Raw genomic sequence first — 72,089 nt, forward strand, 5'->3', positions numbered from 1 at the left:
CAAAGACAACAAGAAGACAAGTGAAGAAATAAAAGCCCTACAACTACTAGGATGTAGCTACAGCAAGTCGCTCACTCTCCACCTGTTACACAAGTTCTTACCAGTTCTTACCTTGCTCGATAGGAGGAGTCGTCTACCAACAAGTCTGCAGCAATGGATGAAGTGTATCGGTGCTGCAGCACGAGACCTGTCAAGCTGTAGAATATGTGGAGCTATAGGTGGGCTGAAACAAGGAACGAACTAGCACCACGTTAGTTACAAAAAGCAAGCTGAATAATCGTTCAACCGGCGGTACTGTGCTGGTCCTAGTCTAGACCGTGCTAGAGATGCGAGCCTGGACACAAAGGAGAGCACAACACACCACCCAAAGTGAACAAAAAAAAAATCTCTAAAATCAGCCCCTTTCTCTTCTTTTCTTTTGCTTCTTTCTCTTTTTTTTCTTTCTTTTTTTTTTGAATATTTTTTTTTATTTTTTTTTCAGGGGCACTCAAAACTGATTATATGAACAAGACACTCCCAAAGAGTAACTCAGCACACACACTTTTTCTAAAAGGGCAGGGGTATTCCAGTAAAAAAAGATACTTGCTGCGTGCTTCGTTTGATATTTGTAGCACAGGCTGAACTGATTCCTCGTCCGATTGGAACTTCCAATTCTACTCGGACTTTGGCCAACAGTGAGGAATACCCGATTCCTTGATCCGAGTCAAACTTGAAAACCTACTTGGATTCGGCCAACAGAGAGGAACAGCCGATTCCTTATCCGATTCAAACTTCAAACCCTACTTGGATTCGACCAACAGAGAGACTATATGATAGCGCGTGTTGTGATAGAACGTGACAAGAACTCGAAACTCTAAAGGACTAAAACTAAGACCAGCAACTTGACACAACCGATGCAACCGATGACTCAACAAGCCCTAACTAGGTAGCACTAGCCACGGCCCAAAGGTCTATAGGATTGTAGGAAACTAATCTACTATTTTGTTTTGGCTTTTTTTGGACTGTAGGAAAAATAAAAACAGCGAAGAATTACAAGTCTCTCACCGATAAACCTTGCTCTGATTACCAACTGATATGAACCCGCTAGGGTTTATGGACGATCTTTCGATGAGAGGCGCGAGATCACTCGATTTGGTGGATGGAGATGACGTTCACGGCCCGACTACGGCCTTCCAAGACCGCGCCTTAGCAACCGATACACCACCTCCAAAGGCTGTCACGATCTTGAGGAGCGCGACAACCAGCCACTAGGGCTCCCGTCCTGCAAGCAATCGAAGAACTAGCAAGAACAAGGAAACAAGCACTGAATTTGCAAGATGGAATTGAAAGCCTCAAACTGAATCTTATTTTGAGTGGGGTTCCGAAGACAAGGAGACGGGCGGCTGGATCAGCACGCGCGCCTACAAGTAAGTAGCAAAGGCTAAACTTGATCTAAACAAAACCCAAGTGTTTCTGGTGGCGGCTAAGGGGTATATGACGTGTGGAGGACGACCACAAGAGAGTTTGGGTCGTGCTCCAACCCTAGGACGCGTCCCTACTGGACTCTAAACGATACAAGCCCATTGGGCTAACTTAAGGTGGCGCAGCACCCTGGACAGAATAGACCTCTCGGTGATTTTTGGGCTGTTGACGCATTTTATGAGCAGGTATGAGTATGAGGTCAGATCCGTATGAAAGTAGACTTATTAGCTTTCCAACAAGTCCAGAATCACCCCAATCCGACTCCGTATGTAACCGTGGCGACCATCGCAAGTTGGAGGTGTGCTGCAGTCCGAATCCAGCCTACGCGAGTCCTTTTCCCTTTCGGTCTTCTCCTTGATTCCTAATCAAAACAAGAGTGCACGTGTCTCCAAGATCTAAACAGGATGGACAAGAGCTCAAGAAGGAACTCACTTGATGATTAAGTGTTCGAGCACGAGCACGGGTAATAGGACCAGCAGGTGTCGGCGTGGACGGCGTGGATGTATGATCGGTGTTGATGTCCTCATCATGCATGGTTTGCGCCAAACGTACCGTAGGATCGGAAATCATTTGGATGCACCCGATGGTACTCCTAGGTGACGTGGGTCAAGTGGAATCTCGTTTCGGTCTGTTGGGAGCCAGTGTCGGTGCAAGATAGGTGCACGGTTGTCGCCGAACATACCATAGGCTCGCAAATCGTTTTGGACACACCCAATGGTACTCCTAGGTGACGTGGGTCATGTGGAGTCTTGTTTTGGTCTGATGGGAGCCAGTGTCGGTGCAAGATAGGTGCACGGTTTGCGCTGAACATACCATAGGCTCGAAAATAATATTGGATGCATCCAATGGTACTCCTAGGTGACGTGGGTCATGTGGTGTCTCGTTTTGGTCCATTGGGAGCCAGTGTTGGTGCAAGATAGGTGCACGGTTGGTGCTGAACGTACCATAGGCTCAGAAATCATTTTGGACACACCCGATGGTACTCCCTAGGTAACGTGGGTCATGTGAAATCTCGTTTCGGTCTGTTGGGAGCCAGTGTTGGTGCAAGATAGGTGCACGGTTTGCGCCGAACATACCATAGGCTCAGAAATCATTTTGGACGCACCCGATGGTACTCCTAGGTGACGCGGGTCAAGTGGAATCTCATTTCAGTCTGTTGGGAGATAGTGTTAGTGTCGTTGCAAGATAGGTGCACGGTTTGCGCCGAACATACCATAGGCTCGTAAATCATTTTGGACGCACCCGATGGTACTCCTAGGTGACGTGGGTCAAATGGAATCTCGTTTCGGTCTATTGGGAGACAGTGTTAGTGTCGGTGCATGATTGGTGCACGGTTTGCGCCGAACATACCATAGGCTCAGAAATCATTTTGGACGCACCCGATGGTACTCCTAGGTGACGTGGGTCAAGTGGAATCTTGTTTCGGTCTGTTGGGAGCCAGTGTCGGTGCAAGATAGGTGCACGGTTTGCGCCGAACATACCATAGGCTCGTAAATCATTTTGAACGCACCCGATGGTACTCCTCGGTGACGTGGGTCATGTGGAGTCTTGTTTTGGTCCGTTGGCAGCTAGTGTCGGTGCAAGATAGGTGCGATGGAACTCCATGTTGATGTGGGTAATGTGGAATCTCTTTTCGGTTCATTTGGAGACAGTGTTGGTGTCGGTGCCAGATAGGTGCATGGTTTGCGCTGAGTGTACCATAGGCTCAGAAATCATTTTAGACGCACCAACGGTACTCGAAGGTGATGAGGCTCAAGTGGAAGCTCATTTTGGTCCGTTTGGAGGTGGTGCTAATCTTGACGCAAGATTGGTGCATGGTTTGCGCCAAACGTACCATAGGATCGGAAATCATTTTGGATGCACCCGATGGTACTCCTAGGTGACGTGGGTCAAGTGGAATCTTGTTTCAGTCTGTTGGGAGCCAGTGTCAGTGCAAGATAGGTGCACGGTTTGCGCCGAACATACCATAGGCTCGAAAATCATATTGGACGCACCCAATGGTACTCCTAGGTGACGTGGGTCATGTGGTGGTCTCGTTTTCATCCGTTGGGAGCCAGTGTCGGTGCAAGATAGGGGCAACGGTTGGCGCTGAACATACCATAGGCTCAGAAATCATTTTGGACACACCCGATGGTACTCCTAGGTGACGTGGGCAAGTGGAATCTTGTTTCGGTCTGTTGGGAGCTAGTGTCGGTGCAAGATAGGTGCACGGTTGGCATCGAACATACCATAGGCTCGCAAATCATTTTGGACACACCTGATGGTACTCCTAGGTGATGTGGGTCATGTGGAGTCTTGTTTCGGTCCGTTGGGAGCCAGTGTCGGTGCAAGATAGGTGCACGGTTTGCGCTGAACATACCATAGGCTCGGAAATCATTTTGGACGCACCCGATGGTACTCCTAGGTGATGTGGGTCATGTGGAAACTCGTTTGGGTCTGTTGGGCGCCAGTGTCGGTGCAGGATAGGTGCACGGTTTGCACCGAACATACCATAGGCTCAGAAATCATTTTGGACACACCCGATGGTACTCCTAGGTGATGTGGCTTAAGGGAATCTTGTTTTGGTCCGTTGGGAGCCAGTGTCGGTGCAAGATAGCCTCACGGTTGGTGCCGAACATACCATAGGCTCGGAAATCATTTTGGACACACCCGATGGTACTCCTAGGTGACGTGTCTCAAGGGAATCTTGTTTTGGTCTGTTGGGAGCCAGTGTCGGTGCAAGATAGGTGCACGGTTGGCGCCGAACATACCATAGGCTTGGAAATCATTTTGGACACAGCCGATGGTACTCCTAGGTGACATGGGTCATGTGGAGTCTTGTTTCGGTCCGTTGGGAGCCAGTGTCGATGCAAGATAGGTGCACGGTTTGCGCTGAACATACCATAGGCTCAGAAATCATTTTGGACGCTCCCGATGGTACTCCTAGGTGACGTGGGTCATGTGGAGTCTTGTTTGGTCCGTTGGTAGCTAGTGTCGGTGCAAGATAGGTGCGATGGAACTCCAAGGTGACGTGGGTAATGTGGAATCTCTTTTCGGTTCATTTGGAGACAGTGTTGGTGTCGGTGCAAGATAGGTGCATGGTTTGCGCCGAGTGTACCATAGGCACAGAAATCATTTTGGACGAACCCAATGGTACTCGTAGGTGATGAGGCTCAAGCGGAAGATCGTTTCGGTCCATTTGGAGGTGGTGCTAATCTTGACGCAAGGTAGGTGCATGGTTTGCGCCAAACGTTCTGTAGGATCGGAAATCATTTTGGACGCACCCGAGGGTACTCCTAGGTGATGTGGGTCATGTGGAATCTCGTTTTGGTCTGTTGGGAGCCAGTGTCGGTGTAAGATAGGTGCACGGTTTGCGCCAAACATACCATAGGCTCAGAAATCATTTTGGACGCACCCGATGGTACTCCTAGGTGACATGGGTCAAGTGGAATCTTGTTTCGGTCTGTTGGGAGCCATCGGTGCAAGATAGGTGCACAGTTGGCGCCAAACATACCATAGGCTCGAAAATCATTTTGGACACACCCGATGGTACTCCTTGGTGACATGGGTCAAGTGAAATCTCGTTTTGGTCTGTTGGGAGCCAGTGTCGGTGCAAGATAGGTGCACGGTTGGCGCTGAACATACCATAGGCTTGAAAATCGTTTTTGGACACACCCGATGGAACTCCTAGGTGACGTGGGTCATGTGGAGTCTTGTTTCAGCCCATTGGGAGCCAGTGTCGGTGCAAGATAGTTGCACGGTTGGCGCCGAACATACCATAGGCTCAGAAATCGTTTTGGACGCACCCGATGGTACTCCTAGGTGACGTGGGTCATGTGGAATCTCGTTTCGGTCTGTTGGGAGCCAGTGTCGGTGCAAGATAGGTGCACGGTTTGCGCCAAACATACCATAGGCTCGGAAATCATTTTGGACGCACCCGATGGTACTCCTAGGTGACGTGGGTCAAGTGGAATCTTGTTTCGGTCTGTTGGGAGCCAGTGTCGGTGCAAGATAGGTGCACGGTTTGCGCCGAACATACCATAGGCTCGGAAATCATTTTGGACACACCCGATGGTACTCCTAGGTGACATGGGTCATGTGGAGTCCTCATTTTGGGTCCATTGGGAGCCAGTGTCGGTGCAAGATAGGTGTGATGGAAATCCAAGGTGGATGTGTGTAATGTGGAATCTCTTTTCGGTTCATTTGGAGACAATGTTGGTGTCGGTTGCAAGATAGATGCACGGTTTGCGCTGAGTGTACCATAGGCTCAGAAATCATTTGGACGCACCCAATGGTACTCATAGGTGATGAGGCTCAAGCGGAAGCTTGTTTTCGGTTCCGGTTGGAGGTGGGTGCTAATCTTGACACAAGATAGGTGCATGGTTTGCGCCAAACGTTCCGTAGGATCGGAAATAGTTTTGGATGCACCCGATGGTACTCCTAGGTGACGTGGGTCATGTGGAATCTCGTTTCGGTCTGTTGGGAGCCAGTGTCGGTGCAAGATAGGTGCACGGTTTGCACCAAACATACCATAGGCTCGGAAATCATTTTGGACGCACCCGATGGTACTCCTAGGTGACGTGGGTCAAGTGGAATCTTGTTTCCGTCTGTTGGGAGCCAGTGTCGGTGCAAGATAGGTGCACGGTTTGTGTTGAACATACCATAGGCTCGGAAATCATTTTGGACACACCCGATGGTACTCCTAGGTGACGTGGGTCATGTGGAGTCTCGTTTTGGTCCATTGGGAGCCAGTGTCGGTGCAAGATAGGTGTGATGGAACTCCAAGGTGATGTGTGTAATGTGGAATCTCTTTTCGGTTCATTTGGAGACAATGTGTTGGTGCAAGATAGGTGCACGGTTTGCGCCGAGTGTACCATAGGCTCAGAAATCATTTTGGACGCACCCAATGGTACTTGTAGGTGATGAGGCTCAAGTGGAGGCTTGTTTCGGTCTGGTTGGAGGTGGTGCTAATCTTGACGCAAGATAGGTGCATGGTTTGCGCCAACGTTCTGTAGGATCAGAAATCGTTTTGGATGCACCCGATGGTACTCCTAGGTGACGTGGGTCATGTGGAATCTCGTTTCGGTCTGTTGGGAGCCAGTGTCGGTGCAAGATAGGTGCACGATTTGTGCCAAACATACCATAGGCTCGGAAATCATTCTGGAAGCACCCGATGGTACTCCTAGGTGATGTGGGTCAAGTGGAATCTCGTTCGGTCTATTGGGAGCCAGTGTCGGTGCAAGATAGGTGCACGGTTGGCGTCGAACATACCATAGGCTCAGAAATCGTTTTGGACACACCCGATGGTACTCCTAGGTGACGTGGGTCAAGTGGAATCTCATTTGTTTGTTGGGAACCAGTGTTGGTGCAAGATAGGTGCACGGTTTGCGCCGAACATACCATAGGCTCGGAAATCATTTTGGACACACCCGATGTACTACTCCTAGGTGACGTGGGTCATGTGGAGTCTCGTTTTGGTCCTTGGTAGCCAGTGTCGGTGCAAGATAGGTGCGATGGAACTCCAAGGTGACGTGGGTAATGTGGAATCTCTTTTCGGTTCATTTGGAGACAGTGTTGGTGTCGGTGCAAGATAGGTGCATGGTTTGCGCCGAGTGTACCATAGGCACAGAAATCATTTTGGACGAACCCAATGGTACTCGTAGGTGATGAGGCTCAAGTGGAAGCTCATTTTGGTCCGTTTGGAGGTGGTGCTAATCTTGATGCAAGATTGGTGCATGGTTTGCGCCAAACGTACCGTAGGATCGGAAATCATTTTGGACGCACCCGATGGTACTCCTAGGTGACGTGGGTCAAGTGGAATCTTGTTTCAGTCTGTTGGGAGCCAGTGTCGTGCAAGATGGTGCACGGTTTGCGCCGAACAACCATAGGCTCGAAAATCATATTGGACGCACCCAATGGTACTCCTAGGTGACATGGGTCATGTGGTGTCTCTTTTCGTCCGTTGGGAGCCAGTGTCGGTGCAAATAGGTGCACGGTTTTGGCGCTGAACATACCATAGGCTCAGACTCCTAGGTGACGTGGGTTTGTGGAGTCTTGTTTCGGTCCGATGGAGCCAGTGTCGGTGCAAGATAGGTGCACGGTTTGCGCCGAACATACCATTGGCTCGGAAATTATTTTGGACGCACTCGATGGTACTCCTAGGTGACGTGGGTCATGTGGTGTCTCGTTTTGGTCCGTTGGGAGCCAGTGTCGGTGCAAGATAGGTGCACGGTTGGCGCCGAACATACAATAGGCTCAGAAATCGTTTTGGACGCACCCGATGGTACTCCTAGTTGACGTGGGTCAAGTGGAATCTCATTTCGGTCTGTTGGGAGCCAGTGTTATTCGGTCGTGCAAGATAGGTGCACGGTTCGCGCCGAACATACCATAGGCTCGGAAATCATTTTGGACGCACCCGATGGTACTCCTAGGTGACGTGGGTCAAGTGGAATCTCGTTTCGGTCTGTTGGGAGACAGTGTTAGTGTCGGTGCAAGATAGGTGCACGGTTGGCGCCGAACATACCATAGGCTCCGAAATCATTTTGGACGCACCCGATGGTACTCCTAGATGACGTGGGTCATGTGGAATCTTGTTTCGGTCTGTTGGGAGCCAGTGTCGGTGCAAGATAGGTGCACGGTTTGTGCCGAACATACCATAGGCTTAGAAATCATTTTGGACGCACCCGATGGTACTCCTAGGTGACGTGGTCAAGTGGAATCTCGTTTCAGTCTATTGGGAGATAGTGTTAGTGTCGGTGCAAGATAGGTGCACGTTTTTGCGCCGAACATACCTTAGGCTCACATCATTTTGGACGCACCCGATGGTACTCCTAGGTGACGTGGGTCAAAGTGAATCTCGTTTAGGTCTGTTGGGAGCTAGTGTTGGTGCAAGATAGGTGCACGGTTTGCGCCAAACATACCATAGGCTCGTAAATCATTTTGGACGCACCCGATGGTACTCCTAGGTGACGTGGGTCATGTGGAGTCTTGTTTTGGTCCATTGGCAGCTAGTGTTGGTGCAAGATAGATGCAATGGAACTCCAAGGTGATGTGGGTAATGTGGAAACTCTTTTCAGTTCATTTGGAGACTGTGTTGGTGTCGGTGCAAGATAGGTGCACGGTTTGCGCTGAGTGTACCATAGGCCTCAGAAATCATTTTAGATGCACCCAATGGTACTCGAAGGTGATGAGGCTCAAGCGGAAGCTCATTTTGGTCCGTTTGGAGGTGGTGCTAATCTTGACGCAAGATAGGTGCATGGTTTGCGCCAAACGTACCGTAGGATCGGAAATCATTTTGGACGCACCCGATGGTACTCCTAGGTGACGTGGGTCAAGTGGAATCTCGTTTCGGTCTGTTGGGAGCCAGTGTCGGTGCAAGATAGGTGCACGGTTGGCGCCGAACATACCATAGGCTCGTAAATCATTTTGGACACACCCGATGGTACTCCTAGGTGACGTGGTTCATGTGGAGTCTCATTTCGGTCCGTTGGGAGCCAGTGTCGGTGCAAGATAGGTGCACGGTTTGAGCCGAACATACCATAGGCTCGGAAATTGTTTTGGACGCACCCGATGGTACTCCTAGGTGACGTGGGTCATATGGCATCTCGTTTCGGTCTGTTGGGAGCTAGTGTTGGTGCAAGATAGGTGCACGGTTTGCGCCGAATATACCATAGGCTCAGAAATCATTTTGGACACACCTGATGGTACTCCTAGGTGACGTGGGTCAAGTGGAATCTCGTTTCGGTCTGTTGGGAGACAGTGTAGTGTTGGTGCAAGATAGGTGCACGGTTGGCGCCGAACATACCATAGGCTCCGAAATTGTTTTGGACGCACCCGATGGTACTCCTAGATGACGTGGGTCATGTGGAATCTCGTTTCGGTCTGTTGGGAGCCAGTGTCGGTGCAAGATAGGTGCACGGTTTGTGCCGAACATACCATAGGCTTAGAAATCATTTTGGACGCACCCAATGGTACTCCTAGGTGACGTGGGTCAAGTGGAATCTTGTTTCAGTCTATTGGGAGATAGTGTTAGTGTCGGTGCAAGATAGTGCACGTTTTGCGCCGAACATACCATGGGCTCACAAATCATTTTGGACGCACCCGATGGTACTCCTAGGTGATGTGGGTCAAGTGGAATCTCGTTTAGGTCTGTTGGGAGCTAGTGTTGGCGCAAGATAGGTGCACGGTTTGCGCCGAACATACCATAGGCTCGTAAATCATTTTGGACGCACCCGATGGTACTCCTAGGTGACGTGGGTCATGTGGAGTCTTGTTTTGGTACATTGGCAGGTAGTGTCGGTGCAAGATAGATGCGATGGAACTCCAAGGTGATGTGGGTAATGTGGAATCTCTTTTCGGTTCATTTGGAGACAGTGTTGGTGTCGGTGCAAGATAGGTGCACGGTTTGCGCTGAGTGTACCATAGCCTCAGAAATCATTTTAGACGCACCCAATGGTACTCGAAGGTGATGAGGCTCAAGCGGAAGCTCATTTTGGTCCGTTTGGAGGTGGTGCTAATCTTGACGCAAGATAGGTTCATGGTTTGCGCCAAACGTACCATAGGATCGGAAATCATTTTGGACACACCCGATGGTACTCCTAGGTGACATGGGTCTTGTGGAGTCTTGTTTCGGTCCGATGGGAGCCAGTGTCGGTGCAAGATAGGTGCACGGTTTGCGCCGAACATACCATTGGCTCGAAAATTATTTTGGACGCACTCGATGGTACTCCTAGGTGACGTGGGTCATGTGGTGTCTCGTTTTGGTCCGTTGGGAGCCAGTGTCGGTGCAAGATAGGTGCACGGTTGGCGCCGAACATACAATAGGCTCAGAAATCGTTTTGGACGCAACCCGATGGTACTCCTAGGTGACGTGGGTCAAGTGGAATCTCATTTCGGTCTGTTGGGAGCCAGTGTTATTGTCGGTGCAAGATAGGTGCACGGTTCGCGCCGAACATACCATAGGCTCGGAAATCATTTTGGACGCACCCGATCGTACTCCTAGGTGACGTGGGTCAAGTGGAATCTCGTTTCGGTTTGTTGGGAGCCAGTGTCGGTGCAAGATAGGTGCACGGTTTGCGCTGAACATACCATAGGCTCGTAAATCATTTTGGACGCACCCGATGGTACTCCTAGGTGATGTGGGTCATGTGGAGGCTTGTTTTGGTCCGTTGGAACTAGTGTCAGTGCAAGATAGGTGCGATGGAACTCCAAGGTGACATGGGTAATGTGGAATCTCTTTTCAGTTCATTTGGAGACAGTGTTGGTGTCGGTGCAAGATAGGTGCATGGTTTGCGCCGAGTGTACCATAGGCTCAGAAATCATTTTAGACACACCCAATGGTACTCGAAGGTGATGAGGCTCACGCGGAAGCTCATTTTGGTCTGTTTGGAGGTGGTGCTAATCTTGACGCAAGATAGGTGCATGGTTTGCGCCAAACGTACCATACTATCATAAATTGTTTTGGACGCACCCGATGGTACTCCTAGGTGACGTGGGTCAAGTGGAATCTTGTTTCGGTCTGTTGGGAGCCAGTGTCGGTGCAAGATAGGCGCACGGTTGGCGCCGAACATACCATAGGCTCGCAAATCATTTTGGACACACCCGATGGTACTCCTAGGTGACGTTGGACATGTGGAGTCTTGTTTCGGTCCGTTGGGAGCCAGTGTCGGTGCAAGATAGGTGCACGGTTTGCGTCGAACATACTATTGGCTCGGAAATCATTTTGGACACACCCGATGGTACTCCTAGGTGACGTGGGTCATGTGGTGTCTCGTTTTGGTCCGTTGGGAGCCAGTGTCGGTGCAAGATAGGTGCACGGTTGGCGCCAAACATACAATAGGCTCAGAAATCGTTTTGGACGCACCCGATGGTACTCCTAGGTGACGTGGGTCAAGTGGAATCTCATTTCGGTCTGTTGGGAGACAGTGTTTATGTCGGTGCAAGATAGGTGCACGGTTCACGCCAAGCATACCATAGGCTTGGAAATCATTTTGGACGCACCCGATGGTACTCCTACATGACGTGGGTCATGTGGAATATCATTTAGGTCTGTTGGGAGCCAGTGTCGGTGCAAGATTGGTGCACGGTTTGTGCCGAACATACCATAGGCTCAGAAATCGTTTTGGACACACCCGATGGTACTCCTAGGTGACGTGGGTCAAGTGGAATCTCGTTTTGGTCTATTGGGGGACAGTGTTAGTGTCGGTGCAAGATAGGTGCACGGTTTGCGCCGAATATACCATAGGCTTAGAAATCGTTTTGGACGCACCCGATGGTACACCTAGGTGACGTGGGTCAAGTGGAATCTCGTTTCGGTTTGTTGGGAGCCAGTGTCGGTGCAAGATAGGTGCACGGTTTGCGCTGAACATACCATAGGCTCGTAAATCATTTTGGACGCACCCGATGGTACTCCTAGGTGACGTGGGTCATGTGGAGGCTTGTTTTGGTCCGTTGGAACTAGTGTCAGTGCAAGATAGGTGCGATGGAACTCCAAGGTGACATGGGTAATGTGGAATCTCTTTTCGGTTCATTTGGAGACAGTGTTGGTGTCAGTGCAAGATAGGTGCATGGTTTGCGCCAAGTGTACCATAGGCTCAGAAATCATTTTAGATGCACCCAATGGTACTCGAAGGTGATGAGGCTCAAGCGGAAGCTCATTTTGGTCTATTTGGAGGTGGTGCTAATCTTGACGCAAGATAGGTGCACGGTTTGCGCCGAACATACCATAGGCTCGGAAATTGTTTTGGACGCACCCGATGGTACTCCTACGTGACGTGGGTCATGTGGCATCACGTTTCGGTCTGTTGGGAGCTAGTGTTGGTGCAAGATAGGTGCACGGTTTGCGCCGAATATACCATAGGCTCAGAAATCATTTTGGACGCACCCGATGGTACTCCTAGGTGACGTGGGTCAAGTGGAATCTCGTTTCGGTCTGTTGGGAGACAGTGTTAGTGTCGGTGCAAGATAGGTGCACGATTGGCGCCGAACATACCATAGGCTCCGAAATCATTTTGGACGCACCCGATGGTACTCCTAGATGACGTGGGTCAGGTGGAATCTCGTTTCGGTCTGTTGGGAGCCAGTGTCGGTGCAAGATAGGTGCACGGTTTGTGCCGAACATACCATAGGCTTTGAAATCATTTTGGACGCACCCGATGGTACTCCTAGGTGACATGGGTCAAATGGAATCTCGTTTAGGTCTGTTGGGAGACAGTGTTAGTGTTGGTGCAAGATAGGTGCACGTTTTGCGCCGAACATACCATAGGCTCACAAATCATTTTGGACGCACCCGATGGTACTCCTAGGTGACGTGGGTCAAGTGGAATCTCGTTTAGGTCTGTTGGGAGCTAGTGATTGTGCAAGATAGGTGCACGGTTTGCGCCGAACATACCATAGGCTCGTAAATCATTTTGACCGCACCCGATGGTACTCCAAGGTGACGTGGGTCATGTGGAGTCTTGTTTTGGTCCGTTGGCAGCTAGTGTCGGTGCAAGATAGATACGATGGAACTCCAAGGTGATGTGGGTAATGTGGAATCTCATTTCGGTTCATTTGGAGACAGTGTTGGTGTCGGTGCAAGATAGGTGCACGGTTTGCGCTGAGTGTACCATAGCCTCAGAAATCATTTTAGACGCACCCAATGGTACTCGAAGGTGATGAGGCTCAAGTGGAAGCTCATTTTGGTCCGTTTGGAGGTGGTGCTAATCTTGACGCAAGATAGGTGCATGGTTTGCGCCAAATGTACCGTAGGATCGGAAATCATTTTGGACGCACCCGATGGTACTCCTAGGTGACGTGGGTCAAGTGGAATCTCGTTTTGGTCTGTTGGGAGCCAGTGTCGGTGCAAGATAGGTGCACGGTTGGCGCCGAACATACCATAGGCTCGCAAATCATTTTGGACACACCCGATGGTACTCCTAGGTGACGTGGGTCATGTAGGGTCTTGTTTCGGTCCGATGGGAGCCAGTGTCGGTGCAAGATAGGTGCACGGTTTGCGCCGAACATACCATTGGCTCGAAAATTATTTTAGACGCACCCGATGGTACTCCTAGGTGACGTGGGTCATGTGGTGTCTCGTTTTGGTCCGTTGGGAGCCAGTGTCAGTGCAAGATAGGTGCACGGTTGGCGCCGAACATACAATAGGCTCAGAAATCATTTTGGACGCACCCGATGGTACTCCTAGGAGACGTGGGTCAAGTGGAATCTCATTTTGGTCTGTTGGGAGCCAGTGTTATTGTCGGTGCAAGATAGGTGCACGGTTGGCGCCAAACATACAATAGGCTCAGAAATCATTTTGGACGCACCCGATGGTACTCCTAGGTGACGTGGGTCAAGTGGAATCTCATTTCGGTCTATTGGGAGACAGTGTTATTGTCGGTGCAAGATAGGTGCACGGTTCGCGTTGAGCACACCATAGGCTTGGAAATCATTTTGGACGCACCCGATGGTACTCCTAGGTGACGTGGATCATGTGGAATATCGCTTAGGTCTGTTGGGAGCCAGTGTCGGTGCAAGATAGGTGCACGGTTTGTGCCGAACATACCATAGGCTCAGAAATCGTTTTGGACGCACCCGATGGTACTCCTAGGTGACGTGGGTCAAGTGGAATCTCGTTTCGGTCTGTTGGGGGACAGTGTTAGTGTCGGTGCAAGATAGGTGCACGGTTTGCGCCGAACATACCATAGGCTCAGAAATCATTTTGGACGCACCCGATGGTACACCTAGGTGACGTGGGTCAAGTGGAATCTTGTTTCGGTTTGTTGGGAGCTAGTGTCGGTGCAAGATAGGTGCACGGTTTGCGCCGAACATACCATAGGCTCGTAAATCAATTTGGACACACCCGATGGTACTCCTAGGTGACGTGGGTCATGTGGAGGCTTGTTTTGGTCCGTTGGCAACTAGTGTCAGTGCAAGATAGGTGCGATGGAACTCCAAGGTGACATGGGTAATGTGGAATCTCTTTTCGGTTGATTTGGAGACAGTGTTGGTGTCGGTGCAATGATAGGTGCATGGTTTGCGCCGAGTGTACCATAGGCTCAGAAATCATTTTAGACGCACCCAATGGTACTCGAAGGTGATGAGGCTCAAGCGGAAGCTCATTTTGGTCTGTTTGGAGGTGGTGCTAATCTTGACGCAAGATAGGTGCATGGTTTGCGCCAAACGTACCGTAGGATCGGAAATCGTTTTGGACGCACCCGATGGTACTCCTAGGTGACGTGGGTCAAGTGGAATCTCGTTTCGGTCTATTGGGAGCTAGTGTCGGTGCAAGATAGGTGCACGGTTGGCGCCGAACATACCATAGGCTCGCAAATTGTTTTGGACACACCCGATGGTACTCCTAGGTGACGTGGGTCATGTGAAGTCTTGTTTTGTTCTGTTGGGAGCCACTGTCGGTGCAAGATAGGTGCACGGTTTGCGCCGAACATACTATAGGCACGGAAATCTTTTGGACGCACCCGATGGTACTCCTAGGTGACGTGGTTCATGTGGAGTCTCGTTTCGGTCCGTTGGGAGCCAGTGTCGGTGCAAGATAGGTGCACGGTTTGCGCCGAACATACCATAGGCTCGGAAATTGTTTGGGACACACCCGATGGTACTCCTAGGTGACGTGGGTCATGTGGCATCTCGTTTCGGTCTGTTGGGAGCTAGTGTTGGTGCAAGATAGGTGCACGGTTTGCGCCGAATATACCATAGGCTCAGAAATCATTTTGGACACACCCGATGGTACTCCTAGGTGACGTGGGTCAAGTGGAATCTCGTTTCGGTCTGTTGGGAGACAGTGTTAGTGTCGGTGCAAGATAGGCTGCACGGTTGGTGCCGAACATACCATAGGCTCCGAAATCATTTTGGACGCACCCAGATGGTACTCCTAGATGATGTGGGTCATGTGGAATCTCGTTTCGGTCTGTTGGGAGCCAGTGTCGTTGCAAGATAGGTGCACGGTTTGTGCCGAACATACCATAGGCTTAGAAATCATTTTGGACGCACCCGATGGTACTCCTAGGTGACGTGGGTCAAGTGGAATCTCGTTTCAGTCTGTTGGGAGATAGTGTTAGTGTCGGTGCAAGATAGGTGCACGTTTTGCGCCGAACATACCATAGGCTCACATCATTTTGGACGCACCCGATGATACTCCTAGGTGACGTGGGTCAAGTGGAATCTCGTTTAGGTCTGTTGGGAGCTAGTGTTGGTGCAAGATAGGTGCACGGTTTGCGCCAAACATACCATAGGCTCGTAAATCATTTTGGACGCACCCGATGGTACTCCTAGGTGAGGTGGGTCATGTGGAGTCTTGTTTTGGTCCGTTGGCAGCTAGTGTCGGTGCAAGATAGATGCGATGGAACTCCAAGGTGATGTGGGTAATGTGGAATCTCTTTTCGGTTCATTTGGAGACAGTGTTGGTGTCGGTGCAAGATAGGTGCACGGTTTGCGTTGAGTGTACCATAGCCTCAGAAATCATTTTAGACGCACCCAATGGTACTCGAAGGTGATGAGGCTCAAGCGGAAGCTCATTTTGGTACGTTTGGAGGTGGTGCTAATCTTGACGCAAGATAGGTGCATGGTTTACGCCAAACGTACCGTAGGATCGGAAATCATTTTGGACGCACCCGATGGTACTCCTAGGTGACGTGGGTCAAGTGGAATCTTGTTTCGGTCTATTGGGAGCCAGTGTCGGTGCAAGATAGGTGCACGGTTGGCGCCGAACGTACCATAGGCTCGCAAATCATTTTGGACACACCCGGTGGTACTCCTAGGTGACGTGGGTCTTGTGGAGTCTTGTTTCGGTCCGATGGGAGCCAGTGTCGGTGCAAGATAGGTGCACGGTTTACGCCGAACATACCATTGGCTCGGAAATTATTTTGGACGCACTCGATGGTACTCCTAGGTGACGTGGGTCATGTGGTGTCTCGTTTTGGTCCGTTGGGAGCCAGTGTCGGTGCAAGATAGGTGCACGGTTGGCGCCGAACATACAATAGGCTCAGAAATCGTTTTGGACGCACCCGATGGTACTCCTAGTTGACGTGGGTCTAGTGGAATCTCATTTCGGTCTGTTGGGAGCCAGTGTTATTGTCGGTGCAAGATAGGTGCACGGTTCGCGCCGAACATACCATAGGCTCGGAAATCATTTTGGACGCACCCGATGGTACTCCTAGGTGACGTGGGTCAAGTGGAATCTCGTTTCGGTCTGTTGGGAGACAGTGTTAGTGTCGGTGCAAGATAGGTGCATGGTTGGCGCCGAACATACCATAGGCTCCGAAATCATTTTGGACGCACCCGATGGTACTCCTAGATGACGTGGGTCATGTGGAATCTCATTTCGGTCTGTTGGGAGCCAGTGTCGGTGCAAGATAGGTGCATGGTTTGTGCCGAACATACCATGTGCTTAGAAATCATTTTGGACGCACCCGATGGTACTCCTAGGTGACGTGGGTCAAGTGGAATCTCGTTTTAGTCTATTGGGAGATAGTGTTAGTGTCGGTGCAAGATAGGTGCACGTTTTGCGCCGAACATACCTTAGGCTCACATCATTTTGGACGCACCCGATGGTACTCCTAGGTGACGTGGGTCAAGTGGAATCTCGTTTAGGTCTGTTGGGAGCTAGTGTTGGTGCAAGATAGGTGCACGGTTTGCGCCGAACATACCATAGGCTCGTAAATCATTTTGGACGCACCCAATGGTACTCCTAGGTGATGTGGGTCATGTGGAGTCTTGTTTTGGTCCGTTGGCAGCTAGTGTTGGTGCAAGATAGATGCGATGGAACTCCAAGGTGATGTGGGTAATGTGGAAACTCTTTTCGGTTCATTTGGAGACTGTGTTGGTGTCGGTGCAAGATAGGTGCACGGTTTGCGCTGAGTGTACCATAGCCTCAGTAATCATTTTAGACGCACCCAATGGTACTTGAAGGTGATGAGGCTCAAGTGGAAGCTCATTTTGGTCCGTTTGGAGGTGGTGCTAATCTTGACGCAAGATTGGTGCATGGTTTGCGCCAAACGTACCGTAGGATCGGAAATCATTTTGGACGCACCCGATGGTACTCCTAGGTGACGTGGGTCAAGTGGAATCTCATTTCGGTCTGTTGGGAGCCAGTGTCGGTGCAAGATAGGTGCACGGTTGGCGCCGAACATACCATAGGCTCGCAAATCATTTTGGACACACCCGATGGTACTCCTAGGTGATGTGGTTCATGTGGAGTCTCGTTTCGGTCCGTTGGGAGCCAGTGTCGGTGCAAGATAGGTGCACGGTTTGAGCCGAACATACCATAGGCTCAGAAATTGTTTTGGACGCACCCGATGGTACTCCTAGGTGACGTGGGTCATATGGCATCTCGTTTCGGTCTGTTGGGAGCTAGTGTTGGTGCAAGATAGGTGCATGGTTTGCGCCGAATATACCATAGGCTTAGAAATCATTTTGGACACACCTGATGGTACTCCTAGGTGACGTGGGTCAAGTGGAATCTCGTTTCGGTCTGTTGGGAGACAGTGTAGTGTCGGTGCAAGATAGGTGCACGGTTGGCGCCGAACATACCATAGGCTCCGAAATTGTTTTGGACGCACCTGATGGTACTCCTAGATGACGTGGGTCATGTGGAATCTCGTTTCGGTCTGTTGGGAGCCAGTGTCGGTGCAAGATAGGTGCACGGTTTGTGCCGAACATACCATAGGCTTAGAAATCATTTTGGACGCACCCAATGGTACTCCTAGGTAACGTGGGTCAAGTGGAATCTCGTTTCAGTCTGTTGGGAGATAGTGTTAGTGTCGGTGCAAGATAGTGCACGTTTTGCGCCGAACATACCATGGGCTCACAAATCATTTTGGACGCACCCGATGGTACTCCTAGGTGATGTGGGTCAAGTGGAATCTCGTTTAGGTCTGTTGGGAGCTAGTGTTGGTGCAAGATAGGTGCACGGTTTGCGCCGAACATACCATAGGCTCGTAAATCATTTTGGACGCACCCGATGGTACTCCTAGGTGACGTGGGTCATGTGGAGTCTTGTTTTGGTACATTGGCAGGTAGTGTCGGTGCAAGATAGATGCGATGGAACTCCAAGGTGATGTGGGTAATGTGGAATCTCTTTTCGGTTCATTTGGAGACAGTGTTGGTGTCGGTGCAAGATAGGTGCACGGTTTGCGCTGAGTGTACCATAGCCTCAGAAATCATTTTAGACACACCCGATGGTACTCGAAGGTGATGAGGCTCAAGCGGAAGCTCATTTTGGTCCGTTTGGAGGTGGTGCTAATCTTGACGCAAGATAGGTGCATGGTTTGTGCCAAACATACCGTAGGATCGGAAATCATTTTGGACACACCCGATGGTACTCCTAGGTGACGTGGGTCTTGTGGAGTCTTGTTTCGGTCCGATGGGAGCTAGTGTCGGTGCAAGATAGGTGCACGGTTTGCGCCGAACATACCATTGGCTCGAAAATTATTTTGGACACACTCGATGGTACTCCTAGGTGACGTGGGTCATGTGGTGTCTCGTTTTGGTCCGTTGGGAGCCAGTGTCGGTGCAAGATAGGTGCACGGTTGGCGCCGAACATACAATAGGCTCAGAAATCGTTTTGGACGCACCCGATGGTACTCCTAGGTGACGTGGGTCAAGTGGAATCTCATTTCGGTCTGTTGGGAGCCAGTGTTATTGTCGGTGCAAGATAGGTGCACGGTTCGCGCCGAACATACCATAGGCTCGGAAATCATTTTGGACGCACCCGATGGTACTCCTAGGTGACGTGGGTCAAGTGGAATCTCATTTCAGTTTGTTGGGAGCCAGTGTCGGTGCAAGATAGGTGCACGGTTTTCGCTGAACATACCATAGGCTCGTAAATCATTTTAGACGCACTCGATGGTACTCCTAGGTGATGTGGGTCATGTGGAGGCTTGTTTTGGTCCGTTGGAACTAGTGTCAGTGCAAGATAGGATCGGAAATCATTTTGGACGCACCCGATGGTACTCCTAGGTGATGTGGGTCAAGTGGAATCTCATTTCGATCTGTTGGGAGCCAGTGTCGGTGCAAGATAGGTGCACGGTTGGCACCGAACATACCATAGGCTCGCAAATCGTTTTGGACACACCCGATGGTACTCCTAGGTGACGTGGGTCATGTGGAGTCTTGTTTCGATCCGATGGCAGCTAGTGTCGGTGCAAGATAGGTGCGATGGAACTCAATGTTGATGTGGGTAATGTGGAATCTCTTTTTGGTTCATTTGGAGACAGTTTTGGTGTCGGTTCATTTCAGTCTGTTGGGAGACAATGTTAGTGTTGGTGCAAGATAGGTGCACGGTTGGCGCCGAACATACCATAGGCTCGGAAATCATTTTGGACGCACCCGATGGTACTCCTGATGAGTGGGTCATGTGGAATCTCGTTTCGGTCTGTTCGGAGCCAGTGTCGGTGCAAGATAGGTGCACGGTTTGGGCCGAACATACCATTGGCTTGGAAATCATTTTGGACGCACCCGATGGTACTCCTAGGTGAAGTGGGTCATGTGGTGTCTCGTTTTGGTCCATTGGGAGCCAGTGTCGGTGCAAGATAGGTGCACGGTTTGTGCCGAACATACCATAGGCTCAGAAATCATTTTGGACGCACCCGATGGTACTCCTAGGTGACGTGGGTAAAGTGGAATCTCGTTTCGGTCTGTTGGGAGACAATGTTTGTGTCGGTGCAAGATAGGTGCACGGTTTGCGCCGAACATACCATAGGCTCAGAAATCATTTTGGACGCACCCGATGGTACTCCTAGGTGACGTGGGTCAAGTGGAATCTTGTTTCGGTCTGTTGGGAGCCAGTGTCGGTGCAAGATAGGTGCACGGTTTGCGCCGAACATACCATAGGCTCATAAATCATTTTGGACGCACCCGATGGTACTCCTAGGTGACGTGGGTTAGGTGGAGTCTTGTTTTGGTCCGTTGGTAGCTAGTGTCGGTGCAAGATAGGTGCGATGGAACTCCAAGGTGATGTGGGTAATGTGGAATCTCTTTTCGGTTCATTTGGTGACAGTGTTGGTGTCGGTGAAGAAAGGTGCACGGTTTGCGCCGAGTGTACCATAGGCTCAGAAATCATTTTAGATGCACCCAATGGTACTCGAAGGTGATGAGGCTCAAGCGGAAGCTCATTTTGGTCCGTTTGGAGGTGGAGCTAATCTTGACGCAAGATAGGTGCATTGATGAGGACATCAACACCGATCATACATCCACGCCGTCCACGCCGACACCTACTGGTCCTATTACCCGTGCTCGTGCTCGAATACTTAATCATCAAGTGAGTTCCTTCTTGAGCTCTTGTCCATCCTGTTTAGATCTTGGAGACACGTGCACTCTTCTCCTTGATCAGCCCTAACACGTGTGTTCTCAGGAAATTCATGGCATGCAAACTTTTGATCAACAGCAATCTCCCAAGTAATGTATGCATCAGGGTCATATTTACCATCAAAAGAAGGTATTTTAAATTTAATCTTACTGAAAGCATCATCATTATTGTGTACCTCGCGTCGGCGGCGGCCACCCATACCTCTACGGTTGTGACGTAGGCGACGTCGATCACGAGTGTCTCGATCATCATGTTCAGTATCACCTGTGTATTCATCATCAAAACTACCATCCTCTCGATCTTCCTCCTTCTTTTCTTCTTTATGCTGGTCTTTATCATTGTTGTGGAGGTCATCAAAACGCCTCAGCAGAGCAGCAAGGCTTTTGTCCACACTAGCAATGGACTGCTCCAAACCTGTAAGCTTGTTGTTTGCGACAATCTGTGTAGCCTCCAACTACCCAAGTTTGTCATTTGTCACCTGCAAGTCATTATCAAGTCCCTCCGTGTGCAACTTCACTTTCCTTTCAAAATGTTGTATGATGCCCTTTGTGCGAGGCGAATGTGGAATTTGGTTATCTTCGTCGGTCCCTGGCATGGTTCAAAGACAAAGACAACAAGAAGACAAGTGAAGAAATAAAAGCCCTACAACTACTAGGATGTAGCTACAGCAAGTCGCTCACTCTCCACCTGTTACACAAGTTCTTACCAGTTCTTACCTTGCTCGATAGGAGGAGTCGTCTACCAACAAGTCTGCAGCAATGGATGAAGTGTATCGGTGCTGCAGCACGAGACCTGTCAAGCTGTAGAATATGTGGAGCTATAGGTGGGCTGAAACAAGGAACGAACTAGCACCACGTTAGTTACAAAAAGCAAGCTGAATAATCGTTCAACCGGCGGTACTGTGCTGGTCCTAGTCTAGACCGTGCTAGAGATGCGAGCCTGGACACAAAGGAGAGCACAACACACCACCCAAAGTGAACAAAAAAAAAATCTCTAAAATCAGCCCCTTTCTCTTCTTTTCTTTTGCTTCTTTCTCTTTTTTTTTCTTTCTTTTTTTTTTGAATATTTTTTTTTATTTTTTTTTCAGGGGCACTCAAAACTGATTATATGAACAAGACACTCCCAAAGAGTAACTCAGCACACACACTTTTTCTAAAAGGGCAGGGGTATTCCAGTAAAAAAAGATACTTGCTGCGTGCTTCGTTTGATATTTGTAGCACAGGCTGAACTGATTCCTCGTCCGATTGGAACTTCCAATTCTACTCGGACTTTGGCCAACAGTGAGGAATACCCGATTCCTTGATCCGAGTCAAACTTGAAAACCTACTTGGATTCGGCCAACAGAGAGGAACAGCCGATTCCTTATCCGATTCAAACTTCAAACCCTACTTGGATTCGACCAACAGAGAGACTATATGATAGCGCGTGTTGTGATAGAACGTGACAAGAACTCGAAACTCTAAAGGACTAAAACTAAGACCAGCAACTTGACACAACCGATGCAACCGATGACTCAACAAGCCCTAACTAGGTAGCACTAGCCACGGCCCAAAGGTCTATAGGATTGTAGGAAACTAATCTACTATTTTGTTTTGGCTTTTTTTGGACTGTAGGAAAAATAAAAACAGCGAAGAATTACAAGTCTCTCACCGATAAACCTTGCTCTGATTACCAACTGATATGAACCCGCTAGGGTTTATGGACGATCTTTCGATGAGAGGCGCGAGATCACTCGATTTGGTGGATGGAGATGACGTTCACGGCCCGACTACGGCCTTCCAAGACCGCGCCTTAGCAACCGATACACCACCTCCAAAGGCTGTCACGATCTTGAGGAGCGCGACAACCAGCCACTAGGGCTCCCGTCCTGCAAGCAATCGAAGAACTAGCAAGAACAAGGAAACAAGCACTGAATTTGCAAGATGGAATTGAAAGCCTCAAACTGAATCTTATTTTGAGTGGGGTTCCGAAGACAAGGAGACGGGCGGCTGGATCAGCACGCGCGCCTACAAGTAAGTAGCAAAGGCTAAACTTGATCTAAACAAAACCCAAGTGTTTCTGGTGGCGGCTAAGGGGTATATGACGTGTGGAGGACGACCACAAGAGAGTTTGGGTCGTGCTCCAACCCTAGGACGCGTCCCTACTGGACTCTAAACGATACAAGCCCATTGGGCTAACTTAAGGTGGCGCAGCACCCTGGACAGAATAGACCTCTCGGTGATTTTTGGGCTGTTGACGCATTTTATGAGCAGGTATGAGTATGAGGTCAGATCCGTATGAAAGTAGACTTTATTAGCTTTCCAACAAGTCCAGAATCACCCCAATCCGACTCCGTATGTAACCGTGGCGACCATCGCAAGTTGGAGGTGTGCTGCAGTCCGAATCCAGCCTACGCGAGTCCTTTTCCCTTTCGGTCTTCTCCTTGATTCCTAATCAAAACAAGAGTGCACGTGTCTCCAAGATCTAAACAGGATGGACAAGAGCTCAAGAAGGAACTCACTTGATGATTAAGTGTTCGAGCACGAGCACGGGTAATAGGACCAGCAGGTGTCGGCGTGGACGGCGTGGATGTATGATCGGTGTTGATGTCCTCATCATGCATGGTTTGCGCCAAACGTACCGTAGGATCGGAAATCATTTGGATGCACCCGATGGTACTCCTAGGTGACGTGGGTCAAGTGGAATCTCGTTTCGGTCTGTTGGGAGCCAGTGTCGGTGCAAGATAGGTGCACGGTTGTCGCCGAACATACCATAGGCTCGCAAATCGTTTTGGACACACCCAATGGTACTCCTAGGTGACGTGGGTCATGTGGAGTCTTGTTTTGGTCTGATGGGAGCCAGTGTCGGTGCAAGATAGGTGCACGGTTTGCGCTGAACATACCATAGGCTCGAAAATAATATTGGATGCATCCAATGGTACTCCTAGGTGACGTGGGTCATGTGGTGTCTCGTTTTGGTCCATTGGGAGCCAGTGTTGGTGCAAGATAGGTGCACGGTTGGTGCTGAACGTACCATAGGCTCAGAAATCATTTTGGACACACCCGATGGTACTCCTAGGTAACGTGGGTCATGTGAAATCTCGTTTCGGTCTGTTGGGAGCCAGTGTTGGTGCAAGATAGGTGCACGGTTTGCGCCGAACATACCATAGGCTCAGAAATCATTTTGGACGCACCCGATGGTACTCCTAGGTGACGCGGGTCAAGTGGAATCTCATTTCAGTCTGTTGGGAGATAGTGTTAGTGTCGTTGCAAGATAGGTGCACGGTTTGCGCCGAACATACCATAGGCTCGTAAATCATTTTGGACGCACCCGATGGTACTCCTAGGTGACGTGGGTCAAATGGAATCTCGTTTCGGTCTATTGGGAGACAGTGTTAGTGTCGGTGCATGATTGGTGCACGGTTTGCGCCGAACATACCATAGGCTCAGAAATCATTTTGGACGCACCCGATGGTACTCCTAGGTGACGTGGGTCAAGTGGAATCTTGTTTCGGTCTGTTGGGAGCCAGTGTCGGTGCAAGATAGGTGCACGGTTTGCGCCGAACATACCATAGGCTCGTAAATCATTTTGAACGCACCCGATGGTACTCCTCGGTGACGTGGGTCATGTGGAGTCTTGTTTTGGTCCGTTGGCAGCTAGTGTCGGTGCAAGATAGGTGCGATGGAACTCCATGTTGATGTGGGTAATGTGGAATCTCTTTTCGGTTCATTTGGAGACAGTGTTGGTGTCGGTGCCAGATAGGTGCATGGTTTGCGCTGAGTGTACCATAGGCTCAGAAATCATTTTAGACGCACCCAACGGTACTCGAAGGTGATGAGGCTCAAGTGGAAGCTCATTTTGGTCCGTTTGGAGGTGGTGCTAATCTTGACGCAAGATTGGTGCATGGTTTGCGCCAAACGTACCATAGGATCGGAAATCATTTTGGATGCACCCGATGGTACTCCTAGGTGACGTGGGTCAAGTGGAATCTTGTTTCAGTCTGTTGGGAGCCAGTGTCAGTGCAAGATAGGTGCACGGTTTGCGCCGAACATACCATAGGCTCGAAAATCATATTGGACGCACCCAATGGTACTCCTAGGTGACGTGGGTCATGTGGTGTCTCGTTTTCATCCGTTGGGAGCCAGTGTCGGTGCAAGATAGGGGCACGGTTGGCGCTGAACATACCATAGGCTCAGAAATCATTTTGGACACACCCGATGGTACTCCTAGGTGACGTGGGCAAGTGGAATCTTGTTTCGGTCTGTTGGGAGCTAGTGTCGGTGCAAGATAGGTGCACGGTTGGCATCGAACATACCATAGGCTCGCAAATCATTTTGGACACACCTGATGGTACTCCTAGGTGATGTGGGTCATGTGGAGTCTTGTTTCGGTCCGTTGGGAGCCAGTGTCGGTGCAAGATAGGTGCACGGTTTGCGCTGAACATACCATAGGCTCGGAAATCATTTTGGACGCACCCGATGGTACTCCTAGGTGATGTGGGTCATGTGGAAACTCGTTTGGGTCTGTTGGGCGCCAGTGTCGGTGCAGGATAGGTGCACGGTTTGCACCGAACATACCATAGGCTCAGAAATCATTTTGGACACACCCGATGGTACTCCTAGGTGATGTGGCTTAAGGGAATCTTGTTTTGGTCCGTTGGGAGCCAGTGTCGGTGCAAGATAGCCTCACGGTTGGTGCCGAACATACCATAGGCTCGGAAATCATTTTGGACACACCCGATGGTACTCCTAGGTGACGTGTCTCAAGGGAATCTTGTTTTGGTCTGTTGGGAGCCAGTGTCGGTGCAAGATAGGTGCACGGTTGGCGCCGAACATACCATAGGCTTGGAAATCATTTTGGACACAGCCGATGGTACTCCTAGGTGACATGGGTCATGTGGAGTCTTGTTTCGGTCCGTTGGGAGCCAGTGTCGATGCAAGATAGGTGCACGGTTTGCGCTGAACATACCATAGGCTCAGAAATCATTTTGGACGCTCCCGATGGTACTCCTAGGTGACGTGGGTCATGTGGAGTCTTGTTTTGGTCCGTTGGTAGCTAGTGTCGGTGCAAGATAGGTGCGATGGAACTCCAAGGTGACGTGGGTAATGTGGAATCTCTTTTCGGTTCATTTGGAGACAGTGTTGGTGTCGGTGCAAGATAGGTGCATGGTTTGCGCCGAGTGTACCATAGGCACAGAAATCATTTTGGACGAACCCAATGGTACTCGTAGGTGATGAGGCTCAAGCGGAAGATCGTTTCGGTCCATTTGGAGGTGGTGCTAATCTTGACGCAAGGTAGGTGCATGGTTTGCGCCAAACGTTCTGTAGGATCGGAAATCATTTTGGACGCACCCGAGGGTACTCCTAGGTGATGTGGGTCATGTGGAATCTCGTTTTGGTCTGTTGGGAGCCAGTGTCGGTGTAAGATAGGTGCACGGTTTGCGCCAAACATACCATAGGCTCAGAAATCATTTTGGACGCACCCGATGGTACTCCTAGGTGACATGGGTCAAGTGGAATCTTGTTTCGGTCTGTTGGGAGCCATCGGTGCAAGATAGGTGCACAGTTGGCGCCAAACATACCATAGGCTCGAAAATCATTTTGGACACACCCGATGGTACTCCTTGGTGACATGGGTCAAGTGAAATCTCGTTTTGGTCTGTTGGGAGCCAGTGTCGGTGCAAGATAGGTGCACGGTTGGCGCTGAACATACCATAGGCTTGAAAATCGTTTTGGACACACCCGATGGAACTCCTAGGTGACGTGGGTCATGTGGAGTCTTGTTTCAGCCCATTGGGAGCCAGTGTCGGTGCAAGATAGTTGCACGGTTGGCGCCGAACATACCATAGGCTCAGAAATCGTTTTGGACGCACCCGATGGTACTCCTAGGTGACGTGGGTCATGTGGAATCTCGTTTCGGTCTGTTGGGAGCCAGTGTCGGTGCAAGATAGGTGCACGGTTTGCGCCAAACATACCATAGGCTCGGAAATCATTTTGGACGCACCCGATGGTACTCCTAGGTGACGTGGGTCAAGTGGAATCTTGTTTCGGTCTGTTGGGAGCCAGTGTCGGTGCAAGATAGGTGCACGGTTTGCGCCGAACATACCATAGGCTCGGAAATCATTTTGGACACACCCGATGGTACTCCTAGGTGACATGGGTCATGTGGAGTCTCATTTTGGTCCATTGGGAGCCAGTGTCGGTGCAAGATAGGTGTGATGGAAATCCAAGGTGATGTGTGTAATGTGGAATCTCTTTTCGGTTCATTTGGAGACAATGTTGGTGTCGGTGCAAGATAGATGCACGGTTTGCGCTGAGTGTACCATAGGCTCAGAAATCATTTTGGACGCACCCAATGGTACTCATAGGTGATGAGGCTCAAGCGGAAGCTTGTTTCGGTCCGGTTGGAGGTGGTGCTAATCTTGACACAAGATAGGTGCATGGTTTGCGCCAAACGTTCCGTAGGATCGGAAATAGTTTTGGATGCACCCGATGGTACTCCTAGGTGACGTGGGTCATGTGGAATCTCGTTTCGGTCTGTTGGGAGCCAGTGTCGGTGCAAGATAGGTGCACGGTTTGCACCAAACATACCATAGGCTCGGAAATCATTTTGGACGCACCCGATGGTACTCCTAGGTGACGTGGGTCAAGTGGAATCTTGTTTCCGTCTGTTGGGAGCCAGTGTCGGTGCAAGATAGGTGCACGGTTTGTGTTGAACATACCATAGGCTCGGAAATCATTTTGGACACACCCGATGGTACTCCTAGGTGACGTGGGTCATGTGGAGTCTCGTTTTGGTCCATTGGGAGCCAGTGTCGGTGCAAGATAGGTGTGATGGAACTCCAAGGTGATGTGTGTAATGTGGAATCTCTTTTCGGTTCATTTGGAGACAATGTTGGTGTTGGTGCAAGATAGGTGCACGGTTTGCGCCGAGTGTACCATAGGCTCAGAAATCATTTTGGACGCACCCAATGGTACTTGTAGGTGATGAGGCTCAAGTGGAGGCTTGTTTCGGTCTGGTTGGAGGTGGTGCTAATCTTGACGCAAGATAGGTGCATGGTTTGCGCCAAACGTTCTGTAGGATCAGAAATCGTTTTGGATGCACCCGATGGTACTCCTAGGTGACGTGGGTCATGTGGAATCTCGTTTCGGTCTGTTGGGAGCCAGTGTCGGTGCAAGATAGGTGCACGATTTGTGCCAAACATACCATAGGCTCGGAAATCATTCTGGAAGCACCCGATGGTACTCCTAGGTGATGTGGGTCAAGTGGAATCTCGTTTCGGTCTATTGGGAGCCAGTGTCGGTGCAAGATAGGTGCACGGTTGGCGTCGAACATACCATAGGCTCAGAAATCGTTTTGGACACACCCGATGGTACTCCTAGGTGACGTGGGTCAAGTGGAATCTCATTTGTTTGTTGGGAACCAGTGTTGGTGCAAGATAGGTGCACGGTTTGCGCCGAACATACCATAGGCTCGGAAATCATTTTGGACACACCCGATGGTACTCCTAGGTGACGTGGGTCATGTGGAGTCTCGTTTTGGTCCGTTGGTAGCCAGTGTCGGTGCAAGATAGGTGCGATGGAACTCCAAGGTGACGTGGGTAATGTGGAATCTCTTTTCGGTTCATTTGGAGACAGTGTTGGTGTCGGTGCAAGATAGGTGCATGGTTTGCGCCGAGTGTACCATAGGCACAGAAATCATTTTGGACGAACCCAATGGTACTCGTAGGTGATGAGGCTCAAGTGGAAGCTCATTTTGGTCCGTTTGGAGGTGGTGCTAATCTTGATGCAAGATTGGTGCATGGTTTGCGCCAAACGTACCGTAGGATCGGAAATCATTTTGGACGCACCCGATGGTACTCCTAGGTGACGTGGGTCAAGTGGAATCTTGTTTCAGTCTGTTGGGAGCCAGTGTCAGTGCAAGATAGGTGCACGGTTTGCGCCGAACATACCATAGGCTCGAAAATCATATTGGACGCACCCAATGGTACTCCTAGGTGACATGGGTCATGTGGTGTCTCGTTTTCGTCCGTTGGGAGCCAGTGTCGGTGCAAGATAGGTGCACGGTTGGCGCTGAACATACCATAGGCTCAGAAATCATTTTGGACACACCCGATGGTACTCCTAGGTGACGTGGGCAAGTGGAATCTTGTTTCGGTCTGTTGGGAGCTAGTGTCGGTGCAAGATAGGTGCACGGTTGGCACCGAACATACCATAGGCTCGCAAATCATTTTGGACACACCTGATGGTAGTCCTAGGTGATGTGGGTCATGTGGAGTCTTGTTTCGGTCCGTTGGGAGCCAGTGTCGGTGCATGATAGGTGCACGGTTTGCGCCGAACATACCATAGGCTCGGAAATCATTTTGGACACACCCGATGGTACTCCTAGGTGATGTGGCTCAAGGGAATCTTGTTTTGTTCCGTTGGGAGCCAGTGTCGGTGCAAGATAGCTTCACGGTTGGTGCCGAACATACCATAGGCTCGGAAATCATTTTGGACACACCTGATGGTACTCCTAGGTGACGTGTCTCAAGGGAATCTTGTTTCGGTCTGTTGGGAGCCAGTGTCGGTGCAAGATAGGTGCACGGTTGGCGCCGAACATACCATAGGCTTGGAAATCATTTTGGACACAGCCGATGGTACTCCTAGGTGACGTGGGTCATGTGGAGTCTTGTTTCGGTCCGTTGGGAGCCAGTGTCGATGCAAGATAGGTGCACGGTTTGCGCTGAACATACCATAGGCTCAGAAATCATTTTGGACGCTCCCGATGGTACTCCTAGGTGACGTGGGTCATGTGGAGTCTCCTTTTGGTCCGTTGGTAGCCAGTGTCGGTGCAAGATAGGTGCGATGGAACTCCAAGGTGACGTGGGTAATGTGGAATCTCTTTTCGGTTCATTTGGAGACAGTGTTGGTGTCGGTGCAAGATAGGTGCATGGTTTGCGCCGAGTGTACCATAGGCACAGAAATCATTTTGGACGAACCCAATGGTACTCGTAGGTGATGAGGCTCAAGCGGAAGATCGTTTCGGTCCATTTGGAGGTGGTGCTAATCTTGATGCAAGGTAGTTGCATGATTTGCGCCAAACGTTCTGTAGGATCGGAAATCATTTCGGACGCACCCGAGAGTACTCCTAGGTGATGTGGGTCATGTGGAATCTCGTTTTGGTCTATTGGGAGCCAGTGTCGGTGCAAGATAGGTGCACGGTTTGCGCCAAACATACCATAGGCTCAGAAATCATTTTGGACGCACCCGATGGTACTCCTAGGTGACATGGGTCAAGTGGAATCTTGTTTCGGTCTGTTGGGAGCCATCGGTGCATGATAGGTGCACAGTTGGCGCCGAACATACCATAGGCTCGAAAATCATTTTGGACACACCCGATGGTACTCCTAGGTGACATGGGTCAAGTGAAATCTCATTTTGGTCTGTTGGGAGCCAGTGTCGGTGCAAGATAGGTGCACGGTTGGCGCTGAACATACCATAGGCTTGAAAATCGTTTTGGACACATCCGATGGAACTCCTAGGTGACGTGGGTCATGTGGAGTCTTGTTTCAGCCCATTGGGAGCTAGTGTCGGTGCAAGATAGTTGCACGGTTGGCGCCGAACATACCATAGGCTCAGAAATCGTTTTGGACGCACCCGATGGTACTCCTAGGTGACGTGGGTCATGTGGAATCTCGTTTCGGTCTGTTGGGAGCCAGTGTTGGTGCAAGATAGGTGCATGGTTTGCGCCAAACATACCATAGGCTCAAAAATCATTTTGGACGCACCCGATGGTACTCCTAGGTGACGTGGGTCAAGTAGAATCTTGTTTCGGTCTGTTGGGAGCCAGTGTCAGCGCAAGATAGGTGCACGGTTTGTGTTGAACATACTATAGGCTCGGAAATCATTTTGGACACACCCGATGGTATTCCTAGGTGACGTGGGTCTTGTGGAGTCTCGTTTTGGTCCATTGGGAGCCAGTGTCGGTGCAAGATAGGTGTGATGGAACTCCAAGGTGATGTGTGTAATGTGGAATCTCTTTTCGGTTCATTTGGAGACAATGTTGGTGTCGGTGCAAGATAGGTGCACGGTTTGCGCCGAGTGTACCATAGGCTCAGAAATCATTTTGGACGCACCCAATGGTACTCGTAGGTGATGAGGCTCAAGTGGAGGCTTGTTTCGGTCTGGTTGGAGGTGGTGCTAATCTTGACGCAAGATAGGTGCATGGTTTGCGCCAAACGTTCTGTAGGATCAGAAATCGTTTTGGATGCACCCGATGGTACTCCTAGGTGACGTGGGTCATGTGGAATCTCGTTTCGGTCTGTTGGGAGCCAGTGTCGGTGCAAGATAGGTGCACAATTTGTGCCAAACATACCATAGGCTCGGAAATCATTCTGGAAGCACCCGATGGTACTCCTAGGTGATGTGGGTCAAGTGGAATCTCGTTTCGGTCTATTGGGAGCCAGTGTCGGTGCAAGATAGGTGCACGGTTGGCGTCGAACATACCATAGGCTCAGAAATCGTTTTGGACACACCCGATGGTACTCCTAGGTGACGTGGGTCAAGTGGAATCTCGTTTGTTTGTTGGGAACCAGTGTTGGTGCAAGATAGGTGCACGGTTTGCGCCGAACATACCATAGGCTCGGAAATCATTTTGGACACACCCGATGGTACTCCTAGGTGACGTGGGTCATGTGGAGTCTCGTTTTGGTCCGTTGGTAGCCAGTGTCGGTGCAAGATAGCTGCGATGGAACTCCAAGGTGACGTGGGTAATGTGGAATCTCTTTTCGGTTCATTTGGAGACAGTGTTGGTGTCGGTGCAAGATAGGTGCATGGTTTGCGCCGAGTGTACCATAGGCACAGAAATCATTTTGGACGAACCCAATGGTACTCGTAGGTGATGAGGCTCAAGTGGAAGCTCATTTTGGTCCGTTTGGAGGTGCTAATCTTGATGCAAGATTGGTGCATGGTTTGCGCCAAACGTACCATAGGATCGGAAATCATTTTGGACGCACCCGATGGTACTCCTAGGTGACGTGGGTCAAGTGGAATCTTGTTTCAGTCTGTTGGGAGCCAGTGTCAGTGCAAGATAGGTGCACGGTTTGCGCCGAACATACCATAGGCTCAAAAATCATATTGGACGCACCCAATGGTACTCCTAGGTGACATGGGTCATGCGGTGTCTCGTTTTCATCCGTTGGGAGCCAGTGTCGGTGCAAGATAGGTGCACGGTTGGCGCTGAACATACCATAGGCTCAGAAATCATTTTGGACACACCCGATGGTACTCCTAGGTGACGTGGGCAAGTGGAATCTTGTTTCGGTCTGTTGGGAGCTAGTGTCGGTGCAAGATAGGTGCACGGTTGGCACCGAACATACCATAGGCTCGCAAATCATTTTGGACACACCTGATGGTAGTCCTAGGTGATGTGGGTCATGTGGAGTCTTGTTTCGGTCCGTTGGGAGCCAGTGTCGGTGCAAGATAGGTGCACGGTTTGCGCCGAACATACCATAGGCTCGGAAATCATTTTGGACACACCCGATGGTACTCCTAGGTGATGTGGCTCAAGGGAATCTTGTTTTGTTCCGTTGGGAGCCAATGTCGGTGCAAGATAGCTTCACGGTTGGTGCCGAACATACCATAGGCTCGGAAATCATTTTGGACACACCCGATGGTACTCCTAGGTGACGTGTCTCAAGGGAATCTTGTTTCGGTCTGTTGGGAGCCAGTGTCGGTGCAAGATAGGTGCACGGTTGGCGCCGAACATACCATAGGCTTGGAAATCATTTTGGACACAGCCGATGGTACTCCTAGGTGACGTGGGTCATGTGGAGTCTTGTTTCGGTTCGTTGGGAGCCAGTGTCGATGCAAGATAGGTGCACGGTTTGCGCTGAACATACCATAGGCTCAGAAATCATTTTGGACGCTCCCGATGGTACTCCTAGGTGACGTGGGTCATGTGGAGTCTCGTTTTGGTCCGTTGGTAGCCAGTGTCGGTGCAAGATAGGTGCGATGGAACTCCAAGGTGACGTGGGTAATGTGGAATCTCTTTTCGGTTCATTTGGAGACAGTGTTGGTGTCGGTGCAAGATAGGTGCATGGTTTGCGCCGAGTGTACCATAGGCACAGAAATCATTTTGGACGAACCCAATGGTACTCGTAGGTGATGAGGCTCAAGCGGAAGATCGTTTCGGTCCATTTGGAGGTGGTGCTAATCTTGATGCAAGGTAGGTGCATGGTTTGCGCCAAACGTTCTGTAGGATCGGAAATCATTTCGGACGCACCCGAGGGTACTCCTAGGTGATGTGGGTCATGTGGAATCTTGTTTTGGTCTATTGGGAGCCAGTGTCGGTGCAAGATAGGTGCACGGTTTGCGCCAAACATACCATAGGCTCAGAAATCATTTTGGACGCACCCGATGGTACTCCTAGGTGACATGGGTCAAGTGGAATCTTGTTTCGGTCTGTTGGGAGCCATCGGTGCATGATAGGTGCACAGTTGGCGCCGAACATACCATAGGCTCGAAAATCATTTTGGACACACCCGATGGTACTCCTAGGTGACATGGGTCAAGTGAAATCTCATTTTGGTCTGTTGGGAGCCAGTGTCGGTGCAAGATAGGTGCACGGTTGGCGCTGAACATACCATAGGCTTGAAAATCGTTTTGGACACATCCGATGGAACTCCTAGGTGACGTGGGTCATGTGGAGTCTTGTTTCAGCCCATTGGGAGCTAGTGTCGGTGCAAGATAGTTGCACGGTTGGCGCCGAACATACCATAGGCTCAGAAATCGTTTTGGATGCACCCGATGGTACTCCTAGGTGACGTGGGTCGTGTGGAATCTCGTTTCGGTCTGTTGGGAGCCAGTGTCGGTGCAAGATAGGTGCATGGTTTGCGCCAAACATACCATAGGCTCAAAAATCATTTTGGACGCACCCGATGGTACTCCTAGGTGACGTGGGTCAAGTGGAATCTTGTTTCGGTCTGTTGGGAGCCAGTGTCGGCGCAAGATAGGTGCATGGTTTGTGTTGAACATACTATAGGCTCGGAAATCATTTTGGACACACCCGATGGTACTCCTAGGTGACGTGGGTCATGTGGAGTCTCGTTTTGGTCCATTGGGAGCCAGTGTCGATGCAAGATAGGTGCGATGGAACTCCAAGGTGACGTGGGTAATGTGGAATCTCTTTTCGGTTCATTTGGAGACAGTGTTGGTGTCGGTGCAAGATAGATGCATGGTTTGAGCCGAGTGTACCATAGGCACAGAAATCATTTTGGATGAACCCAATGGTACTCGTAGGTGATGAGGCTCAAGCGGAAGATCGTTTCGGTCCATTTGGAGGTGGTGCTAATCTTGATGCAAGGTAGGTGCATGGTTTGCGCCAAACGTTCTGTAGGATCAGAAATCATTTCGGACGCACCCGAGGGTACTCCTAGGTGACGTGGGTCATGTGGAATCTCGTTTCGGTCTGTTGGGAGCCAGTGTCGGTGCAAGATAGGTGCATGGTTTGCGCCAAACATACCATAGGCTCAAAAATCATTTTGGACGCACCCGATGGTACTCCTAGGTGACGTGGGTCAAGTGGAATCTTGTTTCGGTCTGTTGGGAGCCAGTGTCGGCGCAAGATAGGTGCACGGTTTGTGTTGAACATACTATAGGCTCAGAAATCATTTTGGACACACCCGATGGTACTCCTAGGTGACGTGGGTCATGTGGAGTCTCGTTTTGGTCCATTGGGAGCCAGTGTCGGTGCAAGATAGGTGTGATGGAACTCCAAGGTGATGTGTGTAATGTGGAATCTCTTTTCGGTTCATTTGGAGACAATGTTGGTGTCGGTGCAAGATAGGTGCACGGTTTGCGCCGAGTGTACCATAGGCTCAGAAATCATTTTGGACGCACCCAATGGTACTCGTAGGTGATGAGGCTCAAGTGGAGGCTTGTTTCGGTCCGGTTGGAGGTGGTGCTAATCTTGACGCAAGATAGGTGCATGGTTTGCGCCAAACGTTCTGTAGGATCAGAAATCGTTTTGGATGCACCCGATGGTACTCCTAGGTGACATGGGTCATGTGGAATCTCATTTCGGTCTGTTGGGAGCTAGTGTCGGTGCAAGATAGGTGCACGATTTGTGCCAAACATACCATAGGCTCGGAAATCATTTTGGAAGCACCCGATGGTACTCCTAGGTGACATGGGTCAAGTGAAATCTCATTTTGGTTTGTTGGGAGCCAGTGTCGGTGCAAGATAGGTGCACGGTTGGCGCTGAACATACCATAGGCTTGAAAATCGTTTTGGACACATCCGATGGAACTCCTAGGTGACGTGGGTCATGTGGAGTCTTGTTTCAGCCCATTGGGAGCTAGTGTCGGTGCAAGATAGTTGCACGGTTGGCGCCGAACATACCATAGGCTCAGAAATCGTTTTGGACGCACCCGATGGTACTCCTAGGTGACGTGGGTCATGTGGAATCTCGTTTCGGTCTGTTGGGAGCCAGTGTTGGTGCAAGATAGGTGCATGGTTTGCGCCAAACATACCATAGGCTCAAAAATCATTTTGGACGCACCCGATGGTACTCCTAGGTGACGTGGGTCAAGTAGAATCTTGTTTCGGTCTGTTGGGAGCCAGTGTCAGCGCAAGATAGGTGCACGGTTTGTGTTGAACATACTATAGGCTCGGAAATCATTTTGGACACACCCGATGGTATTCCTAGGTGACGTGGGTCTTGTGGAGTCTCGTTTTGGTCCATTGGGAGCCAGTGTCGGTGCAAGATAGGTGTGATGGAACTCCAAGGTGATGTGTGTAATGTGGAATCTCTTTTCGGTTCATTTGGAGACAATGTTGGTGTCGGTGCAAGATAGGTGCACGGTTTGCGCCGAGTGTACCATAGGCTCAGAAATCATTTTGGACGCACCCAATGGTACTCGTAGGTGATGAGGCTCAAGTGGAGGCTTGTTTCGGTCTGGTTGGAGGTGGTGCTAATCTTGACGCAAGATAGGTGCATGGTTTGCGCCAAACGTTCTGTAGGATCAGAAATCGTTTTGGATGCACCCGATGGTACTCCTAGGTGACGTGGGTCATGTGGAATCTCGTTTCGGTCTGTTGGGAGCCAGTGTCGGTGCAAGATAGGTGCACGATTTGTGCCAAACATACCATAGGCTCGGAAATCATTCTGGAAGCACCCGATGGTACTCCTAGGTGATGTGGGTCAAGTGGAATCTCGTTTCGGTCTATTGGGAGCCAGTGTCGGTGCAAGATAGGTGCATGGTTGGCGTCGAACATACCATAGGCTCAGAAATCGTTTTGGACACACCCGATGGTACTCCTAGGTGACGTGGGTCAAGTGGAATCTCGTTTGTTTGTTGGGAACCAGTGTTGGTGCAAGATAGGTGCACGGTTTGCGCCGAACATACCATAGGCTCGGAAATCATTTTGGACACACCCGATGGTACTCCTAGGTGACGTGGGTCATGTGGAGTCTCGTTTTGGTCCGTTGGTAGCCAGTGTCGGTGCAAGATAGCTGCGATGGAACTCCAAGGTGACGTGGGTAATGTGGAATCTCTTTTCGGTTCATTTGGAGACAGTGTTGGTGTCGGTGCAAGATAGGTGCATGGTTTGCGCCGAGTGTACCATAGGCACAGAAATCATTTTGGACGAACCCAATGGTACTCGTAGGTGATGAGGCTCAAGTGGAAGCTCATTTTGGTCCGTTTGGAGGTGCTAATCTTGATGCAAGATTGGTGCATGGTTTGCGCCAAACGTACCGTAGGATCGGAAATCATTTTGGACGCACCCGATGGTACTCCTAGGTGACGTGGGTCAAGTGGAATCTTGTTTCAGTCTGTTGGGAGCCAGTGTCAGTGCAAGATAGGTGCACGGTTTGCGCCGAACATACCATAGGCTCAAAAATCATATTGGACGCACCCAATGGTACTCCTAGGTGACATGGGTCATGCGGTGTCTCGTTTTCATCCGTTGGGAGCCAGTGTCGGTGCAAGATAGGTGCACGGTTGGCGCTGAACATACCATAGGCTCAGAAATCATTTTGGACACACCCGATGGTACTCCTAGGTGACGTGGGCAAGTGGAATCTTGTTTCGGTCTGTTGGGAGCTAGTGTCGGTGCAAGATAGGTGCACGGTTGGCACCGAACATACCATAGGCTCGCAAATCATTTTGGACACACCTGATGGTAGTCCTAGGTGATGTGGGTCATGTGGAGTCTTGTTTCGGTCCGTTGGGAGCCAGTGTCGGTGCAAGATAGGTGCACGGTTTGCGCCGAACATACCATAGGCTCGGAAATCATTTTGGACACACCCGATGGTACTCCTAGGTGATGTGGCTCAAGGGAATCTTGTTTTGTTCCGTTGGGAGCCAATGTCGGTGCAAGATAGCTTCACGGTTGGTGCCGAACATACCATAGGCTCGGAAATCATTTTGGACACACCCGATGGTACTCCTAGGTGACGTGTCTCAAGGGAATCTTGTTTCGGTCTGTTGGGAGCCAGTGTCGGTGCAAGATAGGTGCACGGTTGGCGCCGAACATACCATAGGCTTGGAAATCATTTTGGACACAGCCGATGGTACTCCTAGGTGACGTGGGTCATGTGGAGTCTTGTTTCGGTTCGTTGGGAGCCAGTGTCGATGCAAGATAGGTGCACGGTTTGCGCTGAACATACCATAGGCTCAGAAATCATTTTGGACGCTCCCGATGGTACTCCTAGGTGACGTGGGTCATGTGGAGTCTCGTTTTGGTCCGTTGGTAGCCAGTGTCGGTGCAAGATAGGTGCGATGGAACTCCAAGGTGACGTGGGTAATGTGGAATCTCTTTTCGGTTCATTTGGAGACAGTGTTGGTGTCGGTGCAAGATAGGTGCATGGTTTGCGCCGAGTGTACCATAGGCACAGAAATCATTTTGGACGAACCCAATGGTACTCGTAGGTGATGAGGCTCAAGCGGAAGATCGTTTCGGTCCATTTGGAGGTGGTGCTAATCTTGATGCAAGGTAGGTGCATGGTTTGCGCCAAACGTTCTGTAGGATCGGAAATCATTTCGGACGCACCCGAGGGTACTCCTAGGTGATGTGGGTCAAGTGGAATCTCGTTTTGGTCTATTGGGAGCCAGTGTCGGTGCAAGATAGGTGCACGGTTTGCGCCAAACATACCATAGGCTCAGAAATCATTTTGGACGCACCCGATGGTACTCCTAGGTGACATGGGTCAAGTGGAATCTTGTTTCGGTCTGTTGGGAGCCATCGGTGCATGATAGGTGCACAGTTGGCGCCGAACATACCATAGGCTCGAAAATCATTTTGGACACACCCGATGGTACTCCTAGGTGACATGGGTCAAGTGAAATCTCATTTTGGTCTGTTGGGAGCCAGTGTCGGTGCAAGATAGGTGCACGGTTGGCGCTGAACATACCATAGGCTTGAAAATCGTTTTGGACACATCCGATGGAACTCCTAGGTGACGTGGGTCATGTGGAGTCTTGTTTCAGCCCATTGGGAGCTAGTGTCGGTGCAAGATAGTTGCACGGTTGGCGCCGAACATACCATAGGCTCAGAAATCGTTTTGGATGCACCCGATGGTACTCCTAGGTGACGTGGGTCGTGTGGAATCTCGTTTCGGTCTGTTGGGAGCCAGTGTCGGTGCAAGATAGGTGCATGGTTTGCGCCAAACATACCATAGGCTCAAAAATCATTTTGGACGCACCCGATGGTACTCCTAGGTGACGTGGGTCAAGTGGAATCTTGTTTCGGTCTGTTGGGAGCCAGTGTCGGCGCAAGATAGGTGCACGGTTTGTGTTGAACATACTATAGGCTCGGAAATCATTTTGGACACACCCGATGGTACTCCTAGGTGACGTGGGTCATGTGGAGTCTCGTTTTGGTCCATTGGGAGCCAGTGTCGATGCAAGATAGGTGTGATGGAACTCCAAGGTGATGTGTGTAATGTGGAATCTCTTTTCGGTTCATTTGGAGACAATGTTGGTGTCGGTGCAAGATAGGTGCACGGTTTGCACCGAGTGTACCATAGGCTCAGAAATCATTTTGGACACACCCAATGGTACTCGTAGGTGATGAGGCTCAAGTGGAGGCTTGTTTCGGTCCGGTTGGAGGTGGTGCTAATCTTGACGCAAGATAGGTGCATGGTTTGCGCCAAACGTTCTGTAGGATCAGAAATCGTTTTGGATGCACCCGATGGTACTCCTAGGTGACGTGGGTCATGTGGAATCTCATTTCGGTCTGTTGGGAGCTAGTGTCGGTGCAAGATAGGTGCACGATTTGTGCCAAACATACCATAGGCTCGGAAATCATTTTGGAAGCACCCGATGGTACTCCTAGGTGATGTGGGTCAAGTGGAATCTCGTTTCGGTCTATTGGGAGCCAGTGTCGGTGCAAGATAGGTGCACGGTTGGCGTCGAACATACCATAGGCTCAGAAATCATTTTGGACACACCCGATGGTACTCCTAGGTGACGTGGGTCAAGTGGAATCTCGTTTGTTTGTTGGGAACCAGTGTTGGTGCAAGATAGGTGCACGGTTTGCGCCGAACATACCATAGGCTCGGAAATCATTTTGGACACACCCGATGGTACTCCTAGGTGACGTGGGTCATGTAGAGTCTCATTTTGGTCCGTTGGTAGCCAGTGTCCGTGCAAGATAGGTGCGATGGAACTCCAAGGTGACGTGGGTAATGTGGAATCTCTTTTCGGTTCATTTGGAGATAGTGTTGGTGTCGGTGCAAGATAGGTGCATGGTTTGCGCCGAGTGTACCATAGGCACAGAAATCATTTTGGACGAACCCAATGGTACTCGTAGGTGATGAGGCTCAAGTGGAAGCTCATTTTGGTCCGTTTGGAGGTGGTGCTAATCTTGACGCAAGATTGGTGCATGGTTTGCGCCAAACGTACCGTAGGATCGGAAATCATTTTGGACGCACCCGATGGTACTCCTAGGTGACGTGGGTCAAGTGGAATCTTGTTTCAGTCTGTTGGGAGCCAGTGTCAGTGCAAGATAGGTGCACGGTTTGCGCCGAACATACCATAGGCTCGAAAATCATATTGGACGCACCCAATGGTACTCCTAGGTGACGTGGGTCATGTGGTGTCTCGTTTTCATCCGTTGGGAGCCAGTGTCGGTGCAAGATAGGGGCACGGTTGGCGCTGAACATACCATAGGCTCAGAAATCATTTTGGACACACCCGATGGTACTCCTAGGTGACGTGGGCAAGTGGAATCTTGTTTCGGTCTGTTGGGAGCTAGTGTCGGTGCAAGATAGGTGCACGGTTGGCATCGAACATACCATAGGCTCGCAAATCATTTTGGACACACCTGATGGTACTCCTAGGTGATGTGGGTCATGTGGAGTCTTGTTTCGGTCCGTTGGGAGCCAGTGTCGGTGCAAGATAGGTGCACGGTTTGCGCTGAACATACCATAGGCTCGGAAATCATTTTGGACGCACCCGATGGTACTCCTAGGTGATGTGGGTCATGTGGAATCTCGTTTCGGTCTGTTGGGCGCCAGTGTCGGTGCAGGATAGGTGCACGATTTGCACCGAACATACCATAGGCTCAGAAATCATTTTGGACACACCCGATGGTACTCCTAGGTGATGTGGCTCAAGGGAATCTTGTTTTGGTCCATTGGGAGCCAGTGTCGGTGCAAGATAGCTTCACGGTTGGTGCCGAACATACCATAGGCTCGGAAATCATTTTGGACACACCCGATGGTACTCCTAGGTGACGTGTCTCAAGGGAATCTTGTTTCGGTCTGTTGGGAGCCAGTGTCGGTGCAAGATAGGTGCACGGTTGGCGCCGAACATACCATAGGCTTGGAAATCATTTTGGACACAGCCGATGGTACTCCTAGGTGACGTGGGTCATGTGGAGTCTTGTTTCGGTCCGTTGGGAGCCAGTGTCGATGCAAGATAGGTGCACGGTTTGCGCTGAACATACCATAGGCTCAGAAATCATTTTGGACGCTCCCGATGGTACTCCTAGGTGACGTGGGTCATGTGGAGTCTCCTTTTGGTCCGTTGGTAGCCAGTGTCGGTGCAAGATAGGTGCGATGGAACTCCAAGGTGACGTGGGTAGTGTGGAATCTCTTTTCGGTTCATTTGGAGACAGTGTTGGTGTCGGTGCAAGATAGATGCATGGTTTGAGCCGAGTGTACCATAGGCACAGAAATCATTTTGGATGAACCCAATGGTACTCGTAGGTGATGAGGCTCAAGCGGAAGATCGTTTCGGTCCATTTGGAGGTGGTGCTAATCTTGATGCAAGGTAGGTGCATGGTTTGCGCCAAACGTTCTGTAGGATCAGAAATCATTTCGGACGCACCCGAGGGTACTCCTAGGTGACGTGGGTCATGTGGAATCTCGTTTCGGTCTGTTGGGAGCCAGTGTCGGTGCAAGATAGGTGCATGGTTTGCGCCAAACATACCATAGGCTCAAAAATCATTTTGGACGCACCCGATGGTACTCCTAGGTGACGTGGGTCAAGTGGAATCTTGTTTCGGTCTGTTGGGAGCCAGTGTCGGCGCAAGATAGGTGCACGGTTTGTGTTGAACATACTATAGGCTCAGAAATCATTTTGGACACACCCGATGGTACTCCTAGGTGACGTGGGTCATGTGGAGTCTCGTTTTGGTCCATTGGGAGCCAGTGTCGGTGCAAGATAGGTGTGATGGAACTCCAAGGTGATGTGTGTAATGTGGAATCTCTTTTCGGTTCATTTGGAGACAATGTTGGTGTCGGTGCAAGATAGGTGCACGGTTTGCGCCGAGTGTACCATAGGCTCAGAAATCATTTTGGACGCACCCAATGGTACTCGTAGGTGATGAGGCTCAAGTGGAGGCTTGTTTCGGTCCGGTTGGAGGTGGTGCTAATCTTGACGCAAGATAGGTGCATGGTTTGCGCCAAACGTTCTGTAGGATCAGAAATCGTTTTGGATGCACCCGATGGTACTCCTAGGTGACGTGGGTCATGTGGAAACTCATTTCGGTCTGTTGGGAGCTAGTGTCGGTGCAAGATAGGTGCACGATTTGTGCCAAACATACCATAGGCTCGGAAATCATTTTGGAAGCACCCGATGGTACTCCTAGGTGATGTGGGTCAAGTGGAATCTCGTTTCGGTCTATTGGGAGCCAGTGTCGGTGCAAGATAGGTGCACGGTTGGCGTCGAACATACCATAGGCTCAGAAATCATTTTGGACACACCCGATGGTACTCCTAGGTGACGTGGGTCAAGTGGAATCTCGTTTGTTTGTTGGGAACCAGTGTTGGTGCAAGATAGGTGCACGGTTTGCGCCGAACATACCATAGGCTCGGAAATCATTTTGGACACACCCGATGGTACTCCTAGGTGACGTGGGTCATGTAGAGTCTCATTTTGGTCCGTTGGTAGCCAGTGTCCGTGCAAGATAGGTGCGATGGAACTCCAAGGTGACGTGGGTAATGTGGAATCTCTTTTCGGTTCATTTGGAGATAGTGTTGGTGTCGGTGCAAGATAGGTGCATGGTTTGCGCCGAGTGTACCATAGGCACAGAAATCATTTTGGACGAACCCAATGGTACTCGTAGGTGATGAGGCTCAAGTGGAAGCTCATTTTGGTCCGTTTGGAGGTGGTGCTAATCTTGACGCAAGATTGGTGCATGGTTTGCGCCAAACGTACCGTAGGATCGGAAATCATTTTGGACGCACCCGATGGTACTCCTAGGTGACGTGGGTCAAGTGGAATCTTGTTTCAGTCTGTTGGGAGCCAGTGTCAGTGCAAGATAGGTGCACGGTTTGCGCCGAACATACCATAGGCTCGAAAATCATATTGGACGCACCCAATGGTACTCCTAGGTGACGTGGGTCATGTGGTGTCTCGTTTTCATCCGTTGGGAGCCAGTGTCGGTGCAAGATAGGGGCACGGTTGGCGCTGAACATACCATAGGCTCAGAAATCATTTTGGACACACCCGATGGTACTCCTAGGTGACGTGGGCAAGTGGAATCTTGTTTCGGTCTGTTGGGAGCTAGTGTCGGTGCAAGATAGGTGCACGGTTGGCATCGAACATACCATAGGCTCGCAAATCATTTTGGACACACCTGATGGTACTCCTAGGTGATGTGGGTCATGTGGAGTCTTGTTTCGGTCCGTTGGGAGCCAGTGTCGGTGCAAGATAGGTGCACGGTTTGCGCTGAACATACCATAGGCTCGGAAATCATTTTGGACGCACCCGATGGTACTCCTAGGTGATGTGGGTCATGTGGAATCTCGTTTCGGTCTGTTGGGCGCCAGTGTCGGTGCAGGATAGGTGCACGATTTGCACCGAACATACCATAGGCTCAGAAATCATTTTGGACACACCCGATGGTACTCCTAGGTGATGTGGCTCAAGGGAATCTTGTTTTGGTCCATTGGGAGCCAGTGTCGGTGCAAGATAGCTTCACGGTTGGTGCCGAACATACCATAGGCTCGGAAATCATTTTGGACACACCCGATGGTACTCCTAGGTGACGTGTCTCAAGGGAATCTTGTTTCGGTCTGTTGGGAGCCAGTGTCGGTGCAAGATAGGTGCACGGTTGGCGCCGAACATACCATAGGCTTGGAAATCATTTTGGACACAGCCGATGGTACTCCTAGGTGACGTGGGTCATGTGGAGTCTTGTTTCGGTCCGTTGGGAGCCAGTGTCGATGCAAGATAGGTGCACGGTTTGCGCTGAACATACCATAGGCTCAGAAATCATTTTGGACGCTCCCGATGGTACTCCTAGGTGACGTGGGTCATGTGGAGTCTCCTTTTGGTCCGTTGGTAGCCAGTGTCGGTGCAAGATAGGTGCGATGGAACTCCAAGGTGACGTGGGTAATGTGGAATCTCTTTTCGGTTCATTTGGAGACAGTGTTGGTGTCGGTGCAAGATAGATGCATGGTTTGCGCCGAGTGTACCATAGGCACAGAAATCATTTTGGATGAACCCAATGGTACTCGTAGGTGATGAGGCTCAAGCGGAAGATCGTTTCGGTCCATTTGGAGGTGGTGCTAATCTTGATGCAAGGTAGGTGCATGGTTTGCGCCAAACGTTCTGTAGGATCAGAAATCATTTCGGACGCACCCGAGGGTACTCCTAGGTGATGTGGGTCATGTGGAATCTCGTTTTGGTCTGTTGGGAGCCAGTGTCGGTGCAAGATAGGTGCACGGTTTGCGCCAAACATACCATAGGCTCAGAAATCATTTTGGATGCACCCGATGGTACTCCTAGGTGACATGGGTCAAGTGGAATCTTGTTTCGGTCTGTTGGGAGCCATCGGTGCAAGATAGGTGCACAGTTGGCGCCGAACATACCATAGGCTCGAAAATCATTTTGGACACACCCGATGGTACTCCTAGGTGACATGGGTCAAGTGAAATCTCGTTTTGGTCTGTTGGGAGCCAGTGTCGGTGCAAGATAGGTGCACGGTTGGCGCTGAACATACCATAGGCTTGAAAATCATTTTGGACACACCCGATGGAACTCCTAGGTGACGTGGGTCATGTGGAGTCTTGTTTCAGCCCATTGGGAGCCAGTGTCGGTGCAAGATAGTTGCACGGTTGGCGCCGAACATACCATAGGCTCAGAAATCGTTTTGGACGCACCCGATGGTACTCCTAGGTGACGTGGGTCATGTGGAATCTCGTTTCGGTCTATTGGGAGCCAGTGTCGGTACAAGATAGGTGCACGGTTTGCGCCAAACATACCATAGGCTCGGAAATCATTTTGGACGCACCCGATGGTACTCCTAGGTGACGTGGGTCAAGTGGAATCTTGTTTCGGTCTGTTGGGAGCCAGTGTCGGTGCGAGATAGGTGCACGGTTTGTGTTGAACATACCATAGGCTCGGAAATCATTTTGGACGCACCCGATGGTACTCCTAGGTGACGTGGGTCATGTGGAGTCTCGTTTTGGTCCATTGGGAGCCAGTGTCGGTGCAAGATAGGTGTGATGGAACTCCAAGGTGATGTGTGTAATGTGGAATCTCTTTTCGGTTCATTTGGAGACAATGTTGGTGTCGGTGCAAGATAGGTGCACGGTTTGCGCCGAGTGTACCATAGGCTCAGAAATCATTTTGGACGCACCCAATGGTACTCGTAGGTGATGAGGCTCAAGTGGAGGCTTGTTTCGGTCCGGTTGGAGGTGGTGCTAATCTTGACGCAAGATAGGTGCATGGTTTGCGCCAAACGTTCTGTAGGATCAGAAATCGTTTTGGATGCACCCGATGGTACTCCTAGGTGATGTGGGTCATGTGGAATCTCGTTTCGGTCTGTTGGGAGCCAGTGTCGGTGCAAGATAGGTGCACGATTTGTGCCAAACATACCATAGGCTCGGAAATCATTTTGGAAGCACCCGATGGTACTCCTAGGTGATGTGGGTCAAGTGGAATCTCGTTTCGGTCTATTGGGAGCCAGTGTCGGTGCAAGATAGGTGCACGGTTGGCGTCGAACATACCATAGGCTCAGAAATCGTTTTGGACACACCCGATGGTACTCCTAGGTGACGTGGGTCAAGTGGAATCTCGTTTGTTTGTTGGGAACCAGTGTTGGTGCAAGATAGGTGCACAGTTTGTGCCGAACATAGCATAGGCTCGGAAATCATTTTGGACACACCCGATGGTACTCCTAGGTGACGTGGGTCATGTGGAGTCTCGTTTTGGTCCATTGGTAGCCAGTGTCGGTGCAAGATAGGTGCGATGGAACTCCAAGGTGACGTGGGTAATGTGGAATCTCTTTTCGGTTCATTTGGAGACAGTGTTGGTGTCGGTGCAAGATAGGTGCATGGTTTGCGCCGAGTGTACCATAGGCACAAAAATCATTTGGACGAACCCAATGGTACTCGTAGGTGATGAGGCTCAAGTGGAAGCTCATTTTGGTCCGTTTGGAGGTGGTGCTAATCTTGACGCAAGATTGGTGCATGGTTTGCGCCAAACGTACCGTAGGATCGGAAATCATTTTGGACGCACCCGATGGTACTCCTAGGTGACGTGGGTCAAGTGGAATCTTGTTTCAGTCTGTTGGGAGCCAGTGTCAGTGCAAGATAGGTGCACGGTTTGCGCCGAACATACCATAGGCTCGAAAATCATATTGGACGCACCCAATGGTACTCCTAGGTGACGTGGGTCATGTGGTGTCTCGTTTTTGTCCGTTGGGAGCCAGTGTCGGTGCAAGATAGGTGCACGGTTGGCGCTGAACATACCATAGGCTCAGAAATCATTTTGGACACACCCGATGGTACTCCTAGGTGACGTGGGCAAGTGGAATCTTGTTTCGGTCTGTTGGGAGCTAGTGTCGGTGCAAGATAGGTGCACGGTTGGCACCGAACATACCATAGGCTCACAAATCATTTTGGACACACTTGATGGTACTCCTAGGTGATGTGGGTCATGTGGAGTCTTGTTTCGGTCTGTTGGAAGCCAGTGTCGGTGCAAGATAGGTGCACGGTTTGCGCCGAACATACCATACGCTCGGAAATCATTTTGGACGCACCCGATGGTACTCCTAGGTGATGTGGGTCATGTGGAATCTCGTTTTGGTCTGTTGGGCGCCAGTGTCGGTGCAGGATAGGTGCACAGTTTGCACCGAACATACCATAGGCTCAGAAATCATTTTGGACACACCCGATGGTACTCCTAGGTGATGTGGCTCAAGGGAATCTTGTTTTGGTCCATTGGGAGCCAGTGTCGGTGCAAGATAGCTTCACGGTTGGTGCCGAACATACCATAGGCTCAGAAATCATTTTGGACACACCCGATGGTACTCCTAGGTGACGTGTCTCAAGGGAATCTTGTTTCGGTCTGTTGGGAGCCAGTGTCGGTGCAAGATAGGTGCACGGTTGGCGCCGAACATACCATAGGCTTGGAAATCATTTTGGACACAGCCGATGGTACTCCTAGGTGACGTGGGTCATGTGGAGTCTTGTTTCGGTCCGTTGGGAGCCAGTGTCGATGCAAGATAGGTGCACGGTTTGCGCTGAACATACCATAGGCTCAGAAATCATTTTGGACGCTCCCGATGGTACTCCTAGGTGACGTGGGTCATGTGGAGTCTCGTTTTGGTCCGTTGGTAGCCAGTGTCGGTGCAAGATAGGTGCGATGGAACTCCAAGGTGACGTGGGTAATGTGGAATCTCTTTTCGGTTCATTTGGAGATAGTGTTGGTGTCGGTGCAAGATAGGTGCGTGGTTTGCGCCGAGTGTACCATAGGCACAGAAATCATTTTGGACGAACCCAATGGTACTCGTAGGTGATGAGGCTCAAGCGGAAGATCGTTTCGGTCCATTTGGAGGTGGTGCTAATCTTGATGCAAGGTAGGTGCATGGTTTGCGCCAAACGTTCTGTAGGATTGGAAATCATTTCGGACGCACCCGAGGGTACTCCTAGGTGATGTGGGTCATGTGGAATCTCGTTTTGGTCTGTTGGGAGCCAGTGTCGGTGCAAGATAGGTGCACAGTTTGTGCCAAACATACCATAGGCTCAGAAATCATTTTGGACGCACCCGATGGTACTCCTAGGTGACATGGGTCAAGTGGAATCTTGTTTCAGTCTGTTGGGAGCCATCGGTGCAAGATAGGTGCACAGTTGGCGCCGAACATACCATAGGCTCGAAAATCATTTTGGACACACCCGATGGTACTCCTAGGTGACATGGGTCAAGTGAAATCTCGTTTTGGTCTGTTGGGAGCCAGTGTCGGTGCAAGATAGGTGCACGGTTGGCGCTGAACATACCATAGGCTTGAAAATCATTTTGGACACACCCGATGGAACTCCTAGGTGACGTGGGTCATGTGGAGTCTTGTTTCAGCCCATTGGGAGCCAGTGTCGGTGCAAGATAGTTGCACGGTTGGCGCCGAACATACCATAGGCTCAGAAATCGTTTTGGACGCACCCGATGGTACTCCTAGGTGACGTGGGTCATGTGGAATCTCGTTTCGGTCTATTGGGAGCCAGTGTCGGTACAAGATAGGTGCACGGTTTGCGCCAAACATACCATAGGCTCGGAAATCATTTTGGACGCACCCGATGGTACTCCTAGGTGACGTGGGTCAAGTGGAATCTTGTTTCGGTCTGTTGGGAGCCAGTGTCGGTGCAAGATAGGTGCACGGTTTGCGCCGAACATACCATAGGCTCGGAAATCATTTTGGACGCACCCGATGGTACTCCTAGGTGACATGGGTCATGTGGAGTCTCGTTTTGGTCCATTGGGAGCCAGTGTCGGTGCAAGATAGGTGTGATGGAAATCCAAGGTGATGTGTGTAATGTGGAATCTCTTTTCGGTTCATTTGGAGACAATGTTGGTGTTGGTGCAAGATAGATGCACGGTTTGCGCCGAGTGTACCATAGGCTCAGAAATCATTTTGGACGCACCCAATGGTACTCGTAGGTGATGAGGCTCAAGCAGAAGCTTGTTTCGGTCCGGTTGGAGGTGGTGCTAATCTTGACACAAGATAGGTGCATGGTTTGCGCCAAACGTTTCGTAGGATCGGAAATCATTTTGGATGCACCCGATGGTACTCCTAGGTGACGTGGGTCATGTGGAATCTCGTTTCGGTCTGTTGGGAGCCAGTGTCGGTGCAAGATAGGTGCACGGTTTGCGCCAAACATACCATAGGCTCGGAAATCATTTTGGACACACCCGATGGTACTCCTAGGTGATGTGGGTCAAGTGGAATCTTGTTTCTGTCTGTTGGGAGCCAGTGTTGGTGCAAGATAGGTGCACGGTTTGTGTTGAACATACCATAGGCTCGGAAATCATTTTGGACACACCCGATGGTACTCCTATATTACGTGGGTCATGTGGAGTCTCGTTTTGGTCCATTGGGAGCCAGTGTCGGTGCAAGATAGGTGTGATGGAACTCCAAGGTGATGTGTGTAATGTGGAATCTCTTTTCGGTTCATTTGGAGACAATGTTGGTGTCGGTGCAAGATAGGTGCACGGTTTGCGCCGAGTGTACCATAGGCTCAGAAATCATTTTGGACGCACCCAATGGTACTCGTAGGTGATGAGGCTCAAGTGGAGGCTTGTTTCGGTCTGGTTGGAGGTGGTGCTAATCTTGACGCAAGATAGGTGCATGGTTTGCGCCAAACGTTCTGTAGGATCAGAAATCGTTTTGGATGCACCCGATGGTACTCCTAGGTGACGTGGGTCATGTGGAATCTCGTTTCGGTCTGTTGGGAGCCAGTGTCGGTGCAAGATAGGTGCATGGTTTGTGCCAAACATACCATAGGCTCGGAAATCATTTTGGAAGCACCCGATGGTACTCCTAGGTGATGTGGGTCACGTGGAATCTCGTTTTGGTCTATTGGGAGCCAGTGTCGGTGCAAGATAGGTGCACGGTTGGCGTCGAACATACCATAGGCTCAGAAATCATTTTGGACACACCCGATGGTACTCCTAGGTGACGTGGGTCAAGTGGAATCTCGTTTGTTTGTTGGGAACCAGTGTTGGTGCAAGATAGGTGCACGGTTTACGCTGAACATACCATAGGCTCGGAAATCATTTTGGACACACCCGATGGTACTCCTAGGTGACGTGGGTCATGTGGAGTCTTGTTTTGGTCCATTGGGAGCCAGTGTCGGTGCAAGATAGGTGCGATTGAACTCCAAGGTGACGTGGGTAATGTGGAATCTCTTTTTGGTTCATTTGGAGACAGTGTTGGTGTCGGTGCAAGATAGATGCACAGTTTGCGCCAAGTGTACCATAGGCTCAGAAATCATTTTGGACGCACCCAATGGTACTCGTACGTGATGAGGCTCAAGCGGAAGCTTGGTTCGGTCCGTTTGGAGGTGGTGCTAATCTTGACGCAAGATAGGTGCATGGTTTGCGCCAAACATTCTGTAGGATCGGAAATCATTTTGGATGCACCCGATGGTACTCCTAGGTGATGTGGGTCATGTGGAATCTCGTTTTGGTCTATTGGGAGCCAGTGTCGGTACAAGATAGGTGCACGGTTTGCGCCAAACATACCATAGGCTCAGAAATCATTTTGGACGCACCCAATGGTAGTCCTAGGTGACATGGGTCAAGTGAAATCTTGTTTCGGTCTGTTGGGAGCCATCGGTGCAAGATAGGTGCATAGTTGGCGCCGAACATACCATAGGCTTGAAAATCATTTTGGACACACCCGATGGTACTCCTAGGTGACATGGGTCAAGTGAAATCTCGTTTTGGTCTGTTGGGAGCCAGTGTCGGTGCAAGATAGGTGCACGGTTGGCGCTGAACATACCATAGGCTTGAAAATCATTTTGGACACACCCGATGGAACTCCTAGGTGACGTGGGTCATGTGGAGTCTTGTTTCAGCCCATTGGGAGCCAGTGTCGGTGCAAGATAGTTGCACGGTTGGTGCTGAACATACCATAGGCTCGAAAATCGTTTTGGACGCACACGATGGTACTCCTAGGCGACGTGGGTCAAGTGGAATCTTGTTTCGGCCTGTTGGGAGCCAGTGTCGGTGCAAGATAGGTGCACGGTTTGCGCCGAACATACCATAGGCTCGGAAATCATTTTGGACACACCCGATGGTATTCCTAGGTGATGTGGGTCATGTGGAGTCTCGTTTTGGTCCATTGGGAGCCAGTGTCGGTGCAAGATAGGTGCGATAGAACTCCAAGGTGACGTGGGTAATGTGGAATCTCATTTTGGTTCATTTGGAGACAGTGTTGGTGTCGGTGCAAGATAGATGCACGGTTTGCGCCGAGTGTACCACAGGCTCAGAAATCATTTTGGACGCACCTAATGGTACTCGTACATGATGAGGCTCAAGCGGAAGCTTGGTTCGGTGATATGAACCCGCTAGGGTTTATGGATGATCTTTCGATGAGAGGCATGAGACAACTCGATTTGGTGGATGGAGATGACGTTCACGGCCCGACTACAACCTTCCAAGACTGTGCCTTAGCAACCGATACACCACCTCCAAAGGCCGTCACGATCTTGTGGAGCGCAACAACCAGCCACTAGGGCTCCCGTCCTGCAAGCAATCGAAGAACTAGCAAGAACAACGAAACAAGCACTGAATTTGCAAGATGAAATTGAAAGCCTCAAACTGAATCTTATTATGAGTGGGGTTCCGAAGACAAGGAGACGGGCGGCTGGATCAGCACGCACGCCTACAAGCAAGTAGCAAAGGCTAAACTTGATCTAAACAAAACCCAAGTGTTCCTGGTGGCGGCTAAGGGGTATATGACGTGTGGAGGACGACCATAAGAGAGTTTGGGTCGTTGTCCAACCCTAGGATGCGTCCCTACTGGACTCTAAACGATACAAGCCCATTGGGCTAACTTAAGGTGGCGCAGCACCCTGGACAGAATAGACCTCTCGGTGATTTTTGGACTGTTGACGCCGCTTCTGAGCAGGTATGTGTACGAGGTCAGATCCTTATGAAAGTAGACTTTATTAGCTTTCCAACAAGTCCAGAATCACCCCAATCCAACTCTGTATGTAACCGTGGCGACCATCGCTAGTTGGAGGTGTGCTGCAGTCCGAATCTAGCCTACGCGAGTCCTTTTCCCTTTCGGTCTTCTCCTTGATTCCTAATCAAAACAAGAGTGCACGTGTCTCCAAGATCTAAACAGGATGGACAAGAGCTCAAGAAGGAACTCACTTGATGATTAAGTTTTCGAGCACGAGCACGAGTAATAGGACCAGCAGGTGTCGGCGTGGACGGCGTGGATGTATGATCGGTGTTGATGTCCTCATCATCCTCCCTTTCTTGAATTTGAGTCGTCCTCGACTCAAGCTCATCTTCCTCACCCAAATAAGGCTTCAAATCTGCAATGTTAAATGTGGGACTAACCCCAAAATCTGCAGGAAGATCAAGCTTATATGCATTCTCATTTATTCGTTGCATCACTTTAAAAGGACCATCCGCTCTAGGCATCAATTTAGATTTTCTTAATTCAGGAAACCTATCCTTTCGCAAATGCAACCAAACCAAATCTCCAGGTTCAAGAATCAATTCCCTTCTACCTTTATCTCCAGCAAATTTGTACTTAGCATTCATGCGCTCTATGTTTTCTTTAGTGGTTTCATGTAGTTTTAGCATCAATTCAGCATGTTGCTTAGCATCAAAATTCAACTTTTCAGAACTTGGCAATGGCATTAAATCAATAGGAGCATGTGGTAACAAGCCATAAACAATCTCAAAGGGACACATCTTCGTAGTAGAATGTTGCGAACGATTATAAGAAAACTCAATATGAGGCAAACATTCTTCCCACATCTTAATATTCTTCTTTAAAACAGTCCTTAACATAGTAGACAAAGTTCTATTCACAACTTCAGTTTGACCATCAGTTTGGGGGTGACAAGTGGTGGAAAATAAAAGCTTAGTCCCCAATTTGGCCCATAAAGTTCTCCAAAAATGGCTAAGAAATTTAGCATCACGATCAGAAACAATTGTATTTGGCACACCATGCAAGCGAACAACTTCTCAAAAGAACAAATCAGCAATATTTGTAGCATCATCAGTTTTATGACATGGTATGAAATGTGCCATTTTGGAGAATCGATCCACAACCACAAAAACACTATCTCGCCCTTTCCTAGTCCGTGGCAATCCCAACACAAAATCCATAGAAATATCCTCCCAAGGAGCACTAGGAACAGGAAGAGGCATATACAAACCGTGTGGATTCAACCGGGACTTAGCCTTTTGACATGTTGTGCAGCGAGCAACAAATCACTCCACATCTCGTCGCATCTTTGGCCAAAAGAAATGACCAGCAAGAATGTCCTCCGTCTTCTTTGCTCCAAAATGTCCCATCAAGCCACCTCCATGCGCTTCCTACAGCAACAACAAGCGAACGGAGCTAGCTGGAATGCATAGCTTGTTAGCTCTAAACACAAACCCATCATTGACGATGAATTTGTTCCACGTTTTCCCATCTTTACAATGCAGCAGCACTTCTTTAAATTCAGCATCATGAGCATATCGGTCTTTAATTGTTTCTAACCCAAAGATCTTGTAATCAAGTTGATTCAGCAAAGTATATCTCCTAGACAATGCATCTGCAATGATATTATCCTTCCCTTTCTTGTGTTTGATAACATAAGGAAAAGATTCAATAAATTCAACCCATTTTGCATGTCTACGATTCAGTTTTCCTTGACTACAAATATGCTTCAAAGATTCATGATCAGAATGTATAACAAATTCTTTGGGCCACAAATAATGCTGCCATGTTTCTAATGTCCGCACTAGAGCATATAATTCCTTATCATATGTAGAATAATTAAGAATAGGCCCGCTCAATTTCTCACTAAAGTATGCAACAGGTTTGCCTTCTTGTAACAAAACACCACCCAATCCAATTCCACTCGCATCACATTCAAGCTCAAAAGTCTTATTAAAATCAGGGAGTTGGAGTAGAGGTGCATGTGTTAACTTATCTTTCAGCACATGGAAGGCGTGCTCTTGTGCTTTGCCCCAAGAAAAGGGCACTCCCTTCTTTGTAAGCTCATTCAATGGTGCAGCAATGGTGCTGAAGTCCTTCACAAAACGGCGATAGAAACCAGCAAGTCCTAGGAAACTCCGCACTTGTGTGACCGTCGTGGGTACAGGCCATCCTTGTATAGCTTCCACCTTGGCTTTATCAACCTCAATTCCCTGTGGAGTGACAACATAGCCAAGAAACAATACTTGATCGGTGCAGAAAGTGCACTTCTCAAGGTTACCAAACAAACGTGCATCACATAGAGCATTGAAAACAGCACGTAAGTGATCAAGGTGTTCATCTATGGATTTGCTATAAATCAGTATATCATCAAAGTAGACGACAACAAATTTCCCAATGAAAGCACGCAAAACCTCGTTCATTAATCTCATGAAAGTACTAGGTGCATTAGTTAACCCAAAAGGCATGACTAACCACTCACATAGACCGAACTTAGTTTTGAAAGCAGTTTTCCATTGATCTCCCAATTTCATACGAATCTGGTGGTACCCACTACGCAAATCAACCTTTGAAAACACAATAGCACCACTCAATTCATCAAGCATATCATCTAATCGTGGAATAGGGTGTCGATATCGAATGGTGATATTATTAATAGCCCTACAATCAACACACATGTGCCATGTTCCATCTTTCTTAGGCACTAAAATCACTAGAACAGCACAAGGACTAAGAGACTCACGCACATAACCTTTGTCTAGTAGTTCTTGCACTTGTCGCTGAATTTCCTTCGTTTCTTCCGGATTGGTCCTGTATGGCGCACGGTTTGGCAAAGATGCTCTAGGGATAAGATCAATTTGGTGCTCAATCCCGCGTATTGGTGGCAGCCCCGCTGGTATCTCAATGGGGAACACATCAGAATACTCCTGCAAAATGTTAGCAACAGCAGGAGTCAAAGAACGTTGCATATCCTCAAATGAAATCAAAGCATCCTTGCATACCAAAGCATAAGCAACAGAGGTGGATGCATTGAACTCATTAATATCAGATTTTGTAGCAAGCATACAACGTCCTTTCAATTTTATCTCATCTTTGTCATCAACAACACATTTGTCATTTTTATTGCTCTCGCTCTTTGCTTTTGCAGCCTTAGTAACATCAGATTGCATAATAGCTTCAGGAGACATAGGATGCAACACAATTTTTCGATCATGGTATAGAAACGAATATTGATTTGATCTACCATGATGCATCGAATCTCTATCAAATTGCCATGGTCTACCTAGCAGAATATTGCAAGCTTGCATAGGCACAACATCACATTCAACAATATCTTTGTATGATCCGATGGCAAAATCGATTCGCACAAGTCTCGTTACCTTTGCCTTACCACTGTTGTTCAGCCATTGGATGTAGTAGGGATGGGGGTGTGGTTTGGTGGTGAGGGCGAGCTTCTGTACCATGTCGCTACTTGCCAAGTTGTTACAGCTACCTCCATCAATGATCATGCGGCACAAACGCTCCTTGATGACACACTTTGTTTGGAATAAAGTGTGTCGCTGATTTTGCTCCGCCTTCTCCATTTGTGCACTAAGCACTCGTTGTACAATCAAGCTCTCATAGTGCTCCGCGTCACCTGCATTAATGTGTTCTTCTATGTGTTCCTCACTACCTGCATAGTCAGCCGCAAGCAATGCAAGTGTATCTTCATCAAAATCACTAGCAGATGAGCACTCACCATCATCTTTGACAATCATAACACGCTTGTTTGGGCAGTCACGCATCATATGGCCATATCCCTTGCACCGATGACATTGTATGTTGCTTGTTCTACCTGTCGATGCCACGGATGAAGTACTCGCAGCCGGCTTTTGCGCTGTCTTCGCTACTGAATTGGTGGGGGCAGCTCGAGTCTTGTCACTAGATGATGGCGTAGGAGTACGTGTAGACGGAGTTGTAGACGTGCGCTGCTGCCATGAACTAGCTTTCCCTGCAGAAACATTAGTCCTTGCGCTAGCACGTCGTCCCTGCACTTCCCGTTCAGCTTTACAAGCAAGATGAAACAGTTTGGTTACGTTATTGTATTCTTTGTAAGCGAGGATATCCTGAATTTCCCGATTTAACCCACCTAAAAATCTAGCCATAGCAGGTTCCTCATCCTCCTCTAATTTACAACGCAACATACCCGTTTGTAATTCCTGATAGTATTCTTCTACACTTTTAGAACCTTGTCTCAATTGCTGCAACTTATTTATCATATCACGGGCATAGTAAGATGGAACAAATCTAGCTCTCATGGCTCGTTTCAGCGCATCCCAAGTTTTAGGTATGTTATTAGGATTTTTCTTGCCATATTCGATCCACCAAACAGAAGCAAAATCTGTGAACTCACTAGTAGCAGCCCTAACACGTGTGTTCTCAGGAAATTCATGGCATGCAAACTTTTGATCAACAGCAATCTCCCAAGTAATGTATGCATCAGGGTCATATTTACCATCAAAAGGAGGTATTTTAAATTTAATCTTACTGAAAGCATCATCATTATTGTGTACCTCGCGTCGGCGGCGGCCACCCATACCTCTACGGTTGTGACGTAGGCGACGTCGATCACGAGTGTCTCGATCATCATGTTCAGTATCACCTGTGTATTCTTCATCATAACTACCATCCTCTCGATCTTCCTCCTTCTTTTCTTCTTTATGCTGGTCTTTATCATTGTTGTGGAGGTCATCAAAATGCCTCAGCAGAGCAGCAAGGCTTTTGTCCACACTAGCAATGGACTTCTCCAAACGTACAAGCTTGTTGTTTGTGGTAATCTACGTAGCCTCCAACTGCCCAAGTTTGTCATTTGTCACCTGCAAGTCATTATCAAGTCCCTCCGTGTGCAACTTCACTTTCCTTTCAAAATGTTGTATGATGCCCTTTGTGCGAGGCGAATGTGGAATTTGGTTATCTTCGTCGGACCCTGGCATGGTTCAAAGACAAAGACAACAAGAAGACAAGTGAAGAAATAAAAGCCCTACAACTACTACGATGTAGCTACAGCAAGTCGCTCACTCTCCACCTGTTACACAAGTTCTTACCAGTTCTTACCTTGCTCGACAGGAGGGGTCGTCTACCAACAAGTCTGCAGCAATGGATGAAGTGTATCGGTGCCGCAGCACGAGACCTGTCAAGCTATAGAATATGTGGAGCTATAGGTGGGCTGAAACAAGGAACGAACTAGCACCATGTTAGTTACAAAAAGCAAGCTGAATAATCGTTCAACCGGCGATACTGTGCTGGTCCTAGTCTAGACCGTGCTAGAGACGCGAGCCTGGACACAAAGGAGAGCACAACACACCACCCAAAGTGAACGAAAAATCTCTAAGATCAGCCCCTTTCTCTTCTTTTCTTTTGCTTCTTTCTCTTCTTTTTTTTCTTTCTCTTTTTTTTCTTTTTTTTTGAATATTTTTTTTCAGGGGGCACTCAAAACTGATTATATGAACAAGAACACTCCCAAAGAGTAACTCAGCACACACACTTTTTCCGAAAGGGCAGGGGTATTCCGGTAAAAAAAAGATACTCTCTCTCTCTCTCTCTAGAGTAAGCCACTCGTTTAGATATGAATACTTGCTGCGTGGTTAGTTTGATATTTGTACCACAGGGTGAACTGATTCCTCGTCCGATTGGAACTTCCAATTCTACTCGGACTTGGCCAACAGCGAGGAATAACCAATTCCTTGATCCGACTCAAACTTGAAAACCTACTTGGATTTGGCCAACAGAGAGGAACAGCCTATTCCTTGTCCGATTCAAACTTCAAACCCTACTTGGATTCGGCCAATAGAGAGACTATATGATAGCGTGTGTTGTGATAGGAAAGTGACAAGAACTCGAAACTCTAAGGGAATAAACTAAGACCAGCAATCCGACACACCTGATGCAACCGAATATTCAACAAGCCCTAACTAGGTAGCACTAGCCATGGCTCAAAGGTCTATAGGATTGCAGGAAACTAATCTACTATTTTTTTGGCTTTTCTGGACTATAGGAAAAATAAAACAGTGAAGGATTGGAAGTCTCTCACCGATAAACCTTGCTCTGATTACCAATTGATATGAACCCGCTAGGGTTTATGGATGATCTTTTGATGAGAGGCATGAGACAACTCGATTTGGTGGATGGAGATGACGTTCACGGCCCGACTACAGCCTTCCAAGACTGCGCCTTAGCAACCGATACACCACCTCCAAAGGCCGTCACAATCTTGTGGAGCGCAACAACCAGCCACTAGGGCTCCCGTCCTGCAAGTAATCGAAGAACTAGCAAGAACAACAAAACAAGCACTGAATTTGCAAGATGAAATTGAAAGCCTCAAACTGAATCTTATTATGAGTGGGGTTCCGAAGACAAGGAGACGGGCGGCTGGATCAGCACGTGCGCCTACAAGCAAGTAGCAAAGGCTAAACTTGATCTAAACAAAACCCAAGTGTTCCTGGTGGCGGCTAAGGGGTATATGACGTGTGGAGGACGACCACAAGAGAGTTTGGGTCGTTGTCCAACCCTAGGACGCGTCCCTACTGGACTCTAAATGATACAAGCCCATTGGGCTAACTTAAGGTGGCGCAGCACCCTGGATAGAATAGACCTCTCGGTGATTTTTGGACTGTTGATGCCGCTTCTGAGCAGGTATGTGTACGAGGTCCGATCCGTATGAAAGTAGACTTTATTAGCTTTCCAACAAGTCCAGAATCACCCCAATCCGACTCCGTATGTAACCGTGGCGACCGTCGCTAGTTGGAGGTGTGCTGCAGTCCGAATCTAGCCTACGCGAGTCCTTTTCCCTTTCGGTCTTCTCCTTGATTCCTAATCAAAACAAGAGTGCACGTGTCTCCAAGATCTAAACAGGATGGACAAGAGCTCAAGAAGGAACTCACTTGATGATTAAGTTTTCGAGCACGAGCACGAGTAATAGGACCAGCAGGTGTCGGCGTGGACGGCGTGGATGTATGATCGGTGTTGATGTCCTCATCATTCGGTCCGTTTGGAGGTGGTGCTAATCTTGACGCAAAATAGGTGCATGGTTTGCAGCAAACGTTCTGTAGGATCGGAAATCATTTTGGATGCACCCGATGGTACTCCTAGGTGACGTGGGTCATGTGGAATCTCGTTTCAGTCTGTTGGGAGCCAGTGTCAGTGCAAGATAGGTGCACAGTTTGCGCCAAACATACCATAGGCTCAGAAATCATTTTGGACGCACCCGATGGTACTCCTAGGTGACGTGGGTCAAGTGGAATCTTGTTTCGGTCTGTTGGGAGCCATCGGTGCAAGATAGGTGCACAGTTGGCGCCGAACATACCATAGGCTCGAAAATCATTTTGGACACACCCGATGGTACTCCTAGGTGACATGGGTCAAGTGAAATCTCGTTTCGGTCTGTTGGGAGCCAGTGTCGGTGCAAGATAGGTGCATGGTTGGCGCCGAACAAACCATTGGCTCAGAAATCATTTTGGACACACCCGATGGAACTCCTAGGTGATGTGGGTCATGTGGAGTCTTGTTTCAGTCCATTAGGAGCCAGTGTCAGTGCAAGATAGGTGCACGGTTTGCGCTGAACATACCATATGCTCGGAAATCATTTTGGACGCACCCGATGGTACTCCTAGGTGATGTGGGTCAAGTGGAATCTTGTTTTGGTCTGTTGGGAGCCAGTGTCGGTTCAAGATAGGTGCACGGTTGGCGCCAAACATACCATAGGCTTGGAAATCATTTTGGACGCACCCGATGGTACTCCTAGGTGACGTGGGTCAAGTGGAATCTCGTTTTGGTCTATTGGGAGCCAGTGTCGATGCAAGATAGGTGCAGGGTTTATGCCGAACATACCATAGGCTCAGAAATCATTTTGGACGCTCCCGATGGTACTCCTAGGTGACGTGGGTCATGAGGAGTCTCGTTTTGGTCCGTTGGTAGCTAGTGTCGGTGCAAGATAGGTGCGATGGAACTCCAAGGTGACGTGGGTAATGTGGAATCTCTTTTCAGTTCATTTGGAGACAGTGTTGGTGTCGGTGCAAGATAGGTGCATGGTTTGCGCCGAGTGTACCATAGGCACAGAAATCATTTTGGACGCACCCAATGGTACTCGTAGGTGATGAGGCTCAAGCGGAAAATCGTTTCGGTCCATTTGGAGGTGGTGCTAATCTTGACGCAAGATAGGTGCATGGTTTGCGCCAAACATTCTGTAGGATCGGAAATCATTTTGGACGCACCCGAGGGTACTCCTAGGTGATGTGGGTCATGTGGTATTTCGTTTTGGTCTGTTGGGAGCCAGTGTCGGTGCAAGGTAGGTGCACGGTTTGCGCCAAACATACCCTAGGCTCAGAAATCATTTTGGACGCACCCGATGGTACTCCTAGGTGACATGGGTCAAGTGGAATCTTGTTTCGGTCTATTGGGAGCCATCGGTGCAAGATAGGTGCACAGTTGGCGCCGAACATACCATAGGCTCGAAAATCATTTTGGACACACCTGATGGTACTCCTAGGTGACATGGGTCAAGTGAAATCTTGTTTTGGTGTGTTGGGAGCCAGTGTTGGTGCAAGATAGGTGCACGGTTGGCGCTGAACATACCATAGGCTTGAAAATCGTTTTGGACATACCCGATGGAACTCCTAGGTGACGTGGGCATGTGCAGTCATGTTTCAGCCCATTGGGAGCCAGTGTCGGTGCAAGATAGTTGCACGGTTAGCGCCGAACATACCATAGGCTCAGAAATCGTTTTGGACGCACCCGATGGTACTCCTAGGTGATGTGGGTCATGTGGAATCTCGTTTCGGTCTGTTGGGAGCCAGTGTCGGTGCAAGATAGGTGCACGGTTTGCGCCAAACATACCATAGGCTCAGAAATCATTTTGGACGCACCCGATGGTACTCCTAGGTGACGTGGGTCAAGTGGAATCTTGTTTCGGTCTGTTGGGAGCCAGTGTCGGTGCAAGATGGGTGCACGGTTTGCGCCGAACATACCATAGGCTCGGAAATCATTTTGGACACACCCGATGGTACTCCTAGGTGACATGGGTCATGTGGAGTCTCATTTTGGTCCATTGGGAGCCAGTCTCAGTGCAAGATAGGTGTGATGGAAATCCAAGGTGATGTGTGTAATGTGGAATCTCTTTTCGGTTCATTTGGAGACAATGTTGGTGTCGGTGCAAGATAGATGCACGGTTTGCGCCGAGTGTACCATAGGCTTAGAAATCATTTTGGACGCACCCAATGGTACTCGTAGGTGATGAGGCTCAAGCGAAAGCTTGTTTTGGTCCGGTTGGAGGTGGTGCTAATGTTGACGCAAGATAGGTGCATGGTTTGCGCCAAACGTTCCGTAGGATCGGAAATCGTTTTGGATGCACCCGATGGTACTCCTAGGTGATGTGGGTCATGTGGAATATCATTTCGGTCTGTTGGGAGCCAGTGTCGGTGCAAGATAGGTGCATGGTTTGTGCCAAACATACCATAGGCTCGGAAATCATTTTGGAAGCACCCGATGGTACTCCTAGGTGATGTGGGTCAAGTTGAATCTGGTTTCAGTCTGTTGGGAGCCAGTGTCGGTGCAAGATAGGTGCACGGTTGGCGCCGAACATACCATAGGCTCAGAAATCATTTTAGACGCTTCCGATGGTACTCCTAGGTGACGTGGGTCATGTGGAGTCTCGTTTTGGTCCGTTGGTAGCCAGTGTCGGTGCAAGATAGGTGTGATGGAACTCCAAGGTGACGTGGGTAATGTGGAATCTCTTTTCGGTTCATTTGGAGACAGTGTTGGTGTCGGTGCAAGATAGGTGCATGGTTTGCGCCGAGTGTACCATAGGCACAAAAATCATTTTGGACGCACCCAATGGTACTCGTAGGTGATGTGGCTCAAGCGGAAAATCGTTTTGGTCCGTTTGGAGGTGGTGCTAATCTTGACACAAGATAGGTGCATGGTTTGCGCCAAACGTTCTGTAGGATCGGAAATCATTTTGGACGCACCCGAGGGTACTCCTAGGTGATGTGGGTCATGTGGAATCTCGTTTTGGTCTGTTGGGAGCCAGTGTCGGTGCAAGATAGGTGCACGGTTTGCGCCAAACATACCATAGGCTCAGAAATCATTTTGGACGCACCCGATGGTACTCCTAGGTGACATGGATCAAGTGGAATCTTGTTTCGGTCTGTTGGGAGCCATCGGTGCAAGATAGGTGCATAGTTGGCGCCGAACATACCATAGGCTCAAAAATCATTTTGGACACACCCGATGGTACTCCTAGGTGACATGGGTCAAGTGAAATCTCGTTTTGGTGTGTTGGGAGCCAGTGTCGGTGCAAGATGGGTGCACGGTTTGCGCCGAACATACCATAGGCTCGGAAATCATTTTGGACACACCCGATGGTACTCCTAGGTGACATGGGTCATGTGGAGTCTCATTTTGGTCCATTGGGAGCCAGTCTCAGTGCAAGATAGGTGTGATGGAAATCCAAGGTGATGTGTGTAATGTGGAATCTCTTTTCGGTTCATTTGGAGACAATGTTGGTGTCGGTGCAAGATAGATGCACGGTTTGCGCCGAGTGTACCATAGGCTTAGAAATCATTTTGGACGCACCCAATGGTACTCGTAGGTGATGAGGCTCAAGCGAAAGCTTGTTTTGGTCCGGTTGGAGGTGGTGCTAATGTTGACGCAAGATAGGTGCATGGTTTGCGCCAAACGTTCCGTAGGATCGGAAATCGTTTTGGATGCACCCGATGGTACTCCTAGGTGATGTGGGTCATGTGGAATATCATTTCGGTCTGTTGGGAGCCAGTGTCGGTGCAAGATAGGTGCATGGTTTGTGCCAAACATACCATAGGCTCGGAAATCATTTTGGAAGCACCCGATGGTACTCCTAGGTGATGTGGGTCAAGTTGAATCTGGTTTCAGTCTGTTGGGAGCCAGTGTCGGTGCAAGATAGGTGCACGGTTGGCGCCGAACATACCATAGGCTCAGAAATCATTTTAGACGCTTCCGATGGTACTCCTAGGTGACGTGGGTCATGTGGAGTCTCGTTTTGGTCCGTTGGTAGCCAGTGTCGGTGCAAGATAGGTGTGATGGAACTCCAAGGTGACGTGGGTAATGTGGAATCTCTTTTCGGTTCATTTGGAGACAGTGTTGGTGTCGGTGCAAGATAGGTGCATGGTTTGCGCCGAGTGTACCATAGGCACAAAAATCATTTTGGACGCACCCAATGGTACTCGTAGGTGATGTGGCTCAAGCGGAAAATCGTTTTGGTCCGTTTGGAGGTGGTGCTAATCTTGACACAAGATAGGTGCATGGTTTGCGCCAAACGTTCTGTAGGATCGGAAATCATTTTGGACGCACCCGAGGGTACTCCTAGGTGATGTGGGTCATGTGGAATCTCGTTTTGGTCTGTTGGGAGCCAGTGTCGGTGCAAGATAGGTGCACGGTTTGCGCCAAACATACCATAGGCTCAGAAATCATTTTGGACGCACCCGATGGTACTCCTAGGTGACATGGATCAAGTGGAATCTTGTTTCGGTCTGTTGGGAGCCATCGGTGCAAGATAGGTGCATAGTTGGCGCCGAACATACCATAGGCTCAAAAATCATTTTGGACACACCCGATGGTACTCCTAGGTGACATGGGTCAAGTGAAATCTCGTTTTGGTGTGTTGGGAGCCAGTGTCGGTGCAAGATAGGTGCATGGTTGGCGCTGAACATACCATAGGCTTGAAAATCGTTTTGGACACACCCGATGGAACTTCTAGGTGACGTGGGTCATGTGGAGTCTTGTTTCAGCCCATTGGGAGCCAGTGTCGGTGCAAGATAGTTGCACGGTTGGCGCCGAACATACCATAGGCTCGGAAATCATTTTGGACGCACCCGATGGTACTCCTAGGTGACGTGGGTCATGTGGAATCTCGTTTCGGTCCGTTGGGAGCCAGTGTTGGTGCAAGATAGTTGCATGGTTTGCGCCAAACATACCATAGGCTCGGAAATCATTTTGGACGCACCCGATGGTACTCCTAGGTGACGTGGGTCAAGTGGAATCTTGTTTCGGTCTGTTGGGAGCCAGTGTCGGTGCAAGATAGGTGCACGGTTTGCACCGAACATACCATAGGCTCGGAAATCATTTTGGACACACCCGATGGTACTCCTAGGTGACATGGGTCATGTGGAGTCTCGTTTTGGTCCATTGGGAGCCAGTCTCAGTGCAAGATAGGTGTGATGGAAATCCAAGGTGATGTGTGTAATGTGGAATCTCTTTTCGGTTCATTTGGAGACAATGTTGGTGTCGGTGCAAGATAGATGCACGGTTTGCACCGAGTGTACCATAGGCTCAGAAATCATTTTGGACGCACCCAATGGTACTCATAGGTGATGAGGCTCAAGTGGAGGCTTGTTTCGGTCCGGTTGGAGGTGGTGCTAATCTGGACGCAAGATAGGTGCATGGTTTGCGCCAAACGTTCCGTAGGATCAGAAATCGTTTTGGATGCACCCGATGGTACTCCTAGGTGATGTGGGTCATGTGGAATCTCGTTTTGGTCTGTTGGGAGCCAGTGTCAGTGCAAGATAGGTGCACGGTTTGTGCCAAACATACCATTCGCTCGGAAATCATTTTGGAAGCACCCGATGGTACTCCTAGGTGATGTGGGTCAAGTGGAATCTCGTTTCGGTCTATTGGGAGCCAGTGTCGGTGCAAGATAGGTGCACGGTTGGCGTCGAACATACCATAGGCTCAGAAATCATTTTGGACACACCCGATGGTACTCCTAGGTGACGTGGGTCAAGTGGAATCTCGTTTGTTTGTTGGGAACCAGTGTTGGTGCAAGATAGGTGCACGGTTTGCGCCGAACATACCATAGGCTCGGAAATCATTTTGGACACACCCGATGGTACTCCTAGGTGACGTGGGTTATGTGGAGTCTCGTTTTGGTCCATTGGGAGCCAATGTCGGTGCAAGATAGGTGCGATAGAACTCCAAGGTGACGTGGGTAATGTGGAATCTCTTTTTGGTTCATTTGGAGACAGTGTTGGTGTCGGTGCAAGATAGATGCACTGTTTGCGCCAAGTGTACCATAGGCTCAGAAATCATTTTGGACGCACCCAATGGTACTCGTACGTGATGAGGCTCAAGCAGAAGCTTGGTTCAGTCCGTTTGGAGGTGGTGCTAATCTTGACACAAGATAGGTGCATGGTTTGCGCCAAACATTCTGTAGCATCGGAAATCATTTTGGATGCACCCGATGGTACTCCTAGGTGATGTGGGTCATGTGGAATCTCGTTTTGGTCTGTTGGGAGCCAGTGTCGGTGCAAGATAGGTGCACGGTTTGCGCCAAACATACCATAGGCTCAGAAATCATTTTGGACGCACCCGATGGTACTCCTAGGTGACATGGGTCAAGTGGAATCTTGTTTCGGTCTGTTGGGAGCCATCGGTGCAAGATAGGTGCATAGTTGGCGCCGAACATACCATAGGCTCGAAAATCATTTTGGACACACCCGATGGTACTCCTAGGTGACATGGGTCAAGTGAAATCTCGTTTTGGTCTATTGGGAGCCAGTGTCGGTGCAAGATAGGTGCACGGTTGGTGCTGAACATACCATAGGCTTGAAAATCATTTTGGACACACCCGATGGAACTCCTAGGTGACGTGGGTCATGTGGAGTCTTGTTTCAGCCCATTGGGAGCCAGTGTCGGTGCAAGATAGTTGCATGGGTGGCGCTGAACATACCATAGGCTCGGAAATCATTTTGGACGCACACGATGGTACTCCTAGGCAACGTGGGTCAAGTGGAATCTCGTTTTGGTCTGTTGGGAGCCAATGTCGGTGCAAGATAGGTGCACGGTTTGCGCCGAACATACCATAGGCTCGGAAATCCTTTTGGACACACCCGATGGTATTCCTAGGTGACGTGGGTCATGTGGAGTCTTGTTTTGGTCCATTGGGAGCCAGTGTCGGTACAAGATAGGTGCGATAGAACTCCAAGGTGATGTGGGTAATGTGGAATCTCTTTTTGGTTCATTTGGAGACAGTGTTGGTGTCGGTGCAAGATAGATGCATGGTTTGCGCCGAGTGTACCACAGGCTCAGAAATCATTTTGGACGCACCCAATGGTACTCGTACATGATGAGGCTCAAGCGAAAGCTTGGTTCGGTCCGTTTGGAGGTGGTGCTAATCTTGACGCAAGATAGGTGCATGGTTTGCGCCAAACGTTCTGTAGGATCGGAAATCATTTTGGATGCACCCGATGGTACTCCTAGGTGACGTGGGTCATGTGGAATCTTGTTTCGGTCTGTTGGGAGCCAGTGTTAGCGCAAGATAGGTGCACGGTTTGCGCCAAACATACCATAGGCTCAGAAATCATTTTGGACGCACCCGATGGTACTCCTAGGTGACGTGGGTCAAGTGGAATCTTGTTTCGGTCTGTTGGGAGCCATCGGTGCAAGATAGGTGCACAGTTGGCGCCGAACATACCATAGGCTCGAAAATCATTTTGGACACACCCGATGGTACTCCTAGGTGACATGGGTCAAGTGAAATCTCGTTTCGGTCTGTTGGGAGCCAGTGTCGGTGCAAGATAGGTGCACGGTTGGCGCCGAACAAACCATTGGCTCAGAAATCATTTTGGACACACCCGATGGAACTCCTAGGTGACATGGGTCATGTGGAGTCTTGTTTCAGTCCATTAGGAGCCAGTGTCGGTGCAAGATAGGTGCACGGTTTGCGCCGAACATACCATATGCTTAGAAATCATTTTGGACGCACCCGATGGTACTCCTAGGTGACATGGGTCAAGTGGAATCTTGTTTTGGTCTGTTGGGAGCCAGTGTCGGTTCAAGATAGGTGCATGGTTGGCGCCAAACATACCATAGGCTTGGAAATCGTTTTGGACGCACCCGATGGTACTCCTAGGTGACGTGGGTCAAGTGGAATCTCGTTTTGGTCTGTTGGGAGCCAGTGTCGATGCAAGATAGGTGCACGGTTTGCGCCGAACATACCATAGGCTCAGAAATCATTTTAGACGCTCCCGATGGTACTCCTAGGTGACGTGGGTCATCTGGAGTCTCGTTTTGGTCCGTTGGTAGCCAGTGTCGGTGCAAGATAGGTGTGATGGAACTCCAAGGTGACGTGGGTAATGTGGAATCTCTTTTCGGTTCATTTGGAGACAGTGTTGGTGTCGGTGCAAGATAGGTGCATGGTTTGCGCCGAGTGTACCATAGGCACAGAAATCATTTTGGACGCACCCAATGGTACTCGTAGGTGATGTGGCTCAAGCGGAAAATCGTTTCGGTCCATTTGGAGGTGGTGCTAATCTTGACGCAAGATAGGTGCATGGTTTGCGCCAAACGTTCTGTAGGATCGGAAATCATTTTGGACACACCCGAGGGTACTCCTAGGTGATGTGGGTCATGTGGAATCTCGTTTTGGTCTGTTGGGAGCCAGTGTCGGTGCAAGATAGGTGCACGGTTTGCGCCAAACATACCCTAGGCTCAGAAATCATTTTGGACGCACCCAATGGTACTCCTAGGTGACATGGGTCAAGTGGAATCTTGTTTCGGTCTGTTGGGAGCCATCGGTGCAAGATAGGTGCACAGTTGGCGCCGAACATACCATAGGCTTGAAAATCATTTTGGAAGAACACGATGGTACTCCTAGGCGATGTGGGTCAAGTGGAATCTCGTTTCGGTCTGTTGGGAGCCAGTGTCGGTGCAAGATAGGTGCACGGTTTGCGCCGAACATACCATAGGCTCGGAAATCCTTTTGGACACACCCGATGGTATTCCTAGGTGACGTGGGTCATGTGGAGTCTTGTTTTGGTCCATTGGGAGCCAGTGTCGGTACAAGATAGGTGCGATAGAACTCCAAGGTGACGTGGGTAATGTGGAATCTCTTTTTGGTTCATTTGGAGACAGTGTTGGTGTCGGTGCAAGATAGATGCACGGTTTGCGCCGAGTGTACCACAGGCTCAGAAATCATTTTGGACGCACCCAATGGTACTCGTACATGATGAGGCTCAAGCGGAAGCTTGGTTCGGTCCGTTTGGAGGTGGTGCTAATCTTGACGCAAGATAGGTGCATGGTTTGCGCCAAACGTTCTGTAGGATCGGAAATCATTTTGGATGCACCCGATGGTACTCCTAGGTGACGTGGGTCATGTGGAATCTCATTTTAGTCTGTTGGTAGCCAGTGTTGGTGCAAGATAGGTGGACAGTTTGCGCCAAACATACCATAGGCTCAGAAATCATTTTGGACGCACCCGATGGTACTCCTAGGTGACATGGGGCAAGTGGAATCTTGTTTCGGTCTGTTGGGAGCCATCGGTGCAAGATAGGTGCACAGTTGGCGCCGAACATACCATAGGCTCGAAAATCATTTTGGACACACCCGATGGTACTCCTAGGTTACATGGGTCAAGTGAAATCTCGTTTTGGTGTGTTGGGAGCCAGTGCCGGTGCAAGATAGGTGCATGGTTGGCGCTGAACATACCATAGGCTTGAAAATCATTTTGGACCCACCCGATGGAACTCCTAGGTGACGTGGGTCATGTGGAGTCTTGTTTCAGCCCATTGGGAGCCAGTGTCGGTGCAAGATAGTTGCACGGTTGGCGCCGAACATACCATAGGCTCGGAAATCATTTTGGACGCACCCGATGGTACTCCTAGGAGACGTGGGTCATGTGGAATCTCGTTTCAGTCTGTTGGGAGCCAGTGTCAGTGCAAGATAGGTGCACGGTTTGCGCCAAACATACCATAGGCTCGGAAATCATTTTGGACGCACCCGATGGTACTCCTAGGTGATGTGGGTCAAGTGGAATCTTGTTTCGGTCTGTTGGGAGCCAGTGTCGGTGCAAGATAGGTGCACGGTTTGCGCCGAACATACCATAGGCTCGGAAATCATTTTGGACACACCCGATGGTACTCCTAGGTGACATGGGTCATGTGGAGTCTTGTTTTGGTCCATTGGGAGCCAGTCTCGGTGCAAGATAGGTGTGATGGAAATCCAAGGTGATGTGTGTAATGTGGAATCTCTTTTCGGTTCATTTGGAGACAATGTTGGTGTCGGTGCAAGATAGATGCACGGTTTGCGCCGAGTGTACCATAGGCTCAGAAATCATTTTGGACGCACCCAATGGTACTCGTAGGTGATGAGGCTCAAGTGGAGGCTTGTTTCGGTCCGGTTGGAGGTGGTGCTAATCTGGACGCAAGATAGGTGCATGGTTTGCGCCAAACGTTCCGTAGGATCGGAAATCGTTTTGGATGCACCCGATGGTACTCCTAGGTGACGTGGGTCATGTGGAATCTCATTTTGGTCTGTTGGGAGCCAGTGTCAGTGCAAGATAGGTGCATGGTTTGTGCCAAACATACCATAGGCTCGGAAATCATTTTGGAAGCACCCGATGGTACTCCTAGGTGATGTGGGTCAAGTTGAATCTTGTTTCAGACTGTTGGGAGCCAGTGTCGGTGCAAGATAGGTGCACGGTTGGCGTCGAACATACCATAGGCTCAGAAATTGTTTTGGACAAACCCGATGGTACTCCTAGGTGACGTGGGTCAAGTGGAATCTCGTTTCGGTCTGTTGGGAGCCAGTGTCGGTGCAAGATAGGTGCACGGTTGGCGCCAAACATACCATAGGCTCAGAAATCATTTTGGACACACCCGATGGTACTCCTAGGTGACGTGGGTCTAGTGGAATCACATTTTGGTCTATTGGGAGCCAGTGTCGGTGCAAGATAGGTGCACGGTTGGCGCCGAACATACCATTGGCTCGGAAATTGTTTTGGACACACCCGATGGAACTCCTAGGTGACGTGGGTCATGTGGAGTCTTGTTTCAGTCCGTTGGGAGCCAGTGTCAGTGCAAGATAGGTGCACGGTTTGCGCCGAACATACCGTAGGATCAGAAATCGTTTTGGACACACCCGATGGTACTCCTAGGTGACGTGGGTCAAGTGGAATCTCGTTTGTTTGTTGGGAACCAGTGTTGGTGCAAGATAGGTGCACGGTTTGCGCCGAACATACCATAGGCTCAGAAATCATTTTGGACACACCCGATGGTACTCCTAGGTGACGTGGGTCATGTGGAGTCTCGTTTTGGTCCATTGGGAGCCAGTGTCGGTGCAAGATAGGTGCGATAGAACTCCAAGGTGACGTGGGTAATGTGGAATCTCTTTTTGGTTCATTTGGAGACAGTGTTGGTGTCGGTGCAAGATAGATGCACAGTTTGCGCCGAGTGTACCACAGGCTCAGAAATCATTTTGGAGGCACCCAATGGTACTCGTACGTGATGAGGCTCAAGCGAAAGCTTGGTTCGGTCCGTTTGGAGGTGGTGCTAACCTTGACGCAAGATAGGTGCATGGTTTGCGCCAAACATTCTGTAGGATCGAAAATCATTTTGGATGCACCCGATGGTACTCCTAGGTGATGTGGGTCATGTGGAATCTCGTTTTGGTCTGTTGGGAGCCAGTGTCGGTGCAAGATAGGTGCACGGTTTGCGCCAAACATACCATAGGCTCAGAAATCATTTTGGACGCACCCGATGGTACTCCTAGGTGACATGGGTCAAGTGGAATCTTGTTTCGGTCTGTTGGGAGCCATCGGTGCAAGATAGGTGCATAGTTGGCGCCGAACATACCATAGGCTCAGAAATCATTTTGGACACACCCGATGGTACTCCTAGGTGATGTGGGTCAAGTGGAATCTCGTTTGTTTGTTGGGAACCAGTGTTGGTGCAAGATAGGTGCACGGTTTGCGCTGAACATACCATAGGCTCAGAAATCATTTTGGACACACCCGATGGTACTCCTAGGTGACGTGGGTCATGTGGAGTCTCGTTTTGGTCCATTGGGAGCCAGTGTCAGTGCAAGATAGTTGTGATGGAACTCCAAGGTGATGTGTGTAATGTGGAATCTCTTTTTAGTTCATTTGGAGACAATGTTGGTGTCGGTGCAAGATAGGTGCACGGTTTGCGCCGAGTGTACCATAGGCTCAGAAATCATTTTGGACGCACCCAATGGTACTCGTAGGTGATGAGGCTCAAGTGGAGGCTTGTTTCAGTCCAGTTGGAGGTGGTGCTAATCTTGACGCAAGATAGGTGCATGGTTTGCGCCAAACGTTCCGTAGGATCAGAAATCATTTTGGATGCACCCGATGGTACTCCTAGGTGACGTGGGTCATGTGGAATCTCATTTCGGTCTGTTGGGAGCCAATGTCGGTGCAAGATAGGTGCACGGTTTGTGCCAAACATACCATAGGCTCGGAAATCATTTTGGAAGCACCCGATGGTACTCCTAGGTGATGTGGGTCAAGTGGAATCTTGTTTCGGTCTATTGGGAGCCAATGTCAGTGCAAGATAGGTGCACGGTTGGCGTCGAACATACCATAGGCTCAGAAATCATTTTGGACACACCCGATGGTACTCCTAGGTGACGTGGGTCAAGTGGAATCTCGTTTGTTTGTTGGGAACCAGTGTTGGTGCAAGATAGGTGCACGGTTTGCGCCGAACATACCATAGGCTCAGAAATCATTTTGGACACACCCGATGGTACTCCTAGGTGACGTGGGTCATGTGGAGTCTCGTTTTGGTCCATTGGGAGCCAGTGTCGGTGCAAGATAGGTGCGATAGAACTCCAAGGTGACATGGGTAATGTGGAATCTCTTTTTGGTTCATTTGGAGACAGTGTTGGTGTCGGTGCAAGATAGATGCACAGTTTGCGCCAAGTGTACCATAGGCTCAGAAATCATTTGGACGCACCCATTGGTACTCGTACGTGATGAGGCTCAAGCGGAAGCTTGGTTCGGTCCGTTTGGAGGTGGTGCTAATCTTGACGCAAGATAGGTGCATGGTTTGCGCCAAACATTCTGTAGGATCGGAAATCATTTTGGATGCACCCGATGGTACTCCTAGGTGATGTGGGTCATGTGGAATCTCGTTTTGGTCTATTGGGAGCCAGTGTTGGTGCAAGATAGGTGCACGGTTTGCGCCAAACATACCATAGGCTCAGAAATCATTTTGGACGCACCCGATGGTACTCCTAGGTGACATGGGTCAAGTGGAATCTTGTTTCGGTCTGTTGGGAGCCATCGGTGCAACATAGGTGCATAGTTGGCGCCGAACATACCATAGGCTCGAAAATCATTTTGGACACACCCGATGGTACTCCTAGGTGACATGGGTCAAGTGAAATCTCATTTTGGTCTGTTGGGAGCCAGTGTCGGTGCAAGATAGGTGCACGGTTGGCGCTGAACATACCATAGGCTTGAAAATCATTTTGGACACACCCGATGGAACTCCTAGGTGACGTGGGTCATGTGGAGTCTTGTTTCAGCCCATTGGGAGCCAGTGTCGGTGCAAGATAGTTGCACGGTTGGCGCTGAACATACCATAGGCTCGGAAATCGTTTTGGACGCACACGATGTTACTCCTAGGCGACGTGGGTCAAGTGGAATCTCGTTTCGGTCTGTTGGGAGCCAGTGTCGGTGCAAGATAGGTGCACGGTTTGCGCCGAACATACCATAGGCTCAGAAATCATTTTGGACACACCCGATGATATTCCTAGGTGACGTGGGTCATGTGGAGTCTTGTTTTGGTCCATTGGGAGCCAGTGTCGGTGCAAGATAGGTGCGATAGAACTCCAAGGTGACGTGGGTAATGTGGAATCTCTTTTTGGTTCATTTGGAGACAGTGTTGGTGTCGGTGCAAGATAGATGCACGGTTTGCGCCGAGTGTACCACAGGCTCAGAAATCATTTTGGACGCACCCAACGGTACTCGTACATGATGAGGCTCAAGCGGAAGCTTGGTTTGGTCCGTTTGGAGGTGGTGCTAATCTTGACGCAAGATAGGTGCATGGTTTGCGCCAAACGTTCTGTAGGATCAGAAATCATTTTGGATGCACCCGATGGTACTCCTAGGTGACGTGGGTCATGTGGAATCTCGTTTCGGTCTGTTGGGAGCCAGTGTCAGTGCAAGATAGGTGCATGGT

Source organism: Miscanthus floridulus, chromosome 18 (genome assembly GCF_019320115.1).
Source record: "Miscanthus floridulus cultivar M001 chromosome 18, ASM1932011v1, whole genome shotgun sequence".
NCBI lineage: Eukaryota > Viridiplantae > Streptophyta > Magnoliopsida > Poales > Poaceae > Miscanthus > Miscanthus floridulus.